Genomic DNA, 60948 nt, shown 5'->3' on the forward strand with positions numbered 1-60948 from the left:
GCAACGATAAAGTCTGAGAGAATGCCTAACTTCTGAGCACCTATGGCATGATTATATTAGCCGTTTTATTTGGAGACAGACCGGATTCCGAAAGTACTTATATGTGATGTTAAAAGATTTTCTTACTTTAAATTTCTTTTGAAAGTTTCATGACAGCGGGTATTTCATAAAGTTGGTTCTTCCAGTGATTTTCTCCTTTAACACTCATTTGCACAATGGCTTGGGGAATGTCATTTTCATTTGTATGGTTTTTCTCAGCCACAGCTTAAGAAAGGGAGAAATTTTAAGCACTGTCTGTTCCTTACATCATAGACATTCGCAATGACAAAATTATAGAACTGTTAGCTTTCTTTAATGTGGCATAGGCAGGTTTGGTGGTTAGGCCTCCAACTGCCAAAATAGAATACAGACAGAATTTGAAATATATCTTGAGACAAATAAGCAGTTATTACACAGAGTAGAAAACATGCCAAGCTGCCTCATTTTTCTTATATGGGAATAGTTGGTTTCCCCAAAACAGAAATCTTAGAAGCAAACAAACCACCCTAGGGGAGTATGAGTTCTGAGTAACAATGGTCTAATATGCTCTTACTTCGTCTCTTGTGTGATAAAAAGCAAAATTTAGAAAATAACTGCATGGAATTTGAAACACGATCTTTGACCAAGAGAACAGAATGAACCTGAGGAGTTAAGCCATGGTTTTTTTTTGTTTTGTTTTGTTTTTTTTAATTTTTTTCAACGTTTTTTATTTATTTTTGGGACAGAGAGAGACAGAGCATGAACGGGGGAGGGGCAGAGAGAGAGGGAGACACAGAATCGGAAACAGGCTCCAGGCTCCGAGCCATCAGCCCAGAGCCTGACGCGGGGCTCGAACTCACGGACCGCGAGATCGTGACCTGGCTGAAGTCGGACGCTTAACCGACTGCGCCACCCAGGCGCCCCAAGCCATGGTTTTTTGTCTTTTACATCAACAAGTAGTCTTCTTATCCTTCTCAGTCTGCACCTCCAACTATGCAGGATATTACAAAGGAATATAACTATTTTAATATACTATACACTATATACAGTGGTGTATATATATTATACATATATGTACATATTACATATACACTATACACATACATATTATATATATGTATCTATATAAATACGCACACATACATGAATACACACAAAAGAGGACAAAAATAGTAAGAAAGTGCCTTGAAAGAATCAAATTTCAGTATTGTTCATTTGTGAATGAAATAACATGATAATATTTAAGGCTAATGACTTCCAATGCTACTGTTACCATACTTAACTGGAAGTTAAACAGCATGACTCTTGCTAATGCTAATAATCATGAACTGTTAATTCATGAAAATCATGAAAGTTGTAAATTTGAGGTTTTTTTTAAATCTAATTTTAGATTTGCAATAAGACCTCTATTTATGTGGGCTTTTGAAATAGAACTACTGAAGTATAGATGTTATTTGAAGTATAACTTTTTTGTGTGTTTTTTTTTTGTTTTTTTATAACTTTTTTTTTAAAAGTTTATTTATTTTGAGAGAGAGACAGAGAGAATGAGCAGGGGAGGGGCAGAGAGAGAGAGAGAGAGAGAATCCTAAGCAGGCCCCGACACAGGGCTCAAACTCACAACTGACACGGGGTTCAGACTCACAACCATGAAATCATGAGCCAAAACTAAGAGTCAGATGCTTAACCGAATGAGCCACCCAGGGCGCCCCTGAAGTATAACTTTTAAGGAAACAACATGAAAAATCAGAAATACTATATCAAGTTAAATGCAGCATGAATTATGGATAAGCACACTATGAATTAACTTCCATTAAAAAGGAAAAGATTAACTCTGAGCTTCATCTAGTCCCAGGGGCTAAGACATGACCATGTCCTACATTCCATCTTACAACAGTTCTGTAAGGCAGAGTTTATTATCCCCATGTTATATATGAGAAAACCAAGGTTCTCCATGGTTGAGGAATTTGCCCAAGACCGTGCAACTAACAAGCGCTGAAGCTGAGGTTTCTTGTGTTCTCCACTACTCCATAGTGCCTTAGGAATAGAAAATTCAACAAATACATTTTTTTTTTCAGAGACAAAGGACTTTATTGCTCACAGCAAAAGCAGTAGCCAGAGCATCATGCTTGCACTGGTTCTACATATCCCTCAAGTCCTGTGGGGACAATGAAAATAGACTTGCCTAGATGCCTACACATGCAGAGGGATAGTAATACAGGAGGGAAACCCTGAGCTTGGGAGATGTGCTGCTTTTATAGTGAGTAGAAGCAATTCTGCTTTTGTGGGGGGTGTTACCTCATCCTTCAATATTGCTCGATACAAATACAACCCCGAGAGATCTCTCAACAAATACATTTTGAATGCCTATGATGTGAAAAGCACCATACCAAATGCAAGAAATACACATCCTGATCGTATGGATCTTCTCTTCTAATAGTTGGGGGAACCCAACACAAAGTGAAAATGCGGGCCTCTTGGGCTGCCTAGGTGGCTCAGTCAGTTAAGCATCCAACTCTTCATTTTGGCTCAGGTTATGATCTCACAGTTCGTGAGACAGAGATAGAGAGACCTGAGGCAGACTGTGCTGACAACTCTGACCCTCTGTCTCCTTTTCTCTCTCTGCTCTTCTCCAGTTCAGGCTGGCTCTCTCTCTCTCTCTCTCTCTCTCTCTCTCTCTCAAAATAAATAAACAAAAAAAAAATGCAGGCCTCCTGCTCAAAAATTATTTAAAATTTCAAGATGGTAACATCAGAGCATTAAACTGATCATTGAGCCTTTCTAAGCACAGGACCCCAATACACATCCATGAAGCTGGCCCTGAGCACAGTAGGGCAAACAGCCCCACTGCCTGGTTTTGTACAACCAGGGGCTAAGAATGGTTTCCACATTTTTAAATGGAAGAAGGAGAAGCAGGAGGAGGAGGAGGGGGAGAAGAAGGGGGGCGGGGATTTGTGACATGTGCAAATTATATGAAATTAAAATTTTAGTGTCCATAAAGAAAGTTTTATTAGAACACAGCCACACTCATTTGTTACGTATCCTATGGCTGTTTTTGCACAACAAAGTTAGAGTTGAGTAGCTGCAACAGGGACCATCTGGCAAAAGCCCTAAATATTTACCATCCGGCTCTTTACAGAAAAAGTTTGCAAACTCCTGTTCTGGAGGAAGGTAGAAAACAAGTGACCAAAAAAAAAAAAAAAAAAAAAAAAAAAAAAAAGAGCCATAGGGTGTTACAGGGATTCAAAAGAGAATAAACCACGTTCGATTGAAAATATCAGACCATATTATATTAGAAAGACAGTCTTTCCTAGAGAAAGTAAATGGACCTTGAATAGCAGGCAGGAGTGGGAAGGAACGCTTCAGGCAAAGGAGATCACCTATACCACACCAGAGCAGTGGGACAGCACTATATTTGGGCTAGGCGAAAAGTCCACTCTGACTGTAAGGCAGTGTTCAGTAAGAAGGAAAATAAGATATTATACAAGGATTTTATTTTGGTAGGGCAACAGGGTAACTGAAGGCTTTTTGAGGAAGAGACTGACTTGCTCAATATGCGTTAAGATAATTCATCTGGCAACGACGTGTAGAATAAATCACAGGAGGCATAGACAGGAGGCCACCAGGCAAGGTAGGAAGGTGTGGCTAAAGTCAAGGAGTTGAGACGTAGTGCCAACCTAAACAAGTGTGGTCTCAGTAGAAAAGAATTACTTATAGATGTGCCAACTGACTGATGATTTGAGAAAAGGCAGAGAAAGGAGGATCAGGCTGGGAAACTGTTTAATTTAAAAGATGGTGATACGATTAACAAAAGAAAAGGAGAAGAAACTAGTTTGATGACAAAAGATGGTGAGTTCAGTTGGCATGCATGACCAGTTGAAGTTGCCGGTGGAATATCCTGGTGAAGATTTCAAGAAGAGTTTGGTGCTGAGACATGCAGATTCTTGCATTCTCTGCCTAAAGATAATAGTATGATACAAGTGTAATGATTTCTAGTCTATTAAAAGAGAAACAAATGTATTTTTAATTAAAATAAAGTATTCCCTCAAAGTCTAAATAATCCTAACTCCAAACTTCTAAAACGAGCTTTGAAAAAAAAAAATAATAATAAATCAAATGCCGGAAAGTCAAGGAAAGTTGAGAGAAAGAAGAAAAAACACTGGTATACTCAAGTAACATCTGCTTCCATGAACTTAAGAGTTTCAGGCTTTCAGACTTGATCAAAGTTTCATGCAAAGTCAAGTCAAATTTATTTAAAATTCATTCATTTAGATTTTATAACAATTCCTAAAGACTGCTCTGAAATTTGCCTTTGAAATTTCCATTAAAAAGGGGTTTTCTAAGGAAATGGAAATTGCAGAAATATGTAACATTCAATTCATCTAAATTGAGAGATACCTAGAAAGCACTTACATACAGAAAACAGGAAAATTATAATTCATTCTTGAATATTCTTTAACTCGGTTAGTTTTCAGTTACTAGTATTCTTTACAGGAGTGAAATTAATCATACTTCTCATTACTCTTCCAAATTTATCAAAGTTCATAAAAACTTATTTTAAGAATCAAGTGGGGGTACCTGGGTGGCTCATTGGGTTAAGCATCTGACTCCTGATTTTGGCTCAGGTCACGATCTCACAGTTTGTGAGATCGGAACCCCCAAACGGGCTCTGTGCCAACAGCGAGGAGCCTACTTGGGATTCTCTCTCTCCTCTCTGCCCCTCCCCTGCTCGCACTCTCTCTCTCAAAATAAATAAATTCATTTAAAAAAAGAATAGTTAAACTGAACTAAGCAAACGTTAGTTTTCAATTACCTCCCAAGTCTGACTTTTTCCTGCACTTACTCTCTCTTTGAATCTCTTCTTCCATCAAAACTTCATTTCATAAAAGAGCTGATATTTTGTAAGACGGGTATTTATATTTTAGTCTTTTCTCTAATAATGTAAGTTCCCTTGTCAAGTTCCCGCCCTTTTTGGAACAAGGCATTTTTGGAACAGAGAATGCTTTCTGTCGCCCAGTAGCCTCACCATAAATCTACCTATGAGTAACCCGTTAAAGTGCCCGAGTCATTCATTTAAATATCCAATTTATTTTATTCATATAAATAGTTGATTTAAGTACAAAGTTGTTTGGGATCATAGGTTTGTTAAATGAGTTTGGCAGGGTAATTTGGACAAAGAGTTCACCCGAGTTAAGACACCAGTGTTTGAAATACTTGTCAAGAGAAAAACCCTTTGAAGAATGAAAAAGACCGTGCCCTGGCCTGGTTTCCTTCACGGGAGCTCTAGGTGTGGAAACTGCACGCTCAGTTACTTCCCAGCCACTTTCCCCAGCACAAAGGAATACGCGAGCACCAACTGTTAGGTGGCGTTGGTGACTGAATTACAGTTCGCAATAAAGGCATCTTTTAAGTTTCGGAGGGTTTCTAAGCCCTTCGCACCATGTAACCCGCTGAAGTCAGGGAAGCCGACACGCCTATGGGTCCCGAACCAGGTGGCCCAGGCGAAGCTGAAAGGGGGACGAGAGCAGGGAGAGAAACACCGCGGAGAAGACGCTGCCGCGAAGGGCGCCGCGTGGGTCCGGCCTGCGCTGCGGCGGCGCGCAAGGCCCCGCCCCCTCGGCTCCCCTCGCTCCGCCCCGCGGCCCCGCCCCTTCCTCGGCCGCGCACCCGCGCGCCCCGCCCGCGGACGGAAGCGAGAGCGAGGCTGAACGCCTGACGTCAAGGCGACACCGCCAAACCTCGCCCAGAGTCAGGCGTGTAAACCAGCCCGAGCGGCGGCGGCGGCGGCAGCGGCAGGACCGCCGTGGCGCCGGAGCAGCGACCCGGAGGGAGCGCAAGGCACGGGGCGACGCGGGCTGCGGGGACCCGGTGACAGCGTGAGAGGTTCGCAGAGTGTGTGCGTGGCCGCTGAGGGGAGCGGCGGCGGTGGCGGCGGCCGCGCGGGGCGGGGGCCGGGCGCCGGCTGAGGGGAGCGGGTGGGGTGCGGCGCGGGCCGGGCGGGGCGCGCGCGGCGGTCAGGGACCCTGGCGGCCGCGGCGGCGGCTTCACGGCGCGCGGCAGGTGGTGCGAGGGCCCGGCGGCCGGCCGGCGAACGCGCTGCCTCCCGGGCCGGCGGGGACGAGCCGCCGCCGCCGCCGCCGGGGAACAGCGCGCTTTGCGGAAGGGGTCAAATGTCTGAAATATGGCGGAGGAAGTGAGAGCCCGAGGACCCCCCCCCCCCACCACCCGCTCGCTCCCTCCTGCCCGCGGCCGCCGCAGCCTCTCCCGCTGCCCGCCGTCCCCCGCCGGGCTCCCCGGAACACTAGTACCCCGCGCCGGAGCCCCTTCGCTGGCCACCCCTGTGCCCTCCTGGGTGTGGATGGAAGTTAGAACGGAAACCAGAAAGTTGTCCTTTGAGAAGACCCAGCTTCCCCCAGCCCCGAGCCAGGACGGGGAGCGTTCGGGGAAACCACTCCCCGGCGCCCTGCAGGCTCCAGCCTGACAGGGAAAAAGTTTGCCTGAAACGGGACTGGTTTGCTCCATTTGTTGCGGGAAGTGGCAGGAGGAAGGCAGCGGAGGGAGCCCCACCTAGTCTGGCAGCAGCCACCGCGTAGGGAAAAACTGTTAAAGGGGCCTTTCCTTTCGTCAGCAAGAGGAAATCTCTTTTCTCTTACAGAGGGAGACAAAATCCAGGAAGTTTGTCGTCTTCTCTTTTTCGCCATCTCGATGTGTCTAATCTTAAAACTGTCAGCACCATGAATTTTATTTAAAACTGTCCCCAGTTAACTGGGCCATTTGGATTTTTCTACTGAAAACTGATGGCTTTTGGAGAAAAGATCATCCTTGCGAGTTTAAGTACAAGATTTGCTTCCCCTTCGCCGCCACCCCCCCCCCCCCGCCCCACACATTTATTAGTTTAGCAAAGCATTTTTGCCCTGCAACTCTTGTTCGGAAGGAACATAAGCAGTTCTGTATTACAGTAACGGGAAATTACATTTTTAACGGGGTAGAAGTTGACACTAAATGAACATCGTGATTTTAAAATTAATTCAGTCTAATTGGATTTTTGTTTTGCTGGTAGCATCTAATATATATCGAGTACTTACAACTTAAAGCTTCTAACTTGTAAATTTTTGACTTTTTTGTAATTAGAAAGCTGTTTAGACTTGCTCAACAAAACCTTATCTTAGCAAGAAGTAACTAAAAGAAGGGAGATGTTCATTTAACTTCAAAGTCCTATCACTCCTGAAAGCTGACTCTTGAATAGTATTTGAGTCATAACGGAGTCATGGGACTTTTTAAGAGCCGGAAGGGACTATTTAGGTCATCCAGTCCCACCCTCTCATTTTATGGAGGAGGAAACTGAGGCCTAGAAAAGATAAGATTAGTTAGTGGCCTTGCGGACTTTTAGGACAGTATGTAGTAGAGAAACTGGAAGAAGAAATAAAGTATTTTTATAGTGAATTACATTTTTACAGGATAGTAATCATACACAAAACGATTGGTACCTTAGTCAAATAGTGTGGAAGAACCACTTGGGTAGTTTCATTTCCAGATTTTAGGAGAGGAAATTGACAGTCACGGAGGTTAAATAACTTTAAGGACACAGAACCCTGAATGAGTGTCTTACTTGAGCCCATCTTTGCTTTTAAACTCTGCACTGCACCAAGTGTTTTCACTTGGATTTTCTTGTTTGGCATTCACAATAAATTGTGATGTTGTCTTATCTGAGGAAGCCCCAAAGCAGATCTTTAAAACACCTGTAGCCAGTTTTGTTTTAATGTTCGAGGTATCAATACAACTGAAGAGCCCAATAATACACTGGCTGAATTTAAAAAATGTGATGGGGGCATGAAAATAACTGCTCTGTCTTTTGCATTCTCTCCGTAATACCCCCCTGCTCCATTCCAGGAAAGTCCTCTCTTGCTATGACACCTATCACTTCCAACATTCTGCTACTGTTCTGTTGTCATTATTCGTATGATTTTTGTTATCTTTTACTCTAAATCGTAAAGTCCAAGGACAGGATGTCTTCTTTGTATGCCCCAAAGCACGTACATTGCACATGTACGTGGTACATTGCACATAGATAATACCAGTTTGTTAAATGTAAGCATAATGAGGGGAGGAACTGATCCATTTCATTCACCATTATAATCTTAGTTCTGAGAACCTTGCCTTTGCACATAAGGGTTTAGCATTTAGGTAGAAAAATTAATTGTAGTAAACATTTAAGAGAGACTGTTTGGAGAGCACTTTGTCTTCCTTCAAAAATAAACATTAACACATTGGCTTTGGGATCCTTTTAATTTTACAAACTGATTTTCATTTTATCCTCAAGATAATCCTTAACTATAAAATTCCAACATTTCTCTTTGCTATATGAAAGGAAAGTAAGCCTCCATGCTAAGGGGCATCTATTGAGTTGTAATGAAGAATTAATCCTAAAACTTTGATCATGTACATAAATATCATATTAAGTGTATCTTCAGTGTAATTCAAGACTGGTAGAAGGCCTATGCAGAGATTGATAACATGGTAACTAATTATACATGTTGTTTTAAGTAGAAAGTCTGAGATTGGGATGAGAGATTGCTCGTTCAGTTTTGACTTTTGTTGTAGGTATTTGATAAATATTTGTTAGGGGAGTAAAATTAATGTGTGAACTAGATCTGGATACAAAGAAAATTTCACTGTTTTACACGGATATTTAGTTTTTTCCCAAATGTGTGATTTTAAATAGGTAATTTTATTACTGAATAATACCAAGATCTTATTGATACACATGTGTCATTTTCCTAGACTTACAATAACATGTTCCCTAGACTTACAATAACATGTTCCCGTGTATATGTGTATATATAAAGACAGTGGGTATTGATCTGTGCTGTCTAAATTTGACACACCAGGAATAGTTTAGTCTTTGTGAACTAAATATTCAAAAGTGCTCTTTTTTTGTTATGACAGTGATGTCACATGTTCAGTCTAGAGAAAACTTGATAAAGATTTATCTTAAACTTTGTAAGACCACATAAAGTTGTGATTAAATATGTGCCTTGATTATTTTTCCCCTCTTACCATTTTTGAGGACTCCATGGTCTAAGAGATTAGGCTGAAGTTTTTACTATTAGCCTTTTTAAGTTAAATTTCTTTTAGAAAAAGTTAAGGAACAGATATTTTGGCTGATGCAATGATTCATTATAACATTGAACAAATTTTTCAATAAACAGGAGTACCATGTGCTGAAACACTTGGGCTGAAGCCAAATATTTTTCAGTGTTCTTAGATATTTTGCAGTAGTATCAAAAGGTACTAATTACCATTTGAGAACTTAAGTCTTTAGTTTATTAATTCTTTGGAAATCTCATGAATACATTGGAAGCAGTAGCTACAAAAAATAGAATGAATTTATCCATTTGCAATAAAGACTGGCTTGCTATACTTTGAGCCTAGTTGAACACTGGATTTTAAGACCAATCCCTTTTCCATAGAATTTCTCTTTTTGGGGGTGGGGGTGGGAGGAGAGAGCATGCACCTGGACCATGGGGGGGTGGCGGGGGACAGACCAAGAATTCCCAGCAGACTCCATGCTCAGCATGGAGCGATGTGGGGCTTGATGTTACAAACCATAAAATCATGACCTGAGCTGAAATTGACAGTTGGACACTTAATGGACTGAGCCATCCAGCTACCCCATGGAATTTCTGTTTTAAAGACATTTAAAGAAGAACCATTTTTGTGCTGCCTTTAAAGAATTAAAATAACTTTTTAAAATGTGCCCCAAACAAAAAGAAATACCAGTATTCCATACTTGCTAGCTTTGATGTGTTTATTCCTGATGTTAGTCAAATTAAGGGTATATAGCAAGTGATTATTATTTCAGTAGCAATTTAAAAAGAATTTTTGTTCTGCATTAACACAGGATCAAGAATTTTTAAACTGTTTCTAAGGAACCTTAAATTTATAAAAGAAAGAAATGAACATTTAGGGAAATGTACCAGGTTTTAAATAATATTTAAATTACCAAAAGAAAAAATACTTGCAACATGAACTGCAGAATTTCCATCTGGTTTTTATTATGCAGAACAGTATCTGGAATATAACTATGATTAAAATTATTTGTATTTGAGGTACTTGAGTACTAGAAATATGTTTACTTTTAAATTAAGAATCTTAGTCTTTCTAACCACAGAGAGTAATTAATGTTCTGATTCTGGATTTTTACATTGAGCTGGCTTCTAAAGCTTACTCTTGTAGTTATGCTATTTTATAATTTTGTAGATAAGCTCCTTTATATACCTTATATATTTAATGTATGTAACCAGTGAGACCTTTTAAATTTAAACTGGATTCTGATCTTAGGAGATAATTTGCTAGGTAGTTTTTTCCAGTGGTGAGGAATTGAATGTTTTTAACTGTTGTACAGATAGACTCAATAAAGATATTAAAGGAAGAGAACATCTATTTAAAACAGTTATAAATAATTTTGATTGCTTTAAATTATTGACTTGGAATCAGCACCTTCACTACATTATAGATCTTGCTGAATTTTTCAGTACTTGCTCTGAAAATTTATCAGTAAATATGTACTTTTAACAAAATAGACATTTTTTCTTATTCAAAACTTAGCATTTCATTAAATAACTTTTTCTTGAAAACATACACAGAACTGATGGCCTCACTGGTAGATTACCTGTTGCTTTCCTCTGCTTTGTGGGAAGAGAAAAAAGATGAAAGAAAATCTGTTTTGTCTGTGTAATAGCAGTTTTTGGCAAAGGCTTCTGGAAAGGAAATGGAAAATGTTATATAAAATAAAGTTCTAATTATCTGTGTCTTCTAAAATTTATACTTCTAAAGTTTATACATTGGAATATATTTTTCCAAGTCACTTTATTCTAAAAAAAATTGGGAGACTTTCTGAAAGTTAATGGAACTGAGGGTATCGATAAAATAAAAACTGTAAATATAAACTGTTTAATTAATAGGTTTTTGGTGTCAAAGTGGTATGCATATTCCATCCAACTGTTACCTTGTGTTTTAAGGTTGCAGTGAGAATATTACTATTTTATGCTAACAAAGTTATAGCTGCTACTTCTAAGGTTTATAAGTTATGTTTAAGTTACTTGATAACAAAACTGAGGAATCCTTTGGTAATCTTGAATTCTATACTGTACAAATAATAAGGATAGGGATGAAGTATATAAATATGTGTATATTTTCTTCTGCTCTTGAAATTCTTCAACTTGAAATTGCACTGGGTTTGTATTGGTAAGATTGGCTGCATTTTTAAATGTTTGTCTTTTTAATTTTCTTGTTAAAGTGTTTTAGAATGCAGAAGAATACAAAGAAGACAATATGACTTATAATTCCACCAGTACAGTGAAGTTTTAGGCAAAATTTGTACTTCCCTTTCTGAAGTTTTCCTACTCGTGGTTCCTCAGTGGGAAAAATAACATATATTAGAGTTGTTGAGGATTTTTTTTTTTTTTTTTTTTTAAGAGAGTGCACACACCGATGAGGGGCAGGGGGAGAGGGCTTGGAGCCCAACACACGGCTTGATCTCACAACTGTGAGATCATGACTTGAGTCAGATGCTTAACCCACTGAGCCACCCAGGCATCCCTTGGGTTGTTGAGGATTAAGTGGAGTATTATCCGTAAATTATTATAGAGACTATACTAATGTAGTATTCGTTCTTGTTCTATAAAACTTTTATTCCTCTGTAGCATTGCTTCTTCCAGCTGAAGTTGATTTTTAAGACTGTTATTAATGTATGAGTAAGGACTAAGACAAAATCATTGTGATTGTGAACAGCGTAACAAATTGTCTAGCTCAGTGGTTTTCAAAGTATGCTCCAAAGAATCCTTGGGGTTGCGTGAACATTTTCAGGAGTCTTCACATTCAAAACTGATTTTACAATAATACTGAGATGTTCTTTACCTTTTTTACTGCGTTGACATGTGTACCAATGGTACGAAAGCAGTGGTGGGTAAAATTTAGGGCACTTTAGAACCGGTCAAGTCAGAGCACCACACTGTATTCATAGTCATTGTATTCTTCACTGCCATGCACAAAAAAACAAAAACCAGAAACAAAAAACTTCACTCACCTAAATGCACTTGAAGAAGTAAAAAAACAAAAAAAAATTGTTTTTTTGTTTTTTAATCAAATCTTGGCTCTTGTACATATTATTTCAATATACTATGACAGAATGAAAAGATTGCTTGAAACACTATTTTTGCTGGCATATTGAAGATATAACAGTTGTCTATAGGAAAAGCATTTGCGTAATTTGAGTTGCAAGCTGAACCAGCCACTTTTTTCATGAATACCATTTTTACTTTAAAGAATCCCTGAAAAACTACAGTTATTCAGACTTGGGTACTGGGGAGACATTTTCTCCATAATAAACAAAATGAGCCTGTTGCTTTAAGGAAAGGATCAACAGTATTTATGGTCAATGATAAAGTTCCAGTTTTCAAGTGAAAATTAGAATTTTGGAAAATTTATATCAGCCACTGTGCTCTTGACAGCTTCCCAATATTTAGAAAAATTTTTCTGATGATATTAGTGATGTTAAAGAAGATAGTTTTTTAAAAAGAATATATAATGTGTCAACATTTGAAGATCCACATAACTCTGTACAAGCGTTTTCTAAGTGACCAATGCATGATGTTACAAAATCATGCGTGGGTAAGAAATCCTTCCATTAAACCAATGGATTTTAATATTTCGGCAGATCTAAAGTTTTTTGGTAAGGTTTCCGTTCCAGTATATTGCAACCAGTTGTCAAGTTTTGGTGTAGTATCAAAAGAGAATATCGACATTTAAGGCTGCTAAATGTTTCCATCTGTGTGGTTATTACTCACCTTTTTGTACACTCATTTTTCCATGCTTTGTTCTCAGTGTTTACCATCTTTGATTTATGTTGGAGGGGAATGTAAGAATAGGAACCATAGATAAATGTGAAGCAATGTTTTCATGTGCTTCATCTTGAAATCTCTTATTAATATGTAGTCATTTTAGGTTGACTTTTTTAATAGGCTTCTTGAGCATTCCATTCAACTTTTGATCATAGTAACAGATTAGCTGATTATTATTTTTTAAGCCTACTTCTTGGTTTTAATATTTGTTTTGTACACCTGGTAATTCATCTCTACATAGATTGTACGTGTGCCCAAATTCTGACATAACCTTAAGGTAGTTTTTTTAATAGTTGACTTTCATGATTTTAGAATATTTAGTAGCTTTCCTGTAGTAAAGCTATCAATTTTCTTCTCATTTCAAGTTTAATAATGTCTCTTTGACCTGAGAATTTGCTGTGTTGTCTACCTTTAGTGGATACATTTTAAAATGTATGTATTTTTTAAATTTTAGCATGCACAAGGTGGGGAAGGTAAGAGGGGGAGAGAGAGTCTTTATCAGGCTCCCCACTTAGCATAGACCCAAATGCAGATCCCACGGCCTTGGGATCATGACCTGAGCCAAAATCAGGATTCCGATGCTCAACCGACTGAACCACCCAAGAGCCCCTTTAGTAGATACCTTTAAAACAAATGTAAGTTCTTCTGAAAGTTCTTCTTTCATGCTTGTTTAGGAACAGTTGTAGCAATCCTTGTTAAGGATTTTTATAAACTTCATGTCATAGAACAGCTCCAAATCTTTTATTTTTTTTATTTACTGTAAAGTTTATTTATGTTTGAGAGAGAGGGAGAGAGTCCCAAGCAGCTCTGCACTGTCAGCACAGAGCATGATGTGGGGCTCGAACTCACAAACGGGGAGATTATGACCTGAGCAAAAACTAAGAGTCAGACACGCTTAACCGACTGAGTCACCCAGGCACCCCAGTTCCAAATTTTAAAGGAGTTTTAGGCTAATCTGCATTCAGTTCAAGTAATAAGTTTCAGATTATGAAAGGTGGGTAAGTTGTAGCTTATACTGTACTTAATTTCTTAGAAATTTAGTGCCAGTTATTTCCCTAGAGATAATAAAATGGATGTGTTCTGTGAAGAGTAGTGAGTCTGAGTTCCACTGTTTGAAAGAACAGCGTTGACAGAAGAGGAAGAGGCAGAGGCGTGAAGTGGTGTAGAGGAGTAAGTGTAAAAATGCTAACTTTGGGGTAGCTTTGAGGAGTAAGCATTATAGAACTCCTGCCTACAAAAGCTAATTCCACAGTGAGGGGGAGGGAATTTAATAGGAAGCTTTAGTTCTCTTTATATTAAACAATTACCTGGTCAGCTGTTCTGAACTAAGGAACATACTGAGATTATATTTTAGGTTCAGGACACCCAAATTAATCACAGTTAATAGCACTGGATATTGCTTATGCAGTTTTAGTTGCTAGCTGAAAAAAAATTTTGTATGAAATTTCCTCTATTTTAGATTTTCTTATACATTTTTTTCTTTCAAAAGTCCTGTCACCTTCATCATCTTCAACAAAGAGAAGACAGGATGTGCAAGCTTTTAAGAACAGAAGAGCATTCATAACATTTTTCTGTTGACATGAAAGTGATGATGGTGATAATAGGCAGTGAAGAGGTAGAAGGGCAGGAAATAGTGCAGAAAAGAGTAAGGAAGATGATTAAGACGTTCTCTAATGATCAAGACTACTGTTAACTGCATTCACTTTAGAGCTCTGATTGAACAGGAATGATAAACACTTTGAAAAGCATTTGTGATGTTTTAGTGATTAATCCATCTTGTCTACCAAAGAAAGGGTCCTAGGTAGAAGATAAATTAATATTAACTATCTGAGAGTGTGGGGTTTAAAGTAAAAGTTCCGTCACTAAGCAGTGTGAGCTGAGAGTACTTTTATTCCTCAACAGACAGACCCTTTATGTACTTTCCTCTGAACCTTCAGGTGCTCAAATTGACACTTACTTTTCGCATAAGCTTTAGCTGATGACTTGAAGCTTGAGGGGTAAATTTGAGGAATGATGTGCTAGTTTTCAGTAGTTGCTAGACCTTTGATTCCAGCCTGTTAAGTAGCGTGGCTTAGTGATTATAATTTTGACCTAAGCGTCTCAGGCTTCTCTCTGGCACTGGCTGTAAAACCTTGAACAAGTTAACTTCTCTCTTAGGACTTATCTTTCCATAAAGCAAGTTTGATTAAATGGCTGTTTAGGTCTTTTTGAGCGCTAAAATCCTGTGTTTCTGTGGTATTAACTCTTGTTTAAGCCAGTCCTCTCTTGTTTGACTCCTACAGGAGCTTCCTAACTTGTTTCAGTTCTTGTCTTCATCTAGCTCAGTCTACACCTAGAATTTAAAAAAAAAAAAAAAAAAAAAAATGTAAATCAGATCATGTAGTATCCTCCAGTCCCAATTCCCCCCCCCCCCAGTGTCTTAAAATAGAAACCAGATCCAGTTCTTGCTTATTTCACAACTTTATCTCTTCTCCATTGTTAACAAAGCTCTATCCGTACTGAACTTCTTTCTGATCTTGACCCAACAAGCCCTTTACCATCTTTTGAGATTTGGGGTTTACAGCTACTCTCTAGTGTGATCTTTCTCCCGCTCTCTGTAGTTCTGACTCAGTGTCAACATTATATCTTAACTCAGCTGTACATTTACAGGGAAGTTTCTCTTGATCACCTTATATAAAGGAGTATCCCGTTTATTGTCGTCATAGCTCTTATCATAATCAGTAATTAACATTTATCCACTTATTCTCTCTTGCCCTCTAAACTGTTTCAGGAGGCCAGGAATACCATGTCACTTTGCCACCACAATCTCAAATGGTTAGCCCAGTAACTGGCACATAGTGCTCAACAATTTTTTGTTTTAATGAGAAAAATACATAAAGTATTCCGTAGTTTATCAGTTCCCATCATAGACCATTTACACTAATTTTTTTAAGTGTTATATCTATTTCCAACTATAATTCTTCATTATTTAGGGCATCTGTCTCTTGAGGACTCATTCATCTGACTGAATGTTATTGAGAGCTAATTGTTCTCAGTTACTATATGTTAGAATTAAATCACGTAATTATGCACAAAAGGTTTTAGCAAAGACATGAAAAGTTAATCTGAAATTTAAATAGCAGTTCAAAATAATAATAATTGATACCCAAATGAGTGATAGAGATGAATGGTTATAGAGTCGGAGGAATAGTGAAAAATCTTAGGCTCTACTAGTCCAAAAAGACCTAAAAAATGAGGTGGGTATGATCTATACATGATATCAAGAGAGAACGTAAGGTTTAGACCATCAGTGAATCAGGGTAGGCAACAATACGGAAATTAGAAAATGCAAAGTTTTTCAAAGAAGTGTTTTGCTATCATAGATGTTTATGAAATGAATTATAGGCCCAGAATCCCTCACTTAGAATTCTTGGTCCCAGGTGTTTTGGAATTCAGAATTTTGTGGAAAGATTTGTTTTGAATATTAGTAAGAGTATTCAAACTCTTAATATTTCTAAAGTGAAACATGAATAGTCACACTGAATAGGATGAATAAAAACTTTAAATAGCCTCATGGTAGTACTTAGGTGAGGTTTTGCTCTGTAAAAAAATTATATCTTCTATGAAAAATGGATCTAAAATTGTTAGAAAGACTTTACTCTTTATTACTTTGTGTCTTTGGGGAGGACATCAGGGTCTGAAAACATTAGCTTAGAAACAGTCTCTGCCAAGCAATTCTTTTCGACACAGATTCAGGCTGGAATGCCCTGTTTAGGGTGATGAGTCTCTTAAGGAATGGGAAAACCACCTAATTCCTTAGAATCCAGTTAAATGTTTGGAAATAGTGAAGATTCATTTGTGTATATTGGTGCCTGGAACATAATAAGTGGTTTTTTAAAAAATGTTTAATGATTGACAGCTCATATATTAGCCACAATTTCTTAGTAGATTTTTAAAGTCTTGTAAGATATCATGTAGTTTGTCTCCCAGTTCATAAGGTTTCTAAAAATTACATGATACATTTAATTGTGAAGTAAGAGTACAATAGGAGGTTGGAATAGGAATACTATATAGGGCTGACTTGATCTCTAAAAATCCTTGATCCGGAGCAGGGTGGGTGGTGCCTGGGTGGATCAGTCGGTTAAGCATCCAGCCCTTGATTTCAACTCAGGTCATGATCTCACAGTTCTTGGGATTGAGTCCTGAGTTGGGCTCTGCACTGGCAGTGTGGAGCTTGCTTGGGATTCTCTCTCTCCTCTCCCCTGCCTTGCCCATGCATGCATGCTCTCTTACACACATGCTCTTTCTCTCAAAATACATAAATATATAAAAAATAGAAATCCTTGATGGAATCACTTGTTTTTGACAAGGAAGGAAGGAAATATCTGAAGATGCTTCTTTGGAACTCAGAATTGATTACAGAAAGTCCCTGCATACTTTTTGTGGTTTCCCCATGTGCACTCCTTATTCTAACAACCTAATTAACACCCAAACTTTGGTTCTCATTGCTTTTCTCCATTCATTTGGTATATACGAATGTCCAAGAATGCAAACATGTATATGCTATTTTTTGGATACTGACTTCTATTTCTTAGAATTGCCAAGACAGGCAAGTTCTGAAGCTACTTTAAAAAAAAAAAAAAAAAAAGTACTTACTGACCTACTAATTATGCAAGTAAGTGAGTAATGTATGAGAAAGCCAAATACAAGCATTATTTGTGGCTTCCAAAGTGTGGCATGCATTTTATTTTTCTAAATGGACTTTATTTTACTCAATAACTGAGAAGCATCTTTGAACAAACTGGCCATGGCAAAGTGTAAAAGGAAGAACTTAAATTAGTTAAAAATAACTTCATAAAACAATTAGTTGCATAAACCAGTGTTGGCATTAAGCAGCTAGCATAAACTGCTGCTTACTTAGATTGAGATACTAAAATTACAAGAGAAAACTATGGGAAGTACCTCTGCTTCCACTGTTTTTTTTTGTCAGTTGGTTAATTTTTCTCCTCTGAACTTTTGGCAGGTTTACTAGGGAATTTTCCATTAGGAATGTCCTGGGCTTGAAATTTCATTTAGAATGTAACTTAGTCATGCAAATTATGAACCCACAGTCTAAATCATGGCATTCCTCTTATGGTTTCAAATGCATTTGAGGGCAGTCACATTAAGCTTTGTCATTTAATCCTAGTTAGGAGGTTAACAGTACAATGAAATAAAATATTTTTTGCAGTCATTTATTCCTTCTTTCATGGAAGACACTAATTCTGTTTCTGAATTCAGCCTTATGTTGAAACAGATTGTAAAATTACGTTTTAAAAAAAATGTTCCCCCATCCTTATAGATGGTGGTGTTTTGTAAAATTTGAGTGTTTATATTAAAAGAAATAGTCGTGGTGTTCTTCCATTTATGAAGACAGGTTTGGTTTGTTCTGGAATCTACCCTTAACTTAAATTCTAATTTACCTGCTAGTACTAAAGCACCTCACTTCTGATTTCTTTTACCTCTACCCTAACAGCTCATAAACTGTACTTAGTGTAGCATTTGCTTGAAATATATGAAAGCAGATATTGTATCTAACAAATAGGGATGTCTCTGTGGTTGTAGTTATCTGATTCTGCAACCTGTTCAGAAGACTTTATTAAGCATCTTTGGTGTTAGTATTAAATTCTGAAATGACAAATCAGCAAACTTGGAGAAGATGTGACTTCACCTAGGAACAGAAAAATACATCATTAGCTTTCTTACCTCCAATAATGGTCATCTCTTTGCAGTGGTTGTTTTCTCTTTTTCTGTGACTTGTGAAAGTTAAGACATTGAGAGCAAGTTATTTAAATTACTGAAGAATCTGATTTCTGGAGACCTGAGGAACAGAGAGACCCTCTTTTTCTTTACTAAATTGGCGGACAGTTATTTGAAGGCAAAAAGATGAGTAAGACAGTCTGTGGTGAACTGACCTTTGCTAGGAATGTAGGTCTTAGGGACTTTAGGAAGAACAAGGAGGTTTTATCAGAGTCTTTCAGAAGTGCTTTTAAAGACTTATGCGCACTCACACACAAACACTTAAAATCCCTACTATGATGAGAGGTCATCAATATGATAACCACTGCTGTAATACCACTTAGCTCTTGTAGGCTTCTGGGTCTTCAGATTTAAATTTGATCTGATCTTGAGACCCTCCTTGTCACCATTCCCCGCAGTGGTTTTGTTACCTCTTCCCATATCCCATGCATGGCTCCTTACTTCCTGTCGTTCTGGGGTGTGGCCTATATGGGCCAGAGTACATCTAACAGAAATGTAATATCTGCCTTAAAATGTCTTTTATAGATACACAGATGTGTGTGTTCACATTTACCTTTAGAGAGACCAGTGTCTGAAAAGACACAGATCTAATTTTCTTTTTTTTAACGTTTATTTATTTTTGAGACAGAGAGAGACAGAGCACGAACAGGGGAGGGTCAGAGAGAGAGGGAGACACAGAATCTGAAACAGGCTCCAGGCTCCGAGCAGTCAGCACAGAGCCTGACGCGGGGCTCGAACTCACATACCACGAGATCGTGACCTGAGCCGAAGTCGGACGCTTAACCGACTGAGCCACCCAGGCGCCCCGAAAAGACACAGGTCTAAATAAGTCCTGTTTAACAACTTGCTTTGTAGAAAATAAAAATGCTGGAGACTAGTTTTCCCAGCCTCCTTTATAGCTAGGGTGCAAGTACTTGTGGTAGGTCCAGCAAACAAAGGAATTTTATTTTCTTTTTTAATATTTATTTTTGACAGAGCGTGCGCGCACACGCGCAGGGGTAGGGCAGAGAGAGAGAGAGGAAGACGCAGGATCCAGGCTGTGAGCTGTCCACACAGAGCCTGATGTGGGGCTCGAACTCACAAGCCGTGAGTGAGATCATGACCTGAGCCAAAGTTGGATGCTTAACTGAGCCACTTAGCGCCCCAACAAAGGAATTTTCTAAAATAATCTAAAGGGAAACTTTGCAGAGCTCCAGTGGCATGAATCCTTTAATGTTAAACTGTTTGCTCTATTAACTACTTCCAGAATCAAAGGGGGCAGATTTAATTTAGCTTCAAATGTAAAAATGTACTTTACCCAACATGCCCTTTTCAGTTTTATCTTTAAAGCTTGATTGAGTTTTGGGGTATGTTGGGGGCTTATTTTCTTGCCATAGGTTCCCCTGGTAACACTGTTTAATCATCCTTAGGAATGGTTCTAAACAACTGAATCTGTTGACCAAGTGAATAATGAATGAATATTGAATGAATGAATGATGAATGAATGAATGTTGTAAAAATGAGCATCAGCAACTATGCCAGAATCCAAAGTCATTGTTTTTGGTAGACAGTCTTCAGCATTCAGGCAAACCATTCTCAGTGATTCCTTTCACGTTTTTTGGGGGGAGAGAGTGTGCATATTATTTTGTGGCTAATTAATACATCTTTGTAAACTATCAAACAGCAGTGCTAGTTATTTAAAATAAAGTTTTCTGCAACAGAAGTTTTCAGTGTTTTTAGAGTTACAACCCTGTTTCTCCTCCTAAACCACAGTAGTCATTGATAATTAAGAACTGTAATCTTTCCCTTTGAGACCGGAGTTGGTCTCAGAATCCTTCTCAACACTGCACTCCAGGATATTTTGAGTTGTTGTTTGAGCTAAAACCCGTTGGCCACCAGTGAATTAGTGGACAAGATCTATCCTTACTTCGAGGTTCTAGCTTATAGAGCAGGTATCAGCAAACTTTTTCTGTAAAGTGCCAAATCATAAATTTTTAGCCTTTGTGGACCATACAGTCTCTGTCACAACCATTCAACTCTACCATTGTAGTATGAGCAACCGTAGACAATATGCAATTGCGTGGCAGTGTTCCAACAAAACTTTAATTATAAAAAAACAGACAGTAAATGGGATTTGACCTGAGGTCTGGAGTTTGCCAGACCCTAGGGCAAGAAACTGGTTTTGATTCATTCAACAAATAATTGCATTCTGTATTCCAACTGTTAAGTGCTGGTTATGCAGCAATTAACTTCACACTTAGATCCCTGGCCATGAGATATTTAAGTCATAACTGAGTATTATGTACTTGGATGGATCCAAAGCAGCTTTTTGAGGAAAAGTATGGCCTGCCCTAGGAATCTGCCTCATTTGTCAGTATAAGTGAGATCTTAACGCAAATACCCTAAGTGGTGCCATGTTGTGTGGTAGCGGTATTAACTAAAAGTAATCTCAGTATGCTTTGGATGTCACATGCTATGGCATCAAAGTTAACATCCTGTTGTAAAAAATAGCCTTGATGTGTATATCTGGTATCTGCACTGTGTGCACATAGTAGGTACATAGTATTCCTACAGTCTTGTAGAATGAAGCTGAAATTACTGATTGTCTTAACTTTTTGTCAGTCTCTTGCAGTTTCTTTCCTCCACGCAGTACATTATTTCTGATCTCTTAATTTTAGTTTTCATCAACTCATTATAGGTTTTTGTTGCAAACCGGTGCATTTTAAAAGTAGACCATATTTAAATCATCTTAATAAAATGCTTAATATTTCTAGATGTATTGTCCAGCCTTCTGTTAGAACTATTTTTATTCATTTAAAAAGTACCTCTAGTTTTTTCAATATTGGTATGTTTCTCTTCAAAATGTCTAGGACTGTTGCTTATAAAAATGAGACAAGGTTTCTAGGGCTACCTGGGTGGCTCAGTCGGTTAATCATCCCACTTTGGCTTAGGGTATGATCTCATGGCCCTGCATCAGGCTCCATGTTGACAGCTCAGAGCCTAGAGCCTGCTTCATATTCTGTGTCTCCCTATGTTTCTGCCTCTCTCTCTCAAAAATAAATAAACATTAAAATTTTTTTTTCTTTAAAATGAGACAAGGTTCTTGACCAAACTCAGAGATCTATATTATGTTAACTGTATGTAGACCTTCTTGCTGTTTTTATTTTCCCATTTATACCCTGAGATCCATTCAGACTGTGCTTCCTATGGAGTCTACTCATATTCCTACATTTTGTTGCCTTCTGTGCCTTTGCTTTCACTTTTCTTTTCTCTAGTATGTTCTTTCCTATTGAAGTGCTGTGCCGTTTGGTCATTTGCCTCCTTCTTCATAAATCTCTCCCTGACCTGTCTTCAGATTTTCACAATATTTTTTGTTTCTTTTGATATTTTTCATATTTTTATGTCATTTTCCTACAAAATTGTAAGCTTCCTGAGACCAAGTATGTTTTGTTCATCTTTGTAACCTTCATTGTGACTTTCACTTAAGGCATATTCAAATACTAATTAGATGAAAGGTACTCCTAATTAAGCAAGGGACAGTGTTTCTTTATGAGAAACGTCCCTAGACTTGTATCCAAATGAGAAAACTCGTGTCAAGATATACAGTAAATTGTAAATGCTATACGAATATTGTCTGTTACCATATAAACACTCCACTTGGCTCTTATGCATAGTGTCACACACAATTTGGTTTTTAATTTCCATATTTTATTTCAGAGAAGAGTATGATTCTGTTGCAGAAAAAGATAAGCTATGTCGTACCCCAAGTTTGTGCAAGATGTTTTCTAAGCCTTTGCAGTTTCTTTTGTTTTCTTTCTTTCTTTTTTTTTTTTTTTTTTTTAAGAGAGAGTGCACACATGTGCAAGCAGGGGAGAGGAGTGGGAGGGAAAAAAGAGAGAGAGAGAGAATCCTAAGCAGGCACCATGCTCAAGGTGGAGCCTGACCCCACAACCCTGGGATCATAACCTGATCCGAAATCATGAGTCAGACACTCCACTGACTGAGCCACCCAGAAGCTTCTCGTATCTTTAAGATTGTGAAACATAACAGAAAGCAAATTCATATGAAGATGTATTCCTACTAAGATGAACAACTACCTTTATTTGCTCAGAACTAAGGATTTCCTGGGACACAAGACTTACAGTGCTAAAACCAGGACTTTTGGTAACCCTGATTCCACTTTATGCTGTAGCCATCTCCTTTGCATATCACTGTTGGCACAGTTTCTAAGAAGTGTAGTAAATGCCTGGTAACTAGGTGATTGGCTTGGCGGGAGGAGGTGTTGGGGGGCACTTCAGCTTTTATTTTTTAAGTTTCTGAGTATTGTACATTTTTAAATGTTCAAATGAAGATACAAAAGTGCACTTGCTTAATTGATCTATTTAGGAATATATTTGTGTATGACATATCATTGGTGACTTTATGAGAACGTGGTGCTGCTCAACTTTTTAATTTAAAATTGCATAATCTGTCAGATGATTAATGCTTTATTTCAGTGCACTGTATTAAATAAAGCAAAGTCTGAGGTGACCTGAAATTTTTCTCTTAGTTCCCTTTACAGTGGTTTGAGTTTTGCTCATAGATTTGCACTGCAGAGACTGTTTCTAAAGAAATGTCTAGGACAGTCTGTGCCTAGTCATTCCTTTGCTGGAATTGGCTTTTGTATGTCCTCATGTATATAAGTCAGAGAAGTCCATGGCTGAAATCTCTCTAATAGCAGGTATATAACTTAAAATTACCAAAAATCTTTGCAAGTTTTATCAGCAGTTAAGCCATAGTAGCTTAACTATTCTGGGACATGCACCGTGCCTTGGTGGTATTATTGGGAAAGAGCCATTCAAAATATTGATATTTTATACCAAAAGGACATTAATGACCTGGTTTCTCCCCCTTTTCCTCCCTTCCTTCCCCCCCCCCCCATTTTGTAATGATTAAATTTTTTAACTGTACCTCTTGGGGCTATATGTAAAATAATAATAGCATCTTTAATTTGACTAATCTGTTGGCTAAAATAGGCTCTTCTGGAATAGTTTGCTTGGTTGTTACGCTCTTTTTTTCTTGTTTTAAGAATGTGAATAGAATCCTCTGATGTTGTTTTAGCTTTTTATGGTTCTTTTTGCCAGTCTGTGAGACTTGCCAGCTTGTATCTTGGACCACATTGTTGTAGAAAAATTACTTGTGCCTTTAGAGCAAACGTATCCCAACATTATATTCCTATATAGAAATGTAAAGATCAGATTTGAGCGATGAAAAAACTTGAGAAGACAAGAAAATGGAAAATTTTAGGTTGAAGTTGAGAAAGAATGGTGTTCTTTTCACAAAAGAAGGAAGGAATCTGTACTTTGCTTATAGTAGTTTTGGCTGATTTTTAATAGATAAATTTTCCTTTAGACTAGATGTTAATAAAAGAATGTGAAGTAAACACTGGCAGTGGTGTCACCATAGCAGTACTTACTTGTTTAATCCTAAAGAAATGAGAAAATAGGATGCAAGATATTTACTGCCCTGGTCACAAAAGGCTTCAGATAAGGAGGAGAAGAAGCAAGTGTAAAGACACTATTTGACACTTTGTGGGCAAATGATTTTTATATGTTATGGTTTATTGTACAACACAAGTTTGTTACTGAATATTTTGCCCCAAGATACTCATTAAGCCTAGGAAGGCTTTTGGTTTTGTACAGTATTAATTTTTTCTATTCATAAATTGATAAAAGCCTTCATCAAATCAAAGATCATTTGATGAAGACTTAACTAAAACTATAAACCTTAAAATTGAGATTTGTAGTCATCTAAATGAATTATATATTTCAATTAATAAGCCAGGAATATTGAGTGGAACATTATACATGGTACATTTACAGTCTTGCTAAACAAATCAATGTTCTCTTCTATGCCTGAAGCCTTTTGAATACATTGAGCATCTTCTTCCTAATCTCTTTAGTAATAAATCCTACTACCATGTCTATACCATTGTCAGTTTTTACCCCGCCATCTTTTAAGACCTATTGTAAAAGATAAGATACTTACTGAACCAAGTCTGTTCTTAGGCTCCCAATCTGGTTTAATGGCCTCACTATCCATGTCTGATCATGCTGTATCCCATCCCATTTTCCTCACCCATCTAGTCAGTCACCATGTCCTTCTCTCACTGCCCTAACTTAGGTCACCATCTCTCACCTGTGGTAGCTTCTTACCCAATTCCCAAAATTCAGAAAACTAATACTCGGTTTCTGAAATACAGATATGGTCATATCATTTCCCAGCTTGCAAACTCTTTGTCTCAGTTTCTTGTCGAATACAGGTCAAACTCTCAAGCTAAGAGGGTCCCCTTCCTTGTCCATCCACTCCCCCCTCCCTCCACACCATACATTCATAATCCCTTTTCCCAGAATGTCCTCATTTCCTAGTGAACTCCCCTACTTCTTTAAAATATCCACTGGTCTGGTTTAAATATCCATATAGTTTTCTTGAGCCTTGTTCGACATGTCTGTATAGGCAGAGAATTCTCTTCTGTGTACACATAGCCCTTTGTTCTGTAGACCCTGCTTGATTGTGAGGTAACAGTGCAAACACTACATTGTATTTTATTTTATTTTATTTATTTATTTTTTATTTATTTTAGAGCACAAGAGCAGAGGCAGAGGGGGAGAGAGAGAATCTTAAGCATGTTAGATGCTTAGTACAGAGCCCAACACAGGGCTTAATCCCACAACCCTGGGATCATGACCTGAGTTGAAATCAAGAGTCGGATGTTCAACTGACTGAGCCACCTAGGTGCCCCACGAACACTACATTTTAATGTCTTAAACCAACAGTTATTCTGGGGTATAAAGTCCACTAAAATATAGTTGTCATATTTTTTTCCCTCAAATTTCTAGCTTGTCCTACCTCTTTGTCTTCACAGTTAAAAATAAACTAACATCTGTAATCTGGTCATTGAAATTCAAGTGTACAACATATTAATGTTTTCTCTTCATGTTTGCCTCTTGGATCCACCACCCCTCCCCGCCGCACTTTTTCATTGTAGGAAATAATGAGGGCTCTTATAAAGGAATGAAGTGGAGAGAATGGAATTGATTTCAGAGATGCCAAGGTAGAATGGATCAGATTTGGTAGTGGGATGGATAAGAGAGAGTGACAACTCCCCTAGATATACAAGTTCCTATAGTATAGTATGATTTTGAGGTACTGTAGGTGCTTCAAATTTTGAGCACTGTAAATAGGTAGATGGGATTTTAAAAATAGCAAGTAATACTGCTTACTATCTGTTAACATTTGCGTATTTCATTTGAATATTTAAAACTTTATGAAGCAAATACTGTTATTCTCATTTTCAGATGAGGAAATGAGGCACATAACCTCTCATTTAAATGAGAGGTTAAATAACGTGACCAAGGTCATTTAGCTAATAGTTAGAACTGGCATTTTAGGAAATCAGATGTAAAATCTGTGCTCTTAATTCTTATATTTTCCTGTTTTTTCCCTAATTAAGATATAGTTAAATAAGGCGTGTGTGTATTAGATTCTAAATTATATATAACAAATAGTAAAGTTAATATCCATAATTCTATCCATATTTACCTAAATTATGTTTGGGAGACACAGAAGATCTTTTAGTCACTATGTATAACCTATAGAATTTACTAATAGATCTGATGAGAAAAAGAAGGAAAAAAAACCCTGACAGGTAGATTCTTTTTAATTTTTCTTTTTTTAACGTTTATTTATTTTTGAGACAGAGAGAGAGCATGAACGGGGTGGGGCAGAGAGAGAGGGAGACACAGAAGGGGAAGCAGGCTTCAGGCTCTGAGCCATCAGCCCAGAGACCGACGCAGGGCTCGAACTCACGGACCGCGAGATCGTGACCTGAGCTGAAGTCGGACGCTCATGGCCGACTAAGCCATCCAGGCGCCCCAAGGTAGATTCTTAAGTCATGTCCAAAGAACTCTTGGGAGCAGAGGAGAGTTCTACAAATCCAACCTGTTGGGATGGATCTGATAGAAACTAACAAACAGGTCATCTTGAGCCCATATTATTTCTTCTTCTTTTCAAAACATGTTGGAATCTCCATTTTTTTTTGTCACCTAACTACCTTGCTCTCTTGATTTGGCTGAGAAATGATCAAGTACTAAACTGAAAGGTAACTATAGTAATAACTCCAGTAATAAAACTAGAAACCATGACCTTATATTGCATGTCATAGTATATGTAGGAATAAGCTTTATTTACTGGCAATATTAATCCATGAAAAGGGCAAGAGAAAAATTTTTTCCTTACTTGAGGTATTATAAATGTAGTCAGAACAGTGAAATTGTTGGGTAGCCTACAAATTCTGCACTTAACTAGATTTAAAACTGATTCACAGAGAAGACCTTTCTCAGCAGAATATAAGATTAGAAACATTTCCCATTTTCCCCTCAAGAGAGATGCAGACAACTCAGAAAGTAAATATGGTAAGTAATAGTCATTTTAATGGATTTTTGTTTATTTTGTGGTTCATTGTTAGTTTTATTTTTTTTTTTTTAATTTTTTTTTTCAACGTTTTTTATTTATTTTTTTGGGACAGAGCATGAACGGGGGAGGGGCAGAGAGAGAGGGAGACACAGAATCGGAAACAGGCTCCAGGCTCCAAGCCATCAGCCCAGAGCCCGACGCGGGGCTCGAACTCACGGACCGCGAGATCGTGACCTGGCTGAAATCAGACGCTTAACCGACTGCGCCACCCAGGCGCCCCTGTTAGTTTTATTTTTAAAAGAGAGTATGAGAGGTAGTGTTTGGACCTCCAAAAATAATTTTTAAATCTCAGAAGTTTTGATTTCTGTCATTGTGTCCAATGGATTAATACTAGGTTCTCCTAACATTTTAATTAGTTAAATTTATTTAGGAGTGCAAAGAGAACACAGCAGTCCTCTTCAACTGCTAAAATACTTCTTTTGGAGTTGGAGGCGGAAAGGAGAAATCAAATATCGTCTCTTCCAGAAAGTGTTCAGTGAGAGAAGTAATGCCACTTGACTTCAGGAACCAGTAGTTAAGTTTTTTACTTAGTCCTTTATTTATAATTTAAGATCACAGAATTTCAAGATGGATGGTTGGGGGTGGGTGTTGTAGCAAAATAACTTGAGGATAGAATTGCTTGAGTTAACCATTGTTTTTGGAAAATTTTTAATTTGACTATAGCTATTTGGAGACCCTATGACATTTTAATGGAAAGGAATTATGCTTTTTATTTTTATTTTTTTATTTTTAGAGAGAGCACAAGCCAGGGAGAGAGGGAGAGAGAAAATCCCAAACTTCACGCTCAGCACAGAGCCCGATTCAGGGCTCTATCCCATGACCCTGAGATCATGACCTGAGCCAAAATCAAGAGTCAACACACTGAGCCACCCCGGCACCCCAAGGAATTAATGCTTTTTAAATATCACTTACCACTTTTCAAGGATTTGATTCTTACCATAACCTGCTTTTTACATTTATTAATGGGATTGATTTAAAGAATAAATCAGATTGAGGTTGAGAGCAGGTGTCTCTGGAACCTAAAAGTTGCTTTTAATACTTTTCCTTCTCCAGAGCATTTTCTTTTCTACTTGAATTACATTTCTACATGGCAAGTGTAAGAACTGATTTTTCTCAAGATTTGTGTAATTCATTCTCAGTTGGGATTCTTGACATCTGTCAAGAATGTGAACTTAAATGGCAACTTATGTACAAAAGGTAACTTGTTTGTGGTCTCTTAAGGATCTAAATAGTTCTTTTAAAAAAAAAAAAAAAGGACCTGGGGCACCTGGGTGGGTCAGTCGGTTGAGCGTCCAACTTCAGCTCAGGTCATGATCCTACAGTTCGTGAGTTCGAGCCCCTTGTCGGGCTCTGTGCTGACAGCTTGGAGCCTAGAGCCTGCTTCAGATTCTGTGTCTTCCTCTCTCTCTCTGCTCCTCCCCTGCTCACACGCTGTCTCTCTCTCAAAAATAAATAAAGATTTAAAAAAAAAAGGATCTAAATAGTTCTTTCCTTTGTTGGAAATGAATTATTAGTCTTTAGTCATTCCTTGATTTAACAAATATTTCCAGACCAAATTGGGGACAAAATTGTCCCTCTTCATCTCGTTGATGATAGTAATGATTAACACTTAAGACTTTCATAGACCATATACGTTTAATCTGTCCATTAAGTTTGTAAAATTGATATTATTGTCTGTATTTTATAGATTAAGACAAGCCTAGAATAAGTAACTACCCTCTGGTAAGTTGCATAGGTAGTCAGTTCTAGGGCTCCCTTCTTTCCACATTCCATGTTTACCACCCTGAGTGAGAGAGAACCTCATTTCCATGCCCTAATCATAAATTAGTTGAAAAGGAGATCTTAATTGCACAAAGCATGTTGGACTAGCATGCCAGAACGAAGAAGAAAATACGGAAAGCCTTTGCATCTTGCCTTGGTTGAGTACCTGGTGGTACTAATGGATTTTCCCAGCTGAGAGCAGCCTGTGAATGTGTACATTGTCCTGTATTGTTTTTAGCCCCTTTATTTTATAATAATTAAGAAGAGGGAGGGGTGCCTGGGTGGCTCAGTCAGTTAAGCGTCCAACTTCGACTCAAGTCATGATCTCACGTTTGTGAGTTCGAGCCCAGTGTCGATCTCTGTGCTGACAACTCAGAGCCTGGAGCCTGCTTTGGATTCTGTGTCTTGGCGCGCTCTCTGCCCCTCCCTGACTCGCGCTGTCTCTCTCTCAAAATTAAGTAAACATTAAAAAAATACTTTTTAAAAAAGGGAATATAACATTTAAGATACTTTTAAAAGCTCTGTCTATATATAATTCTTCAAAGCCCTGGTATATGTAACAATACATTTTGGAATTGAAAGGGACCTTAGAGATCATTTAGTACAGAAGTAGAAAACTAGTACCAGAACCCAGATCTCCATACCTTAAGTAGATTTTGTTGGTTTTCACAATATTCACAACTTTCAGAATTTGAATGACTTCATCTGTATAAGCATTCATTCTGCTCACACCATTTCCTAATATTAACACCTTCCTGCTTCAAGCATTTACATGCCTACCTGCCTGATGTAAGGCATCTCTGTGTTCCGTTCTTCCTCCTTCCCTCTACCCTCATTTTACAAACAAGGATACTGTAAATTGAGAATAAAGTAGTTTATCTCAAGTTATATAACTTTTTAAATAGAGCCAAACTTCTTAAACCTTAAGATAATGTTCCTTTCTATAATTGTCCTCTTAAAAGACAGTACAAGATAGTATATAATCAAGTGCTAGAGTATTTGGTGTAGTTTGTCAGAAAGGGGAACTGATTGTGGACTGAGATAGTTCAAGAATACTTCAGAAAGTTTTCCTTGACACTACCCTCCTCAGAATTGCATTCTGAGTATATGCTGGTCAGGAACATTCTATCCTGATCTGTGTATTATTCTTGCTACATAATGGTGGGGGGCAGTGGGCAGGAGAGGGCATCATGAATATCTTTGTGTATAAAACAGAGAAAGGAAATCACTGAGGGGCATTTTGTACATATTGAATAATGGTACCTCATAATACCAACTACATTTAGATTGCTACAGAAATCCCATTTTCACCCATTAGCAGAGGAAGGGACATTGTAGCCATGACCTCTCCAGTGGATCCCAGACAGATCTCTGTGACTTTCCCAAATCCAAGTGTAACTCCAGCCACAAATAAATTGGCATATTACCCCACCAGAGTTGTTGATTTAAAAGTAATAAACAGGAGGTGCCTGGGTGGCTCAGTCTGATAAGTGCCCAACTCTTGATTTTGGCTCAAGCCGTAATCTCACAGTTTGTGGGTTCAAGCCCCGCAAGACTCCATGATGACGATGCGGAGCCTGCTTGGGATTCTGTCTCCCTCTCTCTCCGCCCCTCCCCTGCTTGCTCTCTCTCTCTCTCTCTCTCTCTCAAAACAATCACTAAAAAAAAAAAAAATTTTTTTAATAAAAGTAAATAAACAATAAAGCCAAATGGTAGAAACTTATGTTGAAAACACAACTTAATCTATTCAAAGGGCTCATTGGGTACAATCTTTTAAATTAGTGAATAGTGTTTTGCAAGAAATGCAGCAAAGTCTAAGATATATCAGTCTGTTTCCTTGATCAGGAGTTGGTTGTAAGTCACACAAATTTTAGGAAATCTGTATAAGTAATTACAATTAGAAATCTTTACATGTAAATGACATACAATACCCAAAAATTACCCCTTCCTACTAAATTTTTATGCAAATTTTAACCTCAAGTATTTTTTATTCAATTTATTTATTAAACCAATTTAATTTTCTTAATTTTTTTTAATTTTATTTTTTATTTTTTAAAATTTACATCCAAATTAGCATATAGTGCAACAATGATTTCAGGAGTAGATTCCTTAGTGTTTAATTTTCTTCATTTGTAATCTTAGATGATTAGAGAAGTAATGTGAATCATGCTTCATATTTATAATTGTGTAAGTGCCTGCTTGTTGTAGAAATTACATTTTTTTGCTGAAGAAGTATAAGTGAGAAGTGTCACTATTAACAGCACTGAATTCATTTTGCATATATACAGCATTCTTACCGGTTTAACCACCTGAATAAATTGAGGATCTGAGAGTCCCTTATTAATTTATGACTTAACATAATAGGTGAGTTAACAGATTAAAGCTTGGTTCAGATGCAGATTAACATAAGCATATTATTTTTTTAATTAGCAATTCATAACTTCGCTTTCAACTTCCACACTTCATTTAATTTTTACAAATAAATGCCATTATTTACAAGGAATGCCACAAAATCATATGTAAATCAGCCAGATCCCATTACCTGTATTAGAAACTCAAACTAGAATGTTTCACATTTGACCAGTAGCACCATAATTTTTGGCATAGAGTTTGACCAAGACCTACTTCCCCATTGCTGATACATCTTCATTTATCATTTTCTTGTGGTGTTGCCTTTAACTGCTTGAAGGTTTTAAAATTTCTTCCAATGTAGATTTTTTAGATCATTATGAAATAGTTTTAATTGCACTTCCCATTTCTTCAGATGACAGTCCATGGCAATAACACCTGACAACTAGAATTTTTAATAATTTCTAATATCAAGTACCCTAATTTTACTTTGTATCTTTTTGTTTCAATCTGTATTTTCTGCTGAAGTACAAGAAGATACAACAAACCAGCCAGCTTTTCAGAATACAAACCTTTGCTCCTGGCATGCCTGTTAAAATACTTAGAACTTAACTCCTTTGCCACCCTACTTATCTTTTCTTTCTAAGTAGACTTTTTTGGCATGCTAATTAGCATAAGGATAAATATCTCTTTGACAATAGAGAGGAAAATGTTTAAAATTTCAATATTTACATTTTTAGAGTAAATATTGTCAGTATTTATGTTGATAGTTCTGTAAAGCACTTAAAACGGTATGTTTAATTTTGTAATTATCAATAACACCTCTTAGCCCTTTTTCAGAACAAGCACAGTAGTTACTAAGGTTTAAAAATAGCATTAAAAGAATTTTAATTGGTTCTTTTAAGCTTGCCTGTTTGTTTTCTTTAAACATGCACTGTCACCATCAGTATATTATTTATCAGAAAGATACTTTTCTCTGGTAGTAGCAGTATTATAATTATTATTCATTGTGAATTGAATGACTCAACTTGGTATTTTTGAGTTTCTAATGACCACTTTTTAAAAATGCCAGTGATTATAAGGGGTGCCTGGGTGGCTCAGTTGGTTGGGTGACTGACTTTGGCTCAGGTCATGATCTCATGGTTCATAAGTTCAAGCCCCGTGTCGGGCTCTGTGCTGACAGTTTGGAACCTGGAGCCTGCTTCGGATTCTGTGTTTCCCCCTCTCTCTGCCCCTCCCATGTTCATGCTCTGTCACACTCTGTCTCTCAGTAATAAACGTTTAAAAAAAATTATAAAAATGCCAATGATTATCAACATTCTTAAATGATAGTAACATGGGGTAGTTAAAAGACAACTCCACAACTCCTCTTTTGCCTTCAATTTTTAATTTTCATTTGCATATTTTATAAATATATTGTTTATTAGTAATTTTAAAAACTCAGGAAAAAACAAAAGTAGAAGAAAATGATCCCACCACATTATCACATACACGTATCTATTTTACAAGTTCAAAAGGAATTAAAATTCATTTTACATTACCATCTCAAGATATTTCTGCTTCTAAAGTATACTGAGATTCTCCCTAGGTAGTCAAAATAACAGTCTGCAAAACTTGAGGTACATACAGTAATCTTCATTCACTTGTGTAATTAATATTAAAGAGCAAAGATAACAACACTATTACAGAAATTTTTGTATAGTACTTTTTTTTTTTTTTTTTTTTTTTTAGTTTAGGTATGTATTGGGGGGGGGGGGGGAGGGCGGGGAGCACGGGCCTTGGGAGAGAATCCCAAGTAGACAGTGTGCTGTTAGTGAAGATCCCGACGCACAAACTCACAAACTGAGTTGGGCTCAAACTCACAAACCCTGAGATAATGACCTGATCTGAAATCAAGAGTCAGATGTTTAACCAAATGAACCACTCAGGGGTCCCCTAAAATGTGTTTTTTTTTTTTAAGTGCTTCTTAGATTTAGTAGAATATAGTAGGAAGCCTTAGAGTCTGTAGCTAAAGAATTACAATATAGTTCAGTTGATCTTAAAATATTCCCAACTGTTCCACTATTCCACTACTGGTTGTAGTAACACGAGGACTGAAATAAGGACAAAAACCCATATATGGATGGAAAACAGTTTTAGCCTGTACATTGTGTCTCTTTACCTACCTAGAAGAAACTTTCTCAAACAAAAGCTGGACTGCTATTCCCTCAACATGTTTTATTGAGTGAGTAGGTAAAAAGGTAGACCATGGATTCTCAACTGAGGTAACTTGAGCAACAGCTCAGAGGATTGCTGCTGTTGTTTTTATTTTTTTAAGTAAGCTTCATGCCCAGTGCATAGCTCAACGTGGGGCTTGAACTCCAGACCCTGGGATGAGGACTTGAGCTGAGATCAAGAGTCAGATGCTAACAGACTGAGCCACCCAGGGACCCCTCCTCTATTATTATTTAAAAAGCTATCTTCTGTTGATTGTTACTATGTGCATGGGATCCATGACTCTTACAGAAAAGTACTACTACAGGGGCCCCTGGGTGGCTCAGTTGGTTGAGCTTCTGACTTCGGCCCAGGTCATGATCTCACGGTCTGAGTTTGAGCCCTGCGTCGGGCTCTGTGCTGACAGCTCAGAGCCTGGAGCCTGCTTCAGATTCTGTGTCTCCCTCTCTCTCTGACCCTCCCCCGTTCATGCTCTGTCTCTCTCTGCCTCAAAAATAAACATTAAAAAAAAAAATATATATATATATATATATATATATATATATATATTTTTTTTTTTTTTTTTTTTAAGAAAAGTACTACTACATTTCATTCCTTAATTTCTTAAGCACGTACTATGTGCCCCAGGCACTGTTTCAGGTTCTGGGGATATAGCAATGAATAAAACAGACAAAATTTTTTTCTGGAGTTTACATTCTTGTATCTGCCTCATAACTTTATCGTGTAGGTATTACTGCTTCCACTTTCACCGTAAAGAAAGTGAAGCTCTGAAAGTTTTCATGACTTGCCCAAGGTTGTACAAAACTAGGATTTGAAACTTAGGTGCTATGAACCACTATGCTATGCTGTCAAAATTGTCCCTTTTTGGGATTCTGTAAAAGAGAGCAGTTATTCTCGATGTCTCAAACGGTAGTTATCACAAATCCCTTAGAAATTCAGATGTAACTCTCCCCATCAGAACTGTGCATGAAATTAGAAATTCAGATTTCTCAAGTGCTTATTCTTGGGCTTCAAGTTAACAGCACTTGAACAGGAATGTTCTGCCCACAACTCAAATACACAGGTGCCAGCACCTTCTTTCCTCCTCCCCACCAAAAGCCAATGACAGACTTTACTTGCTGAGCAGAGTTGTCTTTTCTGCTAAAACTAGATGCAACCCCACAGTCATTTTCAAAACAGAAGCAGTGGCCTTTCTCAGTCACTAGCATTCACAATGAAATCCATTATTTCAATCTTAGAATCTCTAAACAATTTTTCAAAGCTGGTGTAGTGGAAAGTACCAATTTGAAATGTAGATATTAGTTCAAATTTTGGCTATCATACAGTTAGGTTTTTTGTTTTAAGGAAAAAAATATCCCTAGCATTGGTATTTATCGGGATTTAAATAAAAATATTTTAGTTGAAGGCACCTGGTGGCTCAGTCGGTTGGATGTCCAACTCTTGATTTCAGCTCAGGTCATGATCCTAGGGTCTTGAAATCCAGCCACAAGTCAGCCGCGCCTACTTGGGATTCTCTCTCCCTCTCTGCCCTTTCCCCACTCATGCTCTCTCTCTCTTTCAAGATAAATTTTTTTTTAATATTTTAGTTTGGTATATATAAGGAGATATTAGTAAAAATTAATGAAAGATAATGACTTTGCTTGGTTGCATTTCCTTATAAGTGTTCCTTGTTACAAACCTTTTTGGCAAGTTAGATGTGTTTTGTCACTATGATTTTAGGTTTGAAAGTCTGTTGACAACATCAGATTTCTCTACTTCAAAATTTGAAATGTTTTAAACTTCCTGTGACCATAGGGCTCTATAATAAAAATTATTTTTGGTTGAATTTCTAAAATTAAAACAAATAGATAAGCATTATTTATACTACCCACAAGCTGAAAATAATCCACATGTTCATCACCTGATGAATGTGTAAAGAAAATGTCATGTATCCCTACAATGAATATAATTTTTGATCATAAGGAATAAAAGAAACAAAATACTGATGGAAGTAATAATGTGGATGAACCTGATTCTAATTCTAACAATAGGTAATACGGATAAATAAAGCAATTGGGGAATTAGGTCTCAACCTTCTCATTAAGAAATGCAATTCCCATAAATGTTTACTTTTTATAGTCAATATTTTTAATGGTAATTGTTATGTTAATTCAGTCAGCTGTGTCAGTGTTTCGTTTTGGGTTTTAGTAACTATAAAGTTGTGCATCATCACTACAACTAGTGTTAGAACACTTCCATCACCCCCCAAAATTCCCTTGTGATTCTATGTAGTCAGTCCATTGCTACCTTTTGTGGAAAAACGGCAGGAATTGTGGGGTGCTCATGTTTTACTTGGAGCAGCATTATGGGACAGATTTTGAATCATTGTATTTCACTTCTTAGCAAACATGAAACATTGGTCCTTCCTATGGCTCTCCTCCTTGCATTATGTAAGTGTCTTCATCCATAAACTCCCATTTCTCATAAAACAAAGACCTTTTTGGTTTGGTTTTTCTAGCTTTTTTACTTTGTAAGGGCCTTTGAAAAATCTCAGCCATTGTAGATTTCTAAATTACTAATTTCTTGTTTTAAGTTTCCTATTCAGGTCTAAGCCCAGTTAACAGAAAGAGCAGACATGCCTTTCTTTATCTCAGCTATTGGGTCTAAAACAATATATTTTACACTTTCCTGACATTAATTTTTATTTTGTTTCATATCAAGTCATTTTTATTTTGTTTACAGTTTTAAATCTTGACCCGTCTACCTCTAAAAAAGACTTCTGAAATAGTGTGTTTCCTAAATAGGTTCTTGTTCTGTCAAGGCCAGTTTTTAAAATATGCTGGGTTCTTTGAATCTGGTCTTTCCTATTCTGCTTTTAACATTTTTCTTTATAAAGAGAAAATTAAGTAATTTTCTCTTACTTAAAATTACTCAAAATTAGTGATTAAGTTGAAATCCAGAAACAAATTTCTGTCTTCTAAATCCTGAGATTTAAGAAAATCCTTAACCATAACTTCAACTAAATCTATACTCATGTTTAAATTCAGTTTCTGTATAGTTCTTTTACTCCAGCAATTAAAGAGGTGAGTATAATTGTTCCTTTGGTGACAAACCCTCAAGAAAAGTATTTCAGAGGTAAGGGGAAGGAGCAAAAGGAATAGGATTGTGTGGGTAGTGTGAGTAAAGAGAACGATTCAAGAAGAGTAGGCTCTCTTAGTCATTTTATTTTGAGGCCCCAGAATACCAATTAAAGAAGTTGATTATTGAATGTTATTTTGTCTAATAATTTTTTCTGTAGTTACAGTTTCTCTTAATGTATTAATTTTGATATTTTAAAAGTTGGCCATAAGTCCAATTAAGTCATTCTTGTCAGTCACAATTTTTGTCATTTGCCCATATACGTACAAGAGTCAAGATTAAGGGTGCCTGGGTGGCTCAGTCGGTTGAGCAACCGACTTCAGCTCAGGTCATGATCTCTCGGTTTATGAGTTCAAGCCCTGTGTCAGGCTCTGTGATGACAGCTCAGAGCCTGGAGCCTGCTTCAGATTCTGTGTCTCCTTCTCTCTCTGCCCCTCCCCCACTCATGCTGTGTCTCTCTCTGTCTCCGAAATAAATAAACATAAAAAAAAAATTAAAAGAATCAAGATTATATTGAGTTTATAAAAAACACAGAAGTTCTTCCTAGGGAAAGTTGTGGCTTTGACAACTAAGAAAGCAGTCCCTAGAGTTAAGAAAAAGGGTATCCCGTTAATTAACTGAGAAGAGGCACATTGGGAACTTTCTGGATGATGGAAGTGTTTTAAATTGTAATGAGGGCTGTGTCTGTGGTTGTGAGGGTATTAGCATATGTCAAAATTCATTTCACTGTTTAAGATCTGTTTGTTTCACTGGATAGAAATTATTCCTAAGTAAAAGTGATTTAAGAGTGCTTTAGGGGTGCCTGGGTGGCTTAGTGGGTTGAACATCAGACTTTTGGTTTCGGTTCAGGTCATGATCTCACGGTTCAGTGAGATCGAGCCCCTGTGTAGCACAGAGCCTGCTTGGGATACTCTTTCCCTCTCAGCCCTTCCCCCACTCACTCTCTTTCTCTAAATAAATATTTGGAAAAAAAATTTTTTAACAAGTGTGTCTTTACAGATTCTCAGGTTCCCTGACCAAGCAGAGGTTAGGGAGGAGCTGCATAATCAACAGCCCCACAGTTATTGACCTTATAATATACTGTCACAAAATTTTGCAAGTGACCCAGGGTGACATTTGACCAATCATTCACCTCTGCCTAAGGGGCCACTGGTTTTACTCATCTTCAACGTTTAGTGCCTGGGGCCAGCTTGAATTGGACTGGAGGCTTGCGGGGCCTATGCCTCCATTCATTCCAAATGGAGCGTTCCTTTATTCAGTGATTGGAAACAAGACAGTCCAGGACAAAACAAAACACATGACACAAAATTTTACGCACATAGGTGAACAAAAAGCAAGTAGCTAAAGAATTAAACTAATGGCAAAAATATTTACCAAATAGTACACCTCCAAGCCATATCCAAAAGGCTTAATTGCATTCTACAAAGACCTGCTTGGTACAAATGCTAGGATAACAAAATAAATTTGGCAGTGTGAGCTCAAGGAGCCAGTTGGAGTTCCCATCATTGTTGAGACTGATCCATCTGATGGCAAATTCATAGAACAAACAAATTGGTCGGACACAAGCATCCCATTCAGTACATTTGTTTGTCTAAGGGCATCATGTGGAATGATGCTAAATGAGGGTCTGAGGTCAAATATCAAAGAGTGGAAGGCACCATTCAATATCTGAAACAAAAAGCACAAAGCCGCAGTTATTGGTTACTTAAGGGAAAGATATCCTGGTCAGACACCTCCCCTCAGCAGACCAGACTTCTAATCTTACAGGGTTTGAAGGAATCTCAAGAGTTCAAACATTGACAAACTTTCAAAGGCAGGAGTGAATTAATGTCAACTGTAGAAACACTGTCACTCAAGGCAGTTGCTTGGCATTTTGGTGTATGTTCATCGAAGTGAGTTGTTTTTTTAAGTAATAGATAAACCATGATGAAGTTATCAGAAATTGGCACAGCCCAGCTACATGAAGGATAAAAGAATGCAGAGAGATGAGTCTAGTTTTCTTGATGTTAAAATATTTGGTTTACTGTTACTGAAGTATTTGGGATGTTTAGGAAATTCTTATCCCCAAAATTACCATATTTTCTCTAGTTGGATTCAGAAGCACAAATTTGGAAACCTCTTTCATAGAACCTTAGGTTTTTAAAACAGTATTTCTCAAATTGGTCATTATAGATCCTGTGTGGTTGAGTAATGTCAGCATGGGACTGGTAATAGAATTGTCACCTGAGTAATCCTGTTTTTAAATGATTTTTTACATTAAAAAATAAATTTGCAAGAGTAATTTGTCCTAAGTTTGTATGGATACTACTGTGTGAAATATTCTTAAAGCTAAAAGTAGATCCAACTTTTATTTTATATCCCCTTTTCTAAAATTATAATCTGGTAAGAATCATCCAGGTCACAAAAGTCAAGGAGACAATGTTCAAGAACTGGGGTAAAAGTCCATGGAAATGATGGATTCAATCAGTGTAGAAATAAACATAGGAACTAGTTAAGTGGAGAAGTTAGCTAATTTAGTTGGTTGGTTTGGGCGATTTTCCTCCCATTCAGGAGAAGAGAAAATATGCTAGATAGTCTACATATTTAAAGTCAGAAATGGAGAAAGTTTTGAAAGGAAGCCATGGCAATAGATACGGTGTCCTAAGGAGAAATAAAAGAGTGGCATAAAAAGGTAAAACAAATGATATCTTTTCTAAGACTGTAGAAAGTCTTAGAAAAAGAAAGAATATATAAAGAGATTTAACACAAATGTGCCTAAATTGAGTCTCCCTTCTTGATTGACCGACTTTTAGAAGTAAGGGGCTGATGGTAATGGCTAGTTTGCAGAAGCATGTTCATTCATTGAAGCAATTGGTTATTGGTAGATTAAATGTGTTTAAACCAGTTCTAGTAGTTACTTGTTAATTATAACTATAGAACTATCATTTCTTGATTAAGAAGATTTAGAACTTATTCTGGTGGCTACTTTATATAATGGCCACTGACCAATTACTGTTTTCTAGGAATGTAGGAGTTTTGTATTCTTACATTATTTTCCTAGCCTGGAAACTTTTAGGATCTTCTTTCTCTATCCTTAGTATACTGAAATTTTAGTTGTTTCTTTTTGGTTTGGTTTTGATTTCCACTAATTCATCATCCTGAACATGCCATAGTTTTTCAGTCTGGGCACTCATATTCTTTAGTTCTGCCTCTGATTCCTGACCATTGTCAGGCTCCTTGTACCTTCCCCCATTTCAGGAATAGATATTTGGTCTGCTTTCTCTGCTAACTCATTTACCATTCATGTATCCCAGGGGTTGGCAAATTTTTTCTGTAAATGCCAGATAGTAAATATTTTAGGCTTTGTGGACCAGATGGCCTATGTTGTAACTACTTAACTCTGTCACTAAAGCAAGATAGCAACTACAGACAATACACAGATGAATGGACATGACTAAATTTCAATAACTTTATGTACAAAAACAGGTGATAGACTGGATTTGTTTGCAGACCTGTGCTGTAGTCTGTTCATCTTTATTGGAATATTGCTCAGTGAGGGCAGGAATTTGTTGTTGTTGTTCATTGGATATATCCCTGTACTTAGTAGGCACTCTACTTGGGTCTCAAGGTTACAGATGGTTCAGGAAAGGGAGTTAAACATGCCTGTCACTGCCATCTTGTAACCAGTAAAATATCCCTTCATGCTGTTTTTCAGCCCCCCCCCCTTTTTCTACTTAATATAGAGCAAATATTCTGTATAAATTTAGGATAGGGTTGCAAGTTGTAATTTTGTGGCTTCTTTCTACCTCTGATGTTGCATAAAGAGCCCTACCAACAGCATCCTTTAGTAAGTCTGTTTATGGAACGTGCCACACTAGTATGGTAGAGTAATCATTTTTAAGTTACTTGGTTGAATATCTAATTTATAAAAGAAGCACATGAATACAAAGACATTACTTAAGAATTTTTTTTTTCATTACAAGGTACTAGCTTTTGACAAGCGTGCACCATGCGTGAGTATAAGCTAGTTGTTCTTGGCTCAGGAGGCGTTGGAAAATCTGCTCTGGTAAGTCATTCTCGCTGTACTTAAGCTAATTCACTCCAACACATGTTCTTTTTCTGTTGAGTTTTAGGTTTTGATTATCATTTATTTTGTCTTCATTTATTTTTAAGGTGAAATCTCAGTGATTTTAGAAGCAATATAATATTTTTTTTCCTGTAATTTTAGTCAGCTTTTACTTGTATCTGGGTAGATCATATTCTCTCTGGTGTATTAGTTCCAGACCAACATGAGATAAGCAGAATACAATTTGGGCTAAGCACAGAACACATAGATGTGTGTCCATCTGTATTCTGAGCCAGATAGGAATGAATTTTGGTCTTTCTCACTGTGACTTGGCTTATAATATACATTTTATGCTAAAAAATATTAAAGCTTATAAAAAACCTTTTTCAAATATTTCCTGTGACTGTCCAGTTTTCACATTATTTTAGCAGCCATGCTTTCCATTTCAAGAATAGTATAGTAAGAAAAAAGAAAACTTGACAGTAGTGGCTGGGGAAGGGGAGAAACTCAGGCTAAATAACTTGAGTACATCTAGTTCAGTTCAACAAAACCCCACGATAAGACAGATTGACCATCTAACTCAGCCACTTACATTGGCCACCATGCACAGAACTTGATGTGTTTAGATCAAACTGCGAAGTATGTACCATGGGACCTGAGCTGCTCTTTCACTTGTAAATGTATCCAAAGTGATGGGCGGTGTCTTGAGGGTGTATGCACTTGTGTACACAAAATAATTAGCCTCTTTCTAATTCAAATTCAAGTTTAAGCCTTGAGTTTGTTTGAAATAGAAGACATTAAAAATTTTTTTAAATATGTGAGCTCTAAAGTTAGAATTACCTAATAAGGAGCATAGTGGTTACTAATGTTTTTTAAAAAAAGCTTTCTAAGGTAATTTTCTCACCCAATGCATACTTTAAATATAGTGGTGGTTTTGTTTTCATCAATGGCATAACTGCCTATATGAAATCAATAGTTTAATAGTTTAAAGCATACAGATTTGGATTTGTAGTTTTCTTTAAGAAGTATAATGGTGTGCTATTTATTTTTTTCAGACTGTACAGTTTGTTCAAGGAATTTTTGTTGAAAAATATGATCCTACGATAGAAGATTCTTATAGAAAGGTACATGTTACCCTAGAAAGCCTTTTGCTTTAGACTTTAAATATAAATGAATATTTTTAGCTTTGTAAGTGTTGAATATTGTTTACAAAGTAGGATGAAGAAGCTGAGTTAATCTATAAAATTAGTAGGAAAAGTTCACACTTGATTATATCCTGACATTGCATCCTTACCAGTTAATGAGAATCTTAAAACACTTGTTCTCTTTCTCTCTCTCAGAGAATTTTAAGTTTACAATTAAAGTTTACAATTAAAATTATAATTTGACACACAAACTTCAGAACGAGGCCATCTCAAGTGATAGTTCCACATCCCCTCACCCTTCCCCCAAAGACTGAACACTCTCAGGTTCCTTTCCTTTTAAACTAGAGATGGAAATACAGAAGTCTCCCCTAACCTTTTTACTTATAACTCTTTGAGAAAGTGCTACTGCTGCTGTTAGTGTCCACTAACACAACATGTGACAATAAAACTTAATATGAAGACGTTTTTAATTAGTCGGGAGAGAGTTCTCTCTTATGTAATAGCCAGCTTGTCCTCTGCTGCTGTGTAGATACTGTTTTACTTCTTATCCTAGGAAATGTTAGGTGGAAAGAGGTCACAGGGATATATAACTTATTTGATACATGTCTTCTTCTTTGCTACCAGAAATGTTCCAGTGCAGCGAAGGCGATGTAGTTATCTAGAGAAGTGAAGGTATATCTAAGTAAAGTATGGCAGTGATGAGATAGAATGACTTCTGATCTTATTTGGAACTACTACTGGTTTAAATTATTTTTTGAGCTATTTTGGAATCCTTTCCTCCCCAGAATTAAGTTCTGAGTGATTCGTATTGAACTTGGATCTTGTAGGTTTCTTTGAGTTGAGAACACATGGTTTTAGGGGCATCTGGATGGTTCAGTCTGTTGAGCGTCTGACTCTTGATTCTGGCTCAGGTCATAATCCCAGGGTCGTGGGATCGAGACCCACATCAGGCTCCACCCTGAGCATGGAGCCTACTTAAGATTGTCTCTCTCTCTCTGCCCTTCTCCCCTACTCGTGTGCTCTGTGTCTCTGTAAAATAAAACATTGAAAAAAACAAACAAACAAACAGCATGTCGTTTTGCACCTTACACAGTTTTGGGATTGAGACCCACATCAGGCTCCACACTGAGCATGGAGCCTGCTTAAGATTCTCTCTCTCCCTCGGCCCTTCTCCCCTACTTGTGTGCTCTGTGTCTCTGTAAAATAAAAAAAAATAAAAAAAAATAAAAAGCAAGCATGTCATTTTTGCACCTTACACAATTGGGGGGGGGGGTAGGGTCAGTGGACCTTGATTATCTAGCTGTTTTTTTCTCCTGTTTTATTCAGGTATTGCTTGAGATTAGTTGTAAAGTAGCAATCTCTATTTTAAATGTCATATTGGCTTTTGTATATAATGAGGTATTCTTTCATATCTTACAAAAATGAGGATGTATTTTGCTTTTTCCCCCAGCAAGTTGAAGTAGATGCACAACAGTGTATGCTTGAAATCTTGGATACTGCAGGAACGGTATGTAAAACAAGTACCAAAGTATATGTACAACTTGTGTAATATTGACCTTGTAAATACTAGTACTCTATAGACAAATACTAGTTAAGCTTATTTAAAAGTTTACTACTTGCCTTAAATCTTAAAGCTGTTTTGTTCTCTTGGATTCTGTTTTTTATGCGTGTGCTTTGTAATTGCAGCGGGTCATTTATTGAAGAAAAGTAGAAAATTTGTTTGAAAATTTTCAGCCTCACTAGTACTTTTAAAACAAGTTAAGCTGTATTACCATATTTTAATTAATGTGGAAAATACTTTGGTAAACATTTATTTCTCAGTGGCTCTGTGAAATATCTTGAGCAGTATCTTTTTTCTTTCAAAGTATTTATAGACCAACTTAGATTTGTTGGTATCTGAAGGTGAAGGGAAGATTTATTCTGGGTATATGGTATTCATTCATCTAATGTTTGAGTACCGGAAATGTGGCATGGGCTGTGTTCTTACTTGCAAAGGCTCTCAGTCTAGTGAAGGAGGAAAAATGTGGGAAAATGGCAAGATAAGGTAGGTAAGCATGCTGGTGGTCCCCTTAGAGCTATAGTAAACTAGCTAGTAAATGAGCTGTGAGTAACTTGGGGATTGTTTCCGTACCCTACATATTATATGTTAAAAAACTGCCTTTTGGGGGCCAGGGTGGCTCATTTAGTTAAGCGTCTGACTTCAGCTCAAGTCATGATCTCACGGTTCATGAGTTCAAGCCCCGTGTCGGGCTCTGTGCTGACAGCTCAGAGCCTGGAGCCTCCTTCGGATTCTTGTGGAGAAAGGATATTTCTTCCCCACTTAAGTATATTTATTGCACATAAATCTGCTTTGGTTGTTTTATTGTTAAGTAAAAATTTCATGAAATACCAGTTTTCAAATAGCATCTTGCCATGGACTATAATTTTAAGTAATGTTACATAATACTACTATATTCTTCATCAAGCACTAATTATAGACGTTTAAAATTATCAAATTAACTGTAAGAACTTTATTATAGTTTTTTAATGATCCTTTGTTTCTGCTATAGGAACAATTTACCGCAATGAGGGATTTATACATGAAAAACGGACAAGGCTTTGCATTAGTTTATTCCATCACAGCACAGTCCACATTTAATGATTTACAAGATCTGAGAGAGCAAATTCTTCGAGTTAAAGACACTGATGATGTAAGCTGATTTCCTAATGAATATATTTTATTTCAAACCCTTATTGTAGTGATACCCAGTTTAAGAATTTGAATTTAAATCCAATTTAAAGTTAATGTGGTTGGTGGGGGGTTGGGGGACTTGTTTCTCGAAAGCTTTTTTCCTTAAAAGGCAGAAATACATCTTTAACACTCATAATATTTTCAAATATATATAACGTGGAAAGTAAGAAATCCCCTCCTCCCTTCTTAACCTGTGTAAAATAAATTTTATCCCCCTCCTATCTTTAAATCATGCATTTGGTGGGAAGGAAGGAAAGATGTGGGTAGCAAATGTTACTAATAGATGTTCTATACATTTCTGGTAGACTTAAGAGCCTTTCTAACAAGAATCAGAACTACGTATGAACACACCTCAACTGATAGAAAAGGAGCATAATAATATTTTTTAGAAGGAAGCCAACAAATGCATTAGATTCTAACATTAACCTGCGTACCTCTTCACAGTGCACCATAATGGAGTTTAATCCCTGTAGGAAACTTTAAAAGGATTACTTAACTTCCTCATCATACTATAGATAGCAGTTCTCAGAATTGATCTTGCATCAGAACCAGCTATATGCCTGGTTAAAACAGATTGCCAACTCTGACTCCCAGAATTTCTGATTCAGTAGGTCTAGGATTAGGGCTCAAGAATTTCCATTTCTAACAGGTTTCCAGATGGTGTTGATGCTGCTGGTCTGGGTATCACACTTTTAAGAACCACTGTATTATATACATAACTTAATTATAAGCAAATATTGTGAGAGTTCAGAAGCATCTGTGGGAAATGTTCCCATTTCCTCGACTTCTAAAACAGGAGAACTTTCGGGAATTATTACATCTTTACAGCTCAGTGAACATTTCACAATTAGTCCGTTTTCTGCTATTTCTGATAATTAGTGTTCTATCAGTTACGTTAAATTAAATAAGTATGAATATAAAATTTTATATCTGTTCCTAAAAGCCAAAATTCTTGATATTCTAATTTGGATTTTTTTCCCAAAAATTCTCTAGAAAACCAATCTCTAAATGATTAATAGGAATTTTACAGAGTAAGTATTATTTATCTCTTTAGTGTCCTTTTAAAGTTACAGACATCACATGATTAAGGTTGTCTAAATTTTTAGTAAAAACTAAAACTTTTAGGAGCTTTCCAAATTTCTCCTTTTTGTATTATTAAATTAAGAATGATTATTTGATAAATGCATGTCGGTAAACCAAAAAACTTGTAATTGATTCACATCCCTTAGAAAAACATTTAAAACTTTTGAAATATATTAACATTTCATAGTAATACCCTTTTGTACTTTTTAAAAATATTTTGTGTTTTGCTTACTATATTTAGTTATAAGTCCATTGGGACATAATTTTAAAGTTTTTTTCCCCTCTTTTATAAGTACATCATAGCTTGTTTTCTAAAAATTTCACATGAAAGGTTCTGAACAGAGTTAAGGTTTTCATATTTGATTATAAATTTTATTACATATTGTTTAATTTAGTATTTTTCTTGGGCATAAAAAGTAATCCTTAGGGTTGACTCTTAGAATTCTTTGGATTTGAATGTATAGAGCATATTCACTTACTTTTTTTTACCCTCACAATTTTGTTTTGTATTTTTAGGTTCCAATGATTCTGGTTGGTAATAAGTGTGACTTGGAAGATGAAAGAGTTGTAGGAAAGGAACAAGGTCAAAATCTAGCAAGACAATGGAACAATTGTGCATTCTTAGAATCCTCCGCAAAATCAAAAATAAATGTTAATGAGGTATGGTGACATACTTTAAAAAAAACTCTTGATTTGGAATTCAGGATTTAAAATTAATGAAAAATATGTGTGCTGTGTGTTAACACAGCTCCAAGTTAATGCTTACTCCGGGTGCTTGTTGATCTTCTAACCAAAAATCTTATGTTAAATATATACATGTTAATAAGTAGCACAGCTATCTATTATAGCCTCTTTATTAAATGCTGGAATTTACCATGAAAAAAAGAAAGACTGGACAAAAAAAGATAGGGGTGGGAAAGACAGGATTAAGAGTTCAAGTGTGTGTGTATAAAGGATGTTTTGTAAAAGATGGACACAAATTGGGGCACCTGGGTGGCTCAGTTGGTTAAGCGTCCAACTCTTGATTTCCATTTAGGTCATGATCTCACAGTTGGTGAGTTCAAGCCCCGCATTGGGCTCCACACTGACAGCATGGAGCCTGCTTGGGATTCTGTCTCTCCCTCTCTCTGCTCCTCCCCTGCTTGCTCTCTGTCTCTCAAAATAAATAAAAATAAACTTTAAAAGAAAAAAAAGATGGAGACAAATTCAAGAAGGCATGCACGGTTCTTGCTTTGAAGGGGCTTAAGTAATATTGTAGGATAAAGATACATAGAAAGATTTAAAGAGTAAAAGTTTGTTTTCTTTGAATGGTGTTAAATGTTCTAATGAACTACAATAAGATCTCTGCTGCTTCTTAAGTCAGTGTTTGTTTTAAGGAGAATAATTTTAACGCCCCTAAAAAATAAATAAGAAAATTTAGCAGTTACAGAAATACCTGGTTTTACTTATTCCTTAACTGAACATAATACTTGTTGGAGTTCATATATATATGCATGGAAAGTTCAGTCTTTCATTTTACTTTTTCTTTTTCTTTTTTGGGTTTTTTCCTCCTATAAATTAAAAAAAAAAAAAATACTGTGTTTGCAGATCTTTTATGACCTAGTGCGGCAAATTAACAGAAAAACTCCAGTGCCTGGGAAGACCCGCAAAAAGTCAACATGTCAGCTGCTTTAATATATTAAATGCATTGTAGCTCTGAGCCAGGTATGTTAATTTATCTTTTTCCCTAACCTTTAACTTCAGCTTCATTAAGGGCACTCTATGAAGAAAACGAGTATAGAATGTTTTGTTCTAAAAAAAAAGATGGTTACTTCCTTTTTAAGATATCCATAAGTTAGTATGATATCCCAGTAATTAATTATTTCCTTTATATATCATCAAAAGTAGGGTATTTCATGTAACTGAATATTGTAGGTAAGTTCATCCAATGTATACTTATGCCCCACTGGGACATTGGTTTGTGCTGACGGTATTGTGGTGAGCAAAACGAACCTTCTTTCCTATCTATAGCCTTAAGCTAAGTCAGGTCTAGTGGAAGAATTAGACAAACAGTTGCAAAATATGATAAATGCAGGATAGTGTAAGTCCAGCATCAGATTGATAGTAAAAACTCCTGGCACTCAGTATTGTCCACATTTTATTGAATTCTCACAACAGTCCTCTGAGGCAGGAGCTGTTATTCTCATATAACAGATGAAAGAATTAAAGCACAAAAAGATTATTTCTTGTTCATGCCCTGCAGTTAGTAAATAGCAGAGCCAGAATTTGAATCCAGTGATCTGAGTTCATGGCTCAGAATTTAAACAATGAACTAGCTCTCAAGCCCATGCTTAGTCACTATGCTGTTATAGGTCCTATAGGAGCATATATACCTGGGGCACCAAATTAGTCAAATATAAACTGCAGATTCAGGGAAAGTCCATCAGCAAGAGACATTGATAGCCAAAGAGTTCCCAGGCATAGAAAACCACAGAAACAACTCAAGAGATGAGACAACGAAGGAAAACTGAACATGCAACATTTTTATATAGTTTTTTAAAACAGTCATATTAAATGAGTTAATATCAGAGTGCCTGGGTGACTCAGTCAGTTAAGCATCCGACTTTGGTTCAAGTCATGATCTTGTAGTTCGTGAGATCAAGCCCCGTGTCGGGCTTTGTGCTGACAGCTCAGAGCCTGGAGCTTGCTTCAGATTCTGTGTGTGTGTGTCTGCCCCTCCCCTACTTGTGCTCTGTCTCTCTCTCAAAAATAAACGTTAAAAAAATTTTTTTTTTAATTTTTTTTAAATGAGTTAATACTTGTAAATCACTTAGATCAGTACCTGGTACTTGGTAAACCCTCAACTATCATCTGCTGCTCTTTGCCAATGAGAATGGTTTCTTCCCCCCTTATCATTAAAACTATATTTTACTGTACTTATCCTTGAGAACTTTTAGTATTTGTGGCTCTGCTACTTCCTGTGTTAAAATGGCCCTCTACTATAGCACTTCTGATTCTGCCTCTTAGAGTTTCTGTCCCTACTCTGCATTTAAAGCTTTCTGTTTAGATAAGTGCTCTCATTCCTGACATCCTCTCACTCCTGACCACATGCCCATTCTTGGCACACATGTGCGTGAGCTCACACACTCCCATCTGTGCTATTCAATTTGCTACATTCAGTCTGCTAGGATTTAGAAAAGTTACCAAACTCATTCAGACTAAATGAGGACTTAAAGTTCAAGGCATTTATAAAAATTGCTTCAACAGCCATATCTATATTAACAGCATTTCTGGAACTTGCAGCAAGTCTGAACCCCAGAGAAACAGTAAAAAAAGAAAACTTTTTCGTAGTCAGGAATGTATACAGAAAATCATCCAAAGAAAATAAATATTTGGCAGAAAGAGTTCTGATTTTACTTCTTTTACATCACTCACAAACTTTTTAAGTTTAATTACGTATGATTTTAGCGTAATACCAGCTTTTTCTGACATCCATCTTAAGTTGATCTAATTTGTTTAAATATGGAATTAGAACATTGATAACTGTCAACTGTTAAGAGCCATCATGAAATAAATTCTGTTTTGTCTGCTTCTCTGAACTAGCTCTGTAGCCACTCTTCCTGGAAGAGTATGGAAGAAAGGTCTTGGTTTTCTGGTATTAGAAACACTGGTTAGATGTGCATTCTATACTTCTGTAATTCTAGGATTGGAAACATTCATTTTGTTAATGTCGCTCTGTTTTTTAATCCTAATTCTAATAAAGTTGACCTGACCTAAAGTTTTAATGTGGTGTTTTTTATTATTCTGCTTTTAGTCTTTGGAAGGGTAATACGCAAAAATTTGCACTAAGGTACATTCCCTTTTTGTATCTAAAACTTTCATTTGACTGACTTTCAGGAGGGCAGCAGAATAGATGAAGTCATTCCAAAAGGATGAAAATGTCTCCCCATGCTTTGCTTTGCTATGAGTTGTGTGTACATCGTTACGAATGTAATGACAAGGGCCTGTATTCTCTTCATTTTCTAACACTTTAACACTGTTGTTTTAATGTGTTCCTTTGGATCTTGAGTGTGCTGTTTTCAACCCATGTTTTCAGTGTAATTTTTTCGTTTTGACAGGTCTGAAGAACTGTTGCCCAATTCAACAGTGCCAGCATTCCAACTTTGTTAAACCTACCAACATCTTAAATGGACTTTCTGTGGTGGTACCCTTTAAGAGGCGGATGAAAGCTACTACATCAGTTTGCACATTCTAATCACTTTCCAGTATCACAAGAGAGATTTTTACTTATATAATAGTCCTAGAGTATGCAGCTGGTAAAACCAGAGGCTACAATCCAGTATTACTGCTAAGAGACATTTTTCATCCACCAATGTTGTACATGTATGAAAATGGTGTACTGTATACTTTAACATGCCCCATACTTTGTATTGGAGAGTACAATAATGTAAATCCTAAAAGCACCACTATTTTAGCATAATAAAAGAAAGTCCAAAGAGCTCCTATATAGACTACTCCAGATAACTTCGCTTCTTTGATACTTGTAGCTTATTGTAATTTTTTTTAAGAAATTCAAGGTCATTATCATTGTATTGTACAAATAAGTGCTTTGATTAACACAGCTATATAGTTTTTTTAATTTTTAAAAAAACCTGTGGAGACAGTGATCTTGTCTTTAAAATATGATAGTCCTTTCAGTATAATGTCTTAGATTAAAGACGTTGCCTTTAATATCTGTTGGGAAGGAAATGTCCAGACTTTTCAAATCTTTTATTATATGTTTCCTTTTTTGTTTACATAGGGAACAATGTTTATAGTTGTGTGTACAGTGGGGGTCTACAACAAGAAGTGTATATTTTCAAACAATTTTTTAATGATTTAACAATTTTTGTAAATCATTTTCAGGCTTCTGCAGCTGTAGATTCTCACTGTGAATCCCTTGCTTGCTCATGCATAAGTGTATTTGCAATACCAAATATACAGGTTTAGTATTTTTGCCTGTTAGTGATTGTTTCACATGTGTAACGTTTTGGTTGAGATGTTAAATGGTGGACGAGTACTGTGGATGTGAATGTGGGAAGTAATTTTAATCATGTGTAATTGGTCACAAGGCCTAAGTTGCAGTAACTATTGCTGTTTTATTTAACAATGCCTTGTTGCTTTGTATGCATTAACGTTTGGGTGTAAAGATTGTGTGTCTATCCAACAGGGAGCCACAGTATTTAAATTGACCAACCTAATGTTACAACGACTTTGAGGTGGCCAAATGTAAACTAAAAGCCTTAATTAAAGTGGTGCAATTTTGTATAACTTAGCATCAGTAGTTCAATAAATTTGGATTGCCATGCAAGGGCTTGCATTATAATTACTTGCCACTTGACTGTGTTTTGTGTAATGTTTAACAGTGCTAGTAAATAAATATGGGTTTAACTTTTTAAATGTAATAGGTGCATTTTACATAGTGTGATTTCATAATTTAAGATTTGGACAAGCCAGATTCATTCATTAATTATAGAAATGGTGAGTGAAAGATGTCAGATTTTTTTCCCTAGTATTGTTTGAATAGCCACATAAACCACCTTTTGAATTTTTTCTTGGAAAAGAATTTTGTAAATCAAGCAATATTAATGAACGTATGCCTTTTGGGTAATGTTTAGTAGCTCTTTGAAGTGTAGGGGAAAGAATTGAAAATACTTCGACAAATGTTACGCTTCATGGGTTTTTTAAAAATACAGGATGAAGTTATACTTAGAATATTATGGTTATAAAGATCTTGGAATGAAGTGGACTCAAGTACTACTTTCTTTTTAGATAACCTGGCTTTTTCTTATGTGTGCTATAATTCAGTTATTTGGAAATTTGTAAACCAGTCTTAACTCAGACTTTCTTAAAGTATTTCCCAGTCACTGGAGCATATCAGCAATCGATTAGTGATGCCATCTAATTTAGGGGTGTCTACTAATCTCTTAATACATGCCATGTGAATGGAACTTTATTTTTTTTTTTTTTTAACGTTTATTTATTTTTGAGACAGAGAGAGACAGAGCATGAACGGGGGAGGGGCAGAGAGAGAGGGAGACACAGAATCGGAAGCAGGCTCCAGGCTCTGAGCCATCAGCCCAGAGCCCGACGCAGGGCTCGAATTTACGGACCGTGAGATCGTGACCTGAGGTAAAGTTGGACGCTTAAGCAACTGAGCCACCCAGGCGCCCCGTGAATGGAACTTTAAAGGCTTTCATTTTAAAGAAAAAGGTTTCATCTTTTACAAATTTAACTCCAAGAGTTCCATGTATTTAAAAGTTTTATGTATCTAAAGAAAAACCTGTTCTTTCAGAAGTCTCACTTAAGAGACTTATCTTGGAAGAACTAATAGTCATTGTGAGAAAAAAAACCCAAAAAGTGGGATTATGGGACACTAAAATTGCCTTGATTTGCTGTGTCCTGTTATACCCATTTGACCTTCTTTGAGGGCATCACCATTAATTTTGTTACCTTTAATAAATGTTGTCTACCGGCTGGGCACAAGGCTGAGTTCTAGGCTCTTGAAAACAAATATTCAGGTAAGTTTAAGACTTACTGGTCAAGCACAATTGTTCTAGGTGTGAGGATAGAGCAAAAACTGAGATCAGCTTAGGACCCTGCCCTTCTAGAATTTATACTCTGTTACAGGACTTCTCAGCCTCGGCGCGGTGTATGTTTTATGCTGGATAACGAGTTGTTGGGAGACTGTCCTGCACATTACAGAATTTTTAGCAGCACATCCTGTATCTGCCCTATAGATGCCAGTAATACTACCGCCACCCCCAAGTCGTGACAACCAAACTTGTCTCCAAACATTGCCCAAGTGTTTTCCAGCTAGATTCAGGGAGTGAGGGGTTGTTGAAGGGCAAAATCACCCTGCCTGAGAACCACTGATCTGGTGGGAAACAACACATTAATTACAGATGAGTGTTAGGGGAGTAAAGTGGACACTTCAGTATAGTGAACAAGACTGTGGGAACCAGATTTCTTGGGTTTCTAATCCCAGCTCTGCTACTTCCTAGCATGTGACAGTGGTTAGGCACCTCTGTTCCCGTATCTGTAAAATAGGAATGATAATAGCACCCCTTCATATAGAGTTAAAGGGAGTGAAGTAAATGCCAGTGCCATCCTCTTGGTCAATATTTTGTTTTGCTTTTTATTTTGTATTTTGCTACTGGAAATAGGACTGTGGTTTGGCAAAAAGCATCATTGTCTCCCATACAAAATGGTAACAACAGGGACACCTGGGTGGCTCAGGCAGTCAAGTATCTGACTTCAGCTCAGGTCATGATCTCACAGTTCGTGAGTTCGAGCCCAGAGCTTGGAACCTGCTTCCGATTCTGTCTCCCTCTCTCTCTGGCCCCTTCCCAACTCATGCTTTGTCTCTGTCTCTCAGAAATGAATAAACACTAAAAAAAAAAAAAAAAATGTTTAAAAAAACCAAATTAGTAACTGCAGCTTAGGAATTCGAATCCTATCGATGGACTTTTCTGGTGCTTAAATGGAAAAATACTAAAATATAATTCAATCGGGAAAAATCATGAGTACTTCTTCATGTCCCCAGCAATACCTGGAGAAACTTCAATTTTAGGAGAAAACCAGAGTGACATTTCACCTAATTTTTTCTACAAAGGTGTAAAAAACGCTGCTTTGACTTTCATGTTGTTGTTTTTTTATTTATTTAATATATAATCTTCACATGTGGATACTAGGAGTAGAAAGTTTTAAAATACCCAGTTATGAAAGTAAATTTTGCTTTCTTTTTTAAATCCTTTCATCTTTAGATGTGGGGCAACAAACTTAGAATCAAAACTTATCCCTGCAACATCTTTTCTTTTAGTTTTCCTCATTCTGTGCCTTCACTGAATTTAATCTCCAGCTGTTATTTTGTCCCCTCCCTTTTAAGTCTTGGAAATGTAGTGAGGAGTTACAGTATTTTATGATTAATACTCCTATGACTTTAGCTTAGAAATCTTAGTGTTTTCAGGCTTCTCCTAAACTATCAGTGAGTCTTAACAATTGTGATTTATAGGACTCAAGTTTTTGCTTTATTCTGTAATTTGCTCCATTGCATCAATACATCTGGTCTTTTATGAATGCACTAAGAGAAGTGTAATAGATTCAGAGTAGAATGAAACCTAGTTTCTCATAACTGACAATTCAGAGAAAAATGCATGAGTCTTTGTTGGGGTATTGATGGTATTTCTCAAAATTAGCTAGTAAGCCTGTTAATGGAGCAGCTAAGTTTGTGGGCTTGACATTAGTTTCTCTTTGAAAGTAAAATACTGCTAAAGAGGTCTGTTTTCTAAATGCAGATGAAAAGTATTGCACGTGTTGCACATAATTTTAACTTGCTTTCTTAAAACATCCTTGTTTGTAGCCTATAGATTACTGAACTAAGAATTTAAAGATTTTATCCAAAATTAGAGACATCTACCTGGTTTTTGTATCAAAGAATCAGCAGATGTATTCAGTATTCCATGTCTGCCGTGTTCCAGGCATTGTTGGCCGTGTGAGGGATATGGCAGGGTCGTTTCACCCACATGGAGCATACATTCTATTGGGGGGGGGAAAGACAAGTGGCGAATGAGCAAAGCTCATTTGGTTATTGTCTTTTAAACTTTCTCAGAGCTTTCCATTTGGGACAATTTAATGTTTTCAGGAAAATACTATTTTTAATATGTATAAATATCATTTATAGGCAGTTAATAATTTCTCTGATTTGTCTGAAAGGGCATGGAAAGAATTTTTACTATTAGGAACCTAGTGTAACCTGATTTTCCTTATACGATGACATAAATAATTACCCAGGTTCAACACGGGTCAAAATCCAGGTTTTTTTCTGAAAACGAAACACATATCTTGCAGGATTTTTATGTGAATAATACTTTCACTTAAGTCAAAAGGTTATAGCAGTTTTTAAGTAGGCAGAGATCAAAGTCTAATGTTTTTGTCATTTGCCATTAATACCCATTCAAATTTCTGTTGTAGTCTGTACTACAGATACTGTACTATAGATAGTATAGTAGTCTATATCCCCTGTGAGCACTAAGTTCAGAACAGGAAACTATTACTGTCAAAGTTTTGAATGTGTAATGTACCATGCTCGGGCATAGAGGAGTAGCAAAGAATAAATGATATAATAAGCCCAGACCCTACTGGCAAGGTGTTTAATGCATCGATGGTGGGAAAGATCAGTCAACAAGTATCAAGTGAAAATGTAATAATTCATATCTAACCACAGACAGTTTGTGCTTATTATCTCTACTGATACTAATGATTAAAAATTGCATTTTGCTTTAAAATATATGGACTATTTGAGGGGTGAATGGGTGGCTCAGTCGGTTAAGCATCCGGCTTCGGCTCAGGTCGTGATCTCAAAGTTTGTGGGTTAGAGCCCCACGTCAGGCTCTGTGCTGACAGCTCAGAGCGTGGAGCCTGCCTCAGACTCTGTGTCTCCCTCTCTCTCTCTCTGCCCCTCCCCTGCTTGCATTCGCTCTCTCCCGCGCACGCGCTCTCTCAAAAATAAATAAGAAAAAAAATTTTTTAATAAAATATGTAAACTATTTGATTTATATTTCTGTTTTGCTCAGGTCAGTTTTAGTTAGATTCTCTGAGCAAATTAAGGACTGATTGGAGAACTGCATAGCTGGCAGGAAAAAAAAGTACCTTTCCATGTTGGGAACGGAGTACAATCAAATAAATAATATATACAGTGGGTAGTTAGCAGGGAAATACCCTGTTGTTCTAAATGAGAATCATATGATTAAAGCAACAACAGATTTGAGAGCCATGAAGGATAGTCCCAGGAGGAGTGATGGTAGAGCCTGAGTTAACCCAGACAGCTTGTGGGCTGCTGGGGTCTGTAAGCATGAAATGATTGGAGCCGTGGTGACCAGGGAAGTCGAAGAGAATTTTTAAAGGAATAACTAGAGAACTGGTTAATGGCTTAGGTATAGAAACTGAAGGAAAGAGTGAAACAACCTGATCTATCAACAAGACCAGAGAGACTGAGCACCAATGACAGTAACATGGAAAGAAGCCTGTAAGGAATTATTTTTAGTGCATGAGTGAAAGAACTTTTTGGTAAGATGTTGATGTTAAGGGAAATATTGTGCTGAGTATATTCTGAGGAGAGGCAGATGGTAACAGTTGGGCCTTGGGGTCATTGACATACAGAAGGCAACTGAAACTGTGAGTGAATTAAATTATTTCCATAAGGATTAAGCATGGAGAAAGTGAAATAGGAAAGCCCAGCCTAAGTGGGCCGGAGTGGAGAAGGTTGGAGTACGAAGGATTGCTGTTACAGAGAGAAGGCAGCAAATAGCCTTCCACAGCCTGAGAATACAGCGCCTTCGAGGGCAAGGAACAAGATAACGTTCTCTACTTGATCCGTAGGCCAGCAGTAATTTTATTCTCTAGACACATCATAATTTATGTCAAAAGAATCTAGACACATATAATTTATGCCTGTCCCTTTATATACTTCTTGGTGGGGAATTGGCTACTAATTGGAGACAATAGGATGATTTTGGAAATTCCAGCCTTTAATTAGTATCAGGTCTATGGATGTCCGTGTAGCGGCTATAAAGCATTTCAGAGCCAACGTTGACAAGGCTTTTTTCAAATTCTGCTAAACCGAAGCCATGAGGCGTCTTTCAAATATATGCCATTGAAGTATTTCTCCACATACCTTTCCAATAAACATTTTTGCCCCTCTCATTTTTCTTATAAGGCACTTTGGTATTTTACCCACAGAAATGTGTTAGGGAGATAAATTGTTATTAACTGGACTCTCATCTGTTCTTGCTCTATTTATATAGCTTTCTAGAAAGACATTCATGTCCTAGTTAAGCAGTATGTATTAGTTCCTAGGGCTACTGTAACAGATTACCACACATTTCGTGGCTTAGAGGAACACAAACTTTTTCTCACAGTTCTGGAGGACAAAAGGCCAAAATCAAAAGTGTAAGCAAGGCCTTGCTCCCTAGCAGCTCTAGGAGAGAACCCATTCCTTACTGCTCGCATTCTTTGACATGAAGACACAAACATGCCAGATTCTGCTTCGATTTTCATATCTTCTCTATGTGTGTCTCCTGTCTTTTAAGGACTTCTGTGATGGCATTTAGGACCCACCTGGGGTAATCCAAGAAAATCTCTCAGAATTCTTAATTACATCTGCAAAGGCTCTTTTTTTTATGTTTATTTATTTTTGCCTGTTTCTCAAATAAAGGTAATACCACAAGCTAGGGATTAGGACATTATCTGGGAGCCATTGTCAGCCTACTAATTTTACAGTAACAAAGACCAGCATGATAACCCAAAACATGCTGAACTGAATCCACAGACCTAGAGATCTCCCTGGAGAAATCCAATCTCGGAAAGCCCCACGTCTAAGCTACTCTGTAGAGATTCTTTGGAGGGAAACCTAGAATCAGATGAGCCTTCCAGGAGTCGATAAGGGGTCCATTCCAGGCTAGTGCCACAATTTCAGAACCAACATAGTACTCATATAAAATACTCATGTAATTCTGCTAATTTATCCCGCTGAATTACCTTCCACTTGTGTTAGCATACGTCTTGTCTTCACTATATATATTCTATTTTTTCAGTGCTGACAATAATCTCCCCCTTCCACTGGCTTAGATTTAGGAGTGATATAAATAACAAACTTTATTTTCTTACTTTTCATCTTCAGACTCAAGGTTTTCTTTCCCCCTCCCCTCCACCCTTAATCCGGACATACATGATTCGTATTAGAAGAAAGTGAGCGCTTCTGAAACCATCATGATTTAGAAGATTTTACTCCACTGCTGCACTTAATTGAATGTTTTCCTTACTGCTTTTTTGTTTGTTTTTTGTTTCAGTAATTGGAGTGATGGACAGGCACAAGAGCCAAATGACAAGCAAATTAGGGACTAATTCAATCCAATAGGGTTTTTTTGTATTTGTTAGTACATCCTGCATTAAGGGGGAGGTTTCTGTCTGCGTAATCACTTCTCAGAACTGGATTTGGGCCTTCTCCGGAGAAGTTTTATCCATTAATTACCGTAAGTAATGTTATAAGGAGACAGTAACCATTTGTGTGCTTTACATGTTTAAGAAACAAACTTACAGTTCCAGAAATTGAGTTAGTCATTGTCTCCTGGTACTATTCTGGAAAAAGTTCTCATTTCACTCATTTGTTTCTTTGAATTTTCTGACTTCAGTAAAGCATCATACAAGATTTTAACTGGAAACTATTTAATAGAGTCTATTGGATTAGACTAAAAGACGGTATCAGTTCCTGAAATACATTTTGAGCTCCTTGCAGAAGCTAGACCAGCTAGTAATTAACTAGTTAGCAAACCTAACAGCTAGCCCTTAATTTTTCAGGAACAAAGAGTATTGTTAGCCACTGCCATGACACTGATTTCATTCCACCAATGCTGTCCTAGAGGATGGCACCTGCTGTCCTCTTTCTACCCTGAACCGATACAGGATATTCTTACAGTCAAGGCATTCTCCCCTTCTCGGGATGTGGCTAATGCCAGATGTAGAGTTAATGATTTTGTTGCACGAGGCCCTCTGCCAAGGCTCGTTCAGGGTGGGTAAAGAGGACGAATCTCGAGATGTCATCCAGAGTAGATGTAAAGTGCCAAACTGTGTCAGCCCTGGAAAGTGAAGACAATTTCCAATGCCACTTCTTCCACCGCTGTCAGGAAAGAGCTGCATCTCTCCAAAGCTATTACATCATAAGAAAGAGCTTTTTTCTTAGTTACTCCTAAAACTCCCTCAAAGAGGCAGTAGCATTGGTTACAGTTGACTTACCTGTTTTATCTCACTTTGAAGAAGAAAGGTAAATTCTAGGAAGCAAAAGATTTTGTGACAGACCTGCGCAAAATAAACTCTGAAACACCACATGAGTTAAACCAAAATATAGTCACCAAGCCTTAAGCCTCATTTGACTGTAACTCCTCTTCAAAGAAAAATAATCTGTAGAATCATAATTATTATAATTATTAATCTGTTGTTATGTAATTACAGTCCATGGAATGAATCATTCATACACAAGCTATTTCTCTGCTTTCCTTTCCTGCTATTCTGTGAGAGAATCAGAAGGTGAGAGAATCAGAAATAAAAGTTTAAGAAAGCTGTGACCCAGGTTCCCCAAAACCAATCAAAATGGGGAATGATGAAATAAGAAAAACTAGCAAATAATAGTTTAATTCTTGGGTTTGTTTTGTTTTGTTTTGTTTTGGTATGATGTTTACATGAAAGAGACCTTTTCAGATGGAAGAACTCTCAAGCTCTAATGGGTGAGAAGTAATAATAATATTAATCATTTCTTGGGCCCCCTACCATATTCCACCCACTGCTCTAAGCAATTTACGTGTGTTTATCTTATTTAATCCTCAACACAATGCTGTTGAAATAGGGGTTATTAGTGTCCTCTAATACCGTTAACAAAGGCATTAAATCAATAGAAATATATATTTATTATATACACTGGAAAATGAAATTATTTTTGCTGATATTATAAGTGAATACCTCAGGACTCCTGGCTGGCTCAGTTGGTGGAGCATGCGACTCTTGGATCTCAGGGTTGTGAGTTTGAGCCCCATGTTGGGTGTAGAGATTACTTTAAAAATAATAGGAAGAGAATACCTCAAAAGCTGGAAAAAAATCTACTGGAATTCTTCAGGAACTTAGGAAAGTGGCTAGATACAAGATAAGTAAGCCAAAAATTAATAGCTTTATTTTATATTCACAATAAGCACTTGAAAGTTGAGATGGGGGTAAACATTTATGATAAAAACTATAAATGCCTCAAGAAATAAGGCTGACAAGGAAGAGGTATTATAAGTCTTACTAAAGCACATAAATCAAGATTTAGACAAATACTATATTCTTGAATGGAAAGACAATATCACAAAATATCAACTCCCCCAAATTAATATTTTAATGTAATACAATTCCAATTTGAATTTCAACTGAGTGAAGTTTTGAAGTCGAAATTTAAATGATCTTAAAGTTCAAGTGAAAGAAGCAATGATGCTAATCAGCATAGAATTGAATCCAGAAGTAGATTCCAGTATATAACAGAAATTAATATATGAAAAAAATATATATTTCAGTAAGAAAGAATGTTACTTAATGATGCTGACACAAGTAGCTATCCATCTGAAGAAAATAAAAGTTCAACTTCTATATAAAGCAAATTCCAGGGGCGCGAGGATGGCTTAGTTGGTTGGGCGGCCAACTATAGCTCAGGTCATGATCTTGCAGTCTGTGAGTTCGAGCCCCACATCAGGCTCCGTCCTGAGCGCTCAGAGTCTGGAGCCTGCTTCTGATTCTGTGTTGCCCTCTCTCTCTGCCCCTTCCCTGCTTGCTCTCAGTCTCTCTCTCTCTCTCTCTCTCTCTCTCTCTCTCTCTCTCTGTCTCAAAAATAATAAACAATAAAAAAAATTTTTAAAGCAAATTCCAAATATATCTAAAATTTTCAAGCTACAAAGTAAAACAAAAATCTTAGAAGAAAACCTAAGAGACTAGAAGTGTAGTCTGGAGATAAAGAAGACCTTAGCCAATTCAAGAAACTCAGAAGCTATTTTAAAATTAAAACATTTTATGTATTTAAATTATAATAAAATTAAAGAATATATATTTATATATAGATATGTAGATGTGGATATATAATTTGGCAAAATATATTATAAAGTAGATTTGGGAAAGTATAAAATACACAGGGTTCATATCTATAAAATACGAAGAGTTCTTAGAAATTAAGAAACAATCCAAAGGAAAAATGGTTGAAATATTACTAGGCGGTTCAGAGAAGAGCAAATCCAAATGGCTCATAAACATAAAAAGATGCTCTAACTAGTAGCCAGAGACATGCAAAGCAAAGTACCAAGAACCCAACGCATGGGCAAAATTCACAGAGATAACACTCTAATTCCAAAAAGGAGGTTAGAGAACAAGAAAGGAGTCGTGTAATGCTGATGGCAATGTGCATTGCATAGCCTTGGGGTAAAGCAAAATCTTAATTTGCGATCTGCTAATATCTGTTGAAAGTTAAAATAGGCATATTTGACCCAGCTATCCTATTCCTGGTGGCTACACCAAAGACATGAAAGGATACATACACAAGACTATTTACTGCCACACACTACTGAAGAAAAAACTGCAACAGGGTGAATGACCATCAATAAAGAATAATTGAAAAGATTATGATTCATGCCTCACATAGAACGTTATGCAGCATTTAAGAATGAGTTTGATGTTTCATGGTTGACTTAGAGGGATTTCTATGAAGTATTGAAAGTGAACAAAGCG

General features: G+C 37.0%; 1 protein-coding gene across 2 annotated transcripts; it reads left to right on the plus strand.

Annotated features, from left to right (window-relative positions):
* The first annotated feature begins 5734 nt into the window (after positions 1-5734).
* On the plus strand, positions 5735-50977 carry RAP1B (RAP1B, member of RAS oncogene family). 2 transcript variants are annotated; one of them, XM_042947116.1, is made up of 8 exons: positions 5735-5898; positions 40592-40674; positions 41730-41798; positions 43270-43326; positions 44369-44509; positions 46150-46293; positions 47221-47337; positions 49731-50977. In XM_042947116.1, exons 2-7 carry the CDS (start codon positions 40618-40620, stop codon positions 47305-47307), a joined length of 555 nt encoding a protein of 184 aa, XP_042803050.1. In that variant the 5' UTR covers positions 5735-5898; positions 40592-40617; the 3' UTR covers positions 47308-47337; positions 49731-50977. The 2 variants fall into 2 exon arrangements, with proteins under 2 accessions (XP_042803050.1, XP_042803051.1); XM_042947117.1 differs by lacking the exon at positions 41730-41798.
* The last annotated feature ends 9971 nt before the right edge of the window (positions 50978-60948 follow it).

The sequence above is a fragment of the Panthera leo genome, chromosome B4 (genome assembly GCF_018350215.1).
Source record: "Panthera leo isolate Ple1 chromosome B4, P.leo_Ple1_pat1.1, whole genome shotgun sequence".
NCBI classification, from domain to species: domain Eukaryota; kingdom Metazoa; phylum Chordata; class Mammalia; order Carnivora; family Felidae; genus Panthera; species Panthera leo.

Bases quoted from the DNA above. Each gene is read 5' to 3' on its own strand.
- RAP1B (XM_042947116.1), top strand. From the start codon at position 40,618: ATGCGTGAGTATAAGCTAGTTGTTCTTGGCTCAGGAGGCGTTGGAAAA. The intron at 40,675-41,729 runs GTAAGTCATTCT...TATTTTTTTCAG, and splicing joins GCGTTGGAAAATCTGCTCTG to ACTGTACAGTTTGTTCAAGG. The intron at 44,510-46,149 runs GTAAGCTGATTT...TTGTATTTTTAG, and splicing joins GAGTTAAAGACACTGATGAT to GTTCCAATGATTCTGGTTGG.